This window comes from Xenopus tropicalis, chromosome 9 (genome assembly GCF_000004195.4).
Source record: "Xenopus tropicalis strain Nigerian chromosome 9, UCB_Xtro_10.0, whole genome shotgun sequence".
Taxonomy (NCBI): domain Eukaryota; kingdom Metazoa; phylum Chordata; class Amphibia; order Anura; family Pipidae; genus Xenopus; species Xenopus tropicalis.
In genome coordinates, this window is record NC_030685.2 from 56,178,414 (window position 1) to 56,250,502 (window position 72,089).

Below are 72,089 nucleotides of genomic sequence, written 5' to 3' on the forward strand. Positions count from 1 at the left end.
GCCTAAGCAGGTGAGTTATGTGTGGAGGGATACATTTTTGGGGGATCTATGAAAGTGTACATCTTGAGGGTGTTTTATAGACTTGGTGTTTTTAATATTGGGTATCTTTTCTTTTGCAGACCCTGTTAAGGCCAAATCCTTTTGCAAATTGACCCTTTGTAGGTGAATGTGAATCCTGGTGCTTTAGTCATAGCTATGCAAACAAATAACTCCTGCTTCCACAGCTTTTTGTTTTGCAGCTTGTCATGGATTTGTTTTCCCACATATTTCAGCAAATCTACTTACCTGAAAGCATAGGCAGAAAAAAAAAAGATGCCCAGGCTAAAGGGTACTATCAGTCTTGGCCCATGGACTGCTAAAGCTTGTGAGTGATAAGTGACTAGAAAAATGGGTGTGCATGGATAATACTGATGCTTCAGCCTGGGCATCTTATTGTTTTACAGGCTTCCCAGTTTTGGTAAATGTCTAGCCCACTATATTACTTTAGCCTGGAAGTTTATTTAGCATCTTGTTTCTTATGGTTGTTATGAATGGAAATATTCAGTTTCATGTCCTTCTTCACCCTGGGAATATTTTGTTTTATAGGTTGGGACATTGTGTGGGTAATGCTAGCAACAAAGCCAGGAAACCTTGTACTGCTAAAGCTTGTGATTGGTGAGTAGAATAATAGATGCCCAGCTTAATTCGGTTTTATCCATGCACATCTATTTGATTTTACAGGATTCCCTGATGTGAAATGTATCGCCACTACAGTACTTCATCCTGATACTTGATTTGCAATCCTGTTCTTGTGGTAAGTATGGATGAACAATTTCCTTTTGGCATTAATCTTCAGTATGGGCATTTTGGTTTTGCAGGTTGGGATACTGTGTGGAAATGGCTTAAAGCAGAGTCAGCTTCCCTGGTGAGTAGAAGGATAGATGTGCACTGATAATACTGATTCTTCAGCTTAAAAATCTTTTTATTTTGCAGGTTCTCTTGTTTTGGGAACAATCCAGCTTCTACAATACTTATGCCTGAATATTTATTTGGGTCCCTGTTATCTGTGGTAGGTATGGATGAACTAATTAATTTTGGCATTGACATTCTCAGCATGGGTATTTGTTTTACAGGTTGAGAAGGGAAAGAAGTCACATCAGGAAACTTAATACTGATGAATATTGTGACTAATTGGTGAGTAAAAGAATAGGCATGTATGGGTTATACTGGTTCTTCAACCTTTACATCTTTTATTTTACAGGGTCTCTTGTTTTGGGAATCATTCGGCTTTTACGTAAGCCTGGCAGTTTATTTGGGTTCCTGTTTATGGTAGGTATGGGTGCAAAATGACATTTGGCATTGATATTCTTCAACATGAGCATCTTTGCCACACAGGATCCCAACCTGTAAAGCAAAGGCTAGAAGCAGAGTCTGGTTACCTTGGACTGCTGAAGCTTGTAATGGATAAGTGAGTAGAAGAATGGATGTGTACAGATAATAGTTTATTGAGCCTGGGCATTTCTTTCTTTCTTACAGGTTTTCCTACTTTGGAGAACAACTAGCCGCTGGCGGTTTATTATGGAACCTGTTTCTTGTGGTAGGTATGGATAAACAAATTGTTTGGCATTGTTCAGTATGGGCATCTTTGCCACGCAGGATCCCAACCTATAAAACAAAGGATAGAAACAGTTACCTTGGACCGCTGAAGATTGTAATCAATAGTTGAGTAGCTGAATACATGTGCATGGATACTACCAATTCTTGAGCAAGGGCATTTGTTTGTTTTTACAAATTTTCCTGATTTTGGAAACGTCTAACCATTGGCAGTTTATTGTGGTAGGTATGGATGAACAAATTCTGTTTGGTATTGTTGATTATTATAGAAGTCGTCTGTCTTTAACAGGTTAGGACATTGTGAGGGGAAGGCTAGCAGCAGCATCTGGAAACCTTCTACTGCTGAAGTCTGTGATTAGTGAGAAGGATATGCATCGATAATACATATTAATTAGCCAGGGTATTTGTTTTACAGGTTTTCTCCTGTTATGTAAATGAATAGCCACTAGCAGTTTATTTGGGAACATGTGTCTTGTGGTAAATATACAGGAAAAACACTGGCATATTTCAGCATGAGGTTTTTTTTGTTTTACAGGTTGAGACATTGTTGGGAATATTAAAAGCATAGGCAGGAAACCTTGGACTGCTAAAGCTTGTGATAGATAGGTGAGTAAACAAAATAATCCCAGGCTGAGAAATCACTTATTCATGTACACCTTTTCTTCTCAAACCAGAAGAACCTGTAAAGATTAGAAGTCTAGTCTGTTCTAGTCACTGTATACTACAACTTTAACAGGATCCCAAGGAAACTGGCACTTGTGGCAGGTACAGTATAATCTGTGTAGATAGACATTCAATTTGGCAGTTTCCTTATGGTGATGACTGACCAACTCTGCAACCAACGCAGCTTGTCTTGCCAGCACTGAAAACGTCTTAAATAAATGAGAATATGGACTTTTATATTTGTATGAGGATTGTCAAATGTTTGTTTTTGTCAATTAAATATATTTTTATTAATTTAAATTTCTTATTATGGATATCACTTTTTTTTATGAAGTATAATGCATCAGTTAATCCTTAGGAATTCCCTGGGCAATGAGATGCATTACTTCTATTTCACTACATCTTAGACATCAACAACTGGGGTAATATTGAATAAATAGCGCAAAGTCTACTAAACAATAGCAAGCAATTGGCATTACACATTTAATTGGTCACTTATTAAACCAATCTTTTGGTTAGACAGGCGTGCAGCTAACTGGCATGATCAACATCCTTTTTCTCAAGGAATTAGTGATTTCTAGGCTTGGAATTGATATTACCAGTATTAACCCTGGATTGAGTGAGAGGTTATTTTAAAACCACAGCTAAGACATTTAGGGCTCATTTACATCCAGAAGTGCGGTGGACAGCTTGCACTTTCCCTGCACTCAATTGCATGTAAAACAACATTTCATTAAAGGTACCTACATCACTAAATACACTCCTTGCACTTTTATAATGGTCCACTGCACTCTGCACACTTGTGCCAAAAGAATAGGGGGACACGTTACTCACACGGCAAACACCGGAAATGATACCAAGTAGACTCCTATACATTTGGCATCTGTTGGCAAATCTGATGCAACTGCATAAGACGCAGCACAATTGTGTCTAGATCTGCCAGTTTGTCTGCAATAAAAATAGATTCTGGGGGAAAAAAAAAACAGGGTCCCCCCTCAAAAATCTCTTCTTATAAGCCCTCCTTGCTTTTTCTGTTATACACAATGTTAGTGCTCAAACCTGGTTGAAAAAAAACACAAATCTATAGAGTTCAACCTGGTTGGATATTTCTGCTTTACAAATAGCAAGTAGCTGAATTGGAACACTGTCTAAATGAAACCTAACAGTTAATAGGCTGGCTCCATCATGTACTTCTGTCATATAACAAAACTTAGAAGAAAAAATGAAGGAAGACTGAAAGCAGAACTATTCTGCAATTATATTGGGTTTTGTCACCACATACAGTAATTCAGGCCCCAGCAAAGTTCTGCTTTCAGGCTTCGTCCATTTTATCAGTTTTTAAATAAACCTTGTTTAGTTGAGGCAAATTTAAAAAGGGATTTTGCTTTCTTTAGATCAGTGTTCGTTCATAAAGTGCTAAAATGGATTCAATGGATACATGCTCTTAAAAACTTGGGACTGGCCAGCTGAGTCTGCTCTGATGCATCACATGCAAATTCACACATTGATTTAAAAGTGCCTTGAAAATAGCACCAGAATGGAAATGGTGGTGGCCTGAGGGTAATCATTTTATTAAAACCATGCACATTGGAACAGAAGTGATGCAACCTCTTCTCTGTCAATATTCGTTTCAACTGGTCCTGTGATAGACTATTTTCTTCACTACTTTTTATTATTCTGATTTATTAAGACTCTTCATTTAAGGCAAGTCTGTATAGTGAAATAAAAATTAGATAAGTATTGATTTTTCTTACAAAAAACTTAGAGCCCACACTCCGGTTGGAGGAAACATTAGGCTGCACCTCTGGTGAAGGAAACATAGGGGTGATAGGTGCCCTTAAAGTCTATTCTATATCTACAACTGCAGTTGTGGTCGCTAGTGATGAGTGAATCTGTCCTGTTTCACTTTACTGAAAAATTTGTGAAACTGAAAAAAATCACGAAAAATGCATATTTACTTTTGACAAATACTGAGTGCTTGTTGATGGATTTGCAAAACCATTTACTTCCATTGTTGTTTTTCTACTTGCATGTTTCCAGTGGCATGACATATAAAGTTTGCCCCCCCCCCCCCCATACCTGGCATGGCAGTCCTTTACCACTCAGCCGCCTACCTGCCCTGGGTGGCAAAGTCACGTAATTGTACTAAAAACATTTTAGTTATTTTTTGCAACCATTTGCAATAAATAGCATTTGCAGGGTTGTATATGTTTAGTCTGTTGCATTTCTTTATCTTATTTCATCTTATATGAAGTATTTGACTGCTATGCTGTCTCTTGATCAGCTTGTGTTTATTTACATTGAATGGGGGATGTTCAGATACAAAAAAGGATATGATGTAATCAGTGTGGGACCATGATTGTCTCATCACTGTGGGTTTTCCCACCTTTTTGGCTTTTTAAGGGAAAGGGATGGTGGTTTCTGTAAACTAGACAAAGGTGGTGAATGAAGCTGTGCATGGTTATAGCTCCTGTGAATCCCTCATCTGGAAAGTACACATCTACACATATATTCCAGTACAGACATGCACTATACTTATATATTCAATTCATACCTGCATCCTCAAACAGATATGTACAGAAGAGTGTGCTTTATTTACTTGAGGAGTTTTTTTCTTTTACAGGTTGGTCGTTTGGGGTGACCAATGGACAAGGTATTGGGCTTACTTGTGCTTTAGGGGTAGGAGTGAAGGCTTAGATTTAATTTTAATGGGTATTGTTGTGGAATTTCAAAAGACAGGAGACATGGATTCTGAAGAGAAGAAAAAAGCATAAAAGGATTGGGAGGGGTTTTATACCCTCTTACAAACAGTACCATGCTCTGTAGAAGGGAGTTTTAGGGAGGTAACTGTGGGGTAGAACAAAGCCTTGATAACCAAAAAGGAGTTTCAGAACTGTGTCCCTGCAGTTGGGCCATATGACTGTAAATCAGTACACAACAACTGATAAGACCCACCACTCAGGATGCACTATAGAATGCAGGGAACATTAGAACTGCCCATGAAGTATGTAATTGGCAACTTGAAACCATACTAGCTACTGAATGGGGGAACAGCTCTGCATGTTAAAACCCGCTGTACCAGCTTGCCCATAACAGTGAATATGCTGCCTCAACCTATATGTCTCTTGAACAGGTTGTTCCCTGGTGTGAGAAGTCCAACAGCAGAGGTGCTTTAGCCATGTCAGGTGAGTTTTGTGTGGGGGGATGGATTTGTTTGCTGTATGAACTTGTACTCATTTAGGTTGGACCCTGTCTTTGAAGAGTCCTGCAAAGGAGACTATATACTCAAAAGTGAGTAGTTGAAGCCAATCTCTCCCTTCAGTGTATAAGTGTTATTTCACCTAGGCATCTGTTTTACAGGTTGGATCCTGGTTTTGAAAAGCTTCTATGGAAGCACTTCAGTGAGTGGGGATGCTGGTCATCTTTGTATTATCAGAAGACTAGGAAATATTTAGACCCAGAGGTTTTTCAAAGGAAATCCATTCTAAGGTGAGTATGCTTGCAGGTTCTGCTTGATGTAGGGAGGGCCAAATGGATGGATTGGTTTTGATGTTTACAATATTCGGGATCTTTTCTTTTGCAGGTCAGGCCCTTTTGAGGCCAAATCCTTTTCTAGAGACAAACTGACCCTTTGTAGGTGAATATGGGTCCTGATGCTTTAGTCATAGTTATGCAAATGCAAACACGTAACTCTCTCTACTTGCCCATCCGTGTGCTTCTTCTGCTTGGACATCTTTTTGTTTTGCAGGTCAAATCCATTGTTTTGGAGTTGTACTGCCAGTGAGGAGTATCTTTGGTTTTTGCAGCTGGTTAAGCTACTAAATGTTCTACTATAAATGTAATTTTTAAACTTTTCCTTTTCTGCCTATGCTTTCAGGTTGGGACATTGAGTCGGGAAACATTGTACTGCTAAAGCTTGTGACTGGTGAGTGAAATCATTAATGTGCATTGATAATACTGTTTTTATTTAAGCTGGGCATGTATTTGATTTTACAGGTTTAGCTATTTTGGCTCACCACTATGATACTTCAGCCTGGCCGTTTATTTGGAATCCTATTTCTTGCGGTAGGTATGGATGAACAAATCCAGTTTGGTATTGTCATTCATCATGGGCATCTTTGTTTTACAGCTTTGCTTTTAGCTTTCACTACAAAGTATGCCAGTCAGGTTTCTATGGACTACCGAAGTTGTAACATATGGGTGAGTAGAAGAATAGATGTGCACTAATATCAATTTTTTAACCTGCGGTTATTTGTTTTTTTACAGGTTTTTCTGATTTAGGAAAAATCTAGCCACTGGCAGTTACTATGGGAATGTGTTTCTTGTGGTAGGTATGGATGCGCAAATTCCGATTAGCATCATTATTCCTCAGTATGGGTATCTTTGTTTTACAGATTGGGATCCTGTGTGGCAATGGCTTAAAGCAGAGTCAGCTTCTATTAGACTGCTGCAACTTATTATTGGTGAGTAGAAGGATAGATGTGCACTGATAATACCGATTCTTCAGCTTGGAAATCTTTTTATTTTACAGGTTCTCTTGTTTTGGGAACCATCCAGCTTTAATGGTACTTAAGCCTGGCAGTTTATTTGGGTCCCTGTTATCTGTGGTAAGTATGGATGAACAAATTCATTTTGGGATTGACATTCTCCAGCATGGGTATTTGTTTTACAGGTTGAGAAGGGAAAGAAGCCACATCAGGAAACTTTATACTGATGAATATTGTGACTAATTGGTGAGTAAAAGAATAGGCATGTATGGGTTATACTGGGTCTTCAACCTTCTACATCTTTTTATTTTACAGGTTCTCTTGTTTCGAGAACCATTCGGCTTTTACGTAAGCCTGGCCATTTGTTTGGGTTCCTGTTTATGGTAGGTATGGGTGCAAAATGACATTTGGCATTGATATTCTTCAACATGAGCATCTTTGCTTTACAGGTTGGGATCCTGTGTGGCAAAGGCTAGAAGCAGAGTCTTGTTACCTTGGACTGCTGAAGCTTGTAATGGATAAGTGAGTAGAAGAATGGATGTGCACAGATAATAGTTTATTCAGCCTGGGCATTTCTTATGGCAGTTTATTATGGAACCGGTTTCTTGTGGTAGGTATGGATAAACAAATTCTGTTTGGCATTGTTCAGTATGGGCATCTTTGTGTTATAGGTTAGGATCCTGTGAGGCAATGGCTTAAAGCAGTCAGTTTCCCTTAGACTGCTGAAGCTTGTGATTGGTGAGTAGAAGAATTGATGTGCACTGATAATACTGATTCTTCAGCCAAGGCGTCTTTCTATTTTGCAGCTTCTCTTATTTTGGGACCATCCAGCTTCTACGTTACTTAAGCCTAGCAGTTTATTTGGGTTCCAGTTACCTGTGGTAGGTATGGATGAACAAATTAAATTTGCCATTAATATTATACAACAAGAGCATCTTAGGTTGGGATCCTGTGTGGCAAAGGGTAGAAAGAGTCTAGTTACTGTACCTTGGACCGCTGAAGATTGTAATCGACAGGTGAGTAGATAAATACATGTGCACGGATACTACCAATTCTTGCGTAAGGGCATTTGTTTGTTTTTCAGATTTCCCTGGTTTTAGAAATGTCTAGCCATTGGCAGTTGATTGTGGTAGGTATGGATGAACAAATTCTGTTTGGTATTGTTCTTAATTATCAAAGTCTTTGTTTTACAGGTTAGGACATTGTGAGGGAAGGCTAGCAGCAGCGTCAGGAAACAGTCTACTGCTAAAGCCTGTGATGAAGGATGAGAAGAAGGATGTGCATCGATAATACATATTAAGTAGCCAGGGCATTCATTTTTACAGGTTTTCTCCTGTCTTGTGGTAAGTATACAGGCATATTTCAGCATGAGTTGTTTTTTTGTTTTACAGGTTGAGACATTGTTGGGAATATTAAAAGCATAGGCAGGAAACCTTGGACTGCTAAAGCTTGTGATAGATAGGTGAGTAAACAAAATAAGCCCAGGTTGAAGAATCACTTATCCATGTACACCTTTTCTTCTAATCTTTACAGGTTCTTCTGGTTTGAGAAAAGTCTAGTCTGTTCTAGTCACTGTATACTACAACTTTAACAGGATCCCAAGGAAACTGGCACTTGTGGCAGGTACAGTATAATCTGTGTAGATAGACATTCAATTTGGCATTGTCATTCTTCAGCATAGGCATCTTTGAATTACAGATTGGGAAAATGTTTGGGAAATATCCAGAATTGGTTGAGCTTCAACATTGGCAAGAGTGGGGATGCTGGTGGTTTTGATGAGGTGTGAGAGAAGAGATACTGTAGATTGACTAAACTGTATGTGAGTGTGCAATGCTTTAGCCTGGGCTTTGTTTTTATATTTTTTCCTATTATACTATACAAGAAGTGGAATGTAAGATTATTTTTCTCTGTCAAATATATACAACTAAGAAATTTACATATAAGACTGTAAAATTATGTTTGTGATTTGGCTAAATTACAATTACATGATTTGGTGTATACATTTAGAGAAGCAACCTCTTCATATTCCTGGGTCTTATCTACATGTAGGGTGAAGGGATTGATTGCTTTGGATGCTTGTGCTTCTTCAACCTAAGCTGCTTTGTCAATTTTTCATTGACTTGGAAAGCTGTGGGTGTTAAAACACCATTAATACTGTGGGGGTTCACTCGCTGGTAGGCTGCAAATGAGGCAACTGCACACACCAAGACCGGTGTAAGGGCTTCCTGCCCGCGTTTATTTTTCAGCGGCTGCAGAAGTTTCCCCTCGCAGGGGGTATAAAACAGTTTAAACAGAAATATCAAGCCTCCTGGCTAACACAAAAATAAATGCTTCTCTTTCTCCTGAAGCTGAGCAAATCCAGCAGCGTGTCTCTCTCACACACACAGGCTCATCAGCTCCCCTGCACAGCTTCAGGTGTACTACAAATAGGCCTAGGGCCTCCTGAAAAACCTGGCCTATGGATTTGGGAATCCACCCACCCTGCTCTTGCGGATTCCCAGTAAGACCAGCCCCGGATCAACAATTTAAAAAACTGCAGAGAAACAAAGTGTTTCTATGCCCCAAAACACTACTGGTCTCACCTCAGTAAAAATGTCTGAGAATCCGTGGCCCAACATACATGTTGTCAATCACTTTTCCCCAGGAAACCGGGGACCTTTTTGTCACCATACCACAATACTTACAAACCAATGCCATTAATTTCAGGAAATGCTTTTAAGGTGCCTAAGCAATGGCTGGTGAGTGGGTGTTTTCTGCTTGTGGTAGGGTTTGAGGGTAAAGGGTTAGGCTTCTTTCAATGATTGTGTGTAAGGAGCTTGAAGTCAAGTTAGTGTGGGTTTAGAGGTTTTCACTGAAGGGATAGCCCCTGCTAATAAATGCTTCACTTTTGGTGAATGCTAGTTTTTGGACCTATGCCTGCCCAACAAAATATAAGCTTGTCTCTTAATGTTCTGTATGTTTTGCTGCTTTAGCTTTGACATTCTTTTGTGTTAAAGAATAGGCCCTGGTATGGCAAATTTCAAGCCATGAATATGCTTCAGCCTTGGTAGTAATAGAATAAAGGGCTTGCTGTGGTGGTACTTCAATTTTTTTTTCAAGCAAAAGGAAAGCTGGACTTTATAATAGGTGGCCGAATGTATGTACATATGGTCTCAAGTTTGACTTTTTCCAACTTGTAAAACAAAAATCTTGCCTGGGGTATGGTGTTTGTGACTGTTTTCGGGTGGGATGTGACTTTTGCTTTACATGAATGTGTAACACAAGCTTAGGTTTCTCTTACCGGTAAATGACCATCCTTTTGCCAGACCTGCTAGTTGGGGTATCATGTTGATTTGTGGATCCTGAGAGTGTTGAACTTTTATCTGGATGTAGGTGTAATCTGGCCACATTAGTGTTTCATCTTTGGTAAGCATGTAGGGATACTACTGCTGCGTGTGGTTGGTGTGCAGAAGGAGTAATTGGTATGATGTGCATTAGAGCCAGTTTTATTAACCTTGTGTATCTTTGCCTCAACCAATTGACAACCATGTCTTTATAGGTTAATTGATATGCTGGTTGTTGTGGTAATGGTGTGGTTGGAGTAATAAACTGTATAACAGATCTTCACACTGAGGCAAATTACTCCCATAAATAACAGTTTATCACCAGGTATTGAAATAGTGTTGAAGGTTCTTACGCCATGGTATCTTCAGATGTTACTGGTACAGCAGGTGGTGTGGGCCCTTGTCCCACCCATGGAGCTGCCTCAGCATTAAAAGGGGCTCAGGTGCCAAGTTTAGGTTAAAATGGAAGAGTGTAAAAAGCTTAACAACTAGCTCCACCCATGGCGGGTGAGCATTGGTTCTGGTATTGATGTGTTGCAGCACAGGGGAGCATCGCTTCATTATGCTCTGATTTTGTTCAGACTGTTGAATAATGAGACTTCACTAACCTCAGTAACCAAATTTGACAACTTGATGATTATTCTGTTATTTATTTATTCTTTTCAGGTACTCTAATATCCATCTTCCATTTGAAAAACTGCTCTCTGATTCTTAGTGCAATAAGCACCTAGCTTTTTCTTTTATTAGGCAAAATTATTTGGGGGGAGTTACCAGCTCCTTTGGCACCATGGGTGGGTGTATATATTGGCTTTGCTGTGCAGAAGCTGACTAGACATTTTGTTACAAATTCACCATGGTTTGGGAAACTCCACTGTGGTTTTGCTTTAGTATTGGCAAATGAGTGGGAATAGGGGTGAAGGTGATCAATTATTTTCTGTATTCTAATTAAATTTGGACTTATCTGTTTTACAGATTGTGACCTGGTTTGGAAAGACTTGACCTTGCAGCAGTTTCCTTATGGTGATGACTGACCACCTCGGCTCCCAAAACAGCTTGTCTTGCCTGTACTGAAACCATCTCAAATCTGGACTTTTATATTTGTATGAGGATTGTCAAATGTTTGTTTTTGTCAATTAAATATATTTTTATTCATTTAAATTTCTTATTATGGATATCTCTTTTTTTTTTATGAAGTATAATGCATCAGTTAATCCTTAGAAGTGATGCATTTCAGGAACATTGGGGTCACAGCTAAACTGTAGCTCAGTGGTTAAATTATTTGGTTTCTGTGTTGTCTCATTGCCCAGGGAATTCCTATTTCACTACATCTTAGACATCAACAACTGGGATAATATTGAATAAATAGCACAAAGTCTACTAAGCAATAGCGAGCAATTGGCATTACACATTTAATTGGTCACTTATTAAACCAGTCTTTTGGTTAGACAGACGTGCAGCTAACTGGCCTGATCAACATTCTTTTTCTCAAGGAATCAGTGACTTCTAACCTTGGAATTGATTTTGCATGTATTAACCCTGGATGAGTGAGATCGTTAAAACCACAGCTAAGACATTAGGGCTCATTTACATCCACAAGTGCGGTGGACAGCTTGCACATTTCCCTGCACTCAATAGCATGTAAACAACTTTCATTAAAGGTACCTACATCAAAATGCACTCCTTCCACTTCCATATAATGGTCCACTGCACTCTGACACTCCTTCCTGCCTTCCATTTCTGAATTGAGTGCTGCACACTTGTGCCGAAAGAATAGGGGGACACGTTACTCACACAGCAGACACTGGAAATGATGCCAAGTACACTTCTATACATTTAGCATCTGATGCGCAGCACAATTGTCTAGATCTGCCAGTTTGTGTCTGCAATAGTGATGAGCGAATCTGTTCCGTTTCGCTTCGCCAAAAGATCTGCGAAACGGCGTAAAATTCGCGAAACGGCGAAAATGTCGTGCGACAAAAAAATTGTCGCCCGCGGCTATTATTTAGTCTCCCGCGGCTCTTGTTTCGTCGCGCGCGGCTCTTGTTTCGTCGCCCGCGACTATTCTTTTTTGACGCTGGCGACAATTTTTGGACGTGCGGCGAATTTTTCCGCGGCGAAATTTTTCATCCGTTTCGCGAAACAATCCGCCGCGAATCCATGCCTGGCGAAACTTTTCGCCCATCACTAGTCTGCAATGATAATGGATTTTGGGGAAAAAAAAACCATGGCACTTGTGCTGAAAGCTGCACTTTGCATCCTATTGGCAGAATTAAATCCGTTTGGATTCAAGTATGTATGTATATCTTAATTTATAAAGCACTATTTATGTACGCAGCGCTGTACAGTAGAGTACATTAATACAAACAGGGTGTTAATAAGATAATAGATAAATACAAAGTATAACGATAAATACAGATAAATACAGCAGCAATAAGTTAAGAGTCGAGGACACAAGAGGAAGGAGGTCCCTGCCCCGTAGAGCTTACAATCTATATGGGACACAGACACAAATAGGCAAATATAAGTGCTGTAGGTCACAGTGGGTGACATTACAATATAAGTGCCAGTTCCCAGATCAGGTGCTGGGCGAGTGCTCCAAAAGGTAGTCTTTAACTTTAGTTTTAAAAAGACTGAGGGAGGATTCTCTCCGGAGGAAATCAGGGAGGGCATTCCAAATGTAAGGGGCAGCAAGGCAGAAAGGTTTAAGGCAGGAAACCGCAGTAGTAGTGGGGGGCGCAACCAAGCGATTGCTCTGCGAGGAACGAAGGAGTCGACCAGGAACGTACAGAGACACAAGGGAAGAGATGTAGTGAGGAGCAGAGAAATGGAGGGCTTTGAAGGTTAGGAGAAGGAGTTTGTAAGATATTCTTTGTTTAATAGGAAGCCACGATAAGGCCTTTAGCAGGGGAAGGGCCTGAACTCTCCTGGATTAAGGGAGGAGAATTCTGGCAGCAGTATTTAATATAGACTGTAGGGGGGAAAGATGGGAGTTAGAGAGGCCGGTAAAAGGCAAGTAAAAGGTTCTAAAATAGTTTATAGTACAGCAGGCCCTAAATGTGTTTATATCATATATTCATACTGGAATTATCTAATATTTGCATATTCCATGTAATGTAACTACAATATTACAAAAAAAATCGTACAAAAGATTGTTAGAAAATATGATTTTATTTTTTTTTTTGTTTAATAAGGGATGCTTGTGGTGACATTGCTTCCAGCAGGAAAGGATCCTAGTAAGGTAAAAAGGTGTGTCTGAATACTTTTGGCATGCAGGATCATAATAGGGCTAAAACAAATTCTACGTGTGGCATTTTTTTTTAAAACTTCTTATTGTAGTAATTAAATATAAATAATACAAATAATGCATTAACATTGAAATGTATTGGATTAGCCTAATGGTAAATAACGCAGAACAGGGCATATTTTTTTACATTAGCTGAAAATGCCATTAAGTTTCCATGTGTATTGACTGCAATACAAATACAATGTGGCTCAAATAGGCTGCATTTTAAAGATGGCACTGCAGTCGCATGAAATTGTCACTGCGTCATGACATGATGTGTAATAGCTCATCAGTAGTGGTGCCCAATGTGTTACGTTACATAATTACACCATCATAATGCAATACATCTTTACTGACTATTGCATCAGATTATGGGAAAGTTAAAAGAAAATGCCTGGCTGAAATCTGTTTATGCATTGTAATTACACAGCTGAGGGGATTTTAAAAACCAGCATAAAAAATGCCATGTGTGGTATTAGTCTAAGAGTTTGATAAGCCAATGACTACCTTTAAAACCAACATCATTCATTGTACAACTTCACATATGCGTCTGATAGAAGTCACGTGCACTAGTAACTCCTTTGGCAGTGGTAAAAACGTCTACTGATTTTCATAAATAATTATCCCTCCAGGTCAAATTTTCAACTGGATTCTGCGGAAAGCATTTGCTTATAGCTCTATTGAGAACAATGGGATATCTCTGTTATCGCTGTTCTTAGTAGTAATGGGAAAAATATTCCACCAGGTTTCACTACAAAAAAATGTCCATCAACTTCAATGCATTTTGTGAATTTTTGCTGTTTAGCTTAATTTTTAGGAAAGTGAAACAGGACCCCCCCCTCAAAACTCCTTGTATGCTTTCAAAAAACAAAGAGGCACAGAGTAAGTGCAATTAATAAACAAAATGTCTTCTTATACACCCTACTTGCTTTTCTATTTCTCTGATAAACACAATGTTAGTGCTCAAACCTGGTTGAAAATAAACCACACATCTATTGAGTTCAATCTTGTCATGTAAATCCCTTGTCATGTAAATTCCAATTCAGTGCTAAAATGGATTCAAAAGGTACTTGCCCAAGTTTACATGCTCTTAAAAACTTGGGACTGGCCAGCTGAGTCTGTTCTGATGCATTACATGCAAATTCACACATTGTTTGAAAAAAAAAAAACCCTTGAAAGTACCACCAGAATGGAAATGGTGGTAGTCTGAGGGTTCTATCAGCAGGTTGTCTCAATGGGCATTAATTATCATTTTTATAAAACCATGCACATTGGAACAGAAGTGATGCCAACCTCTTCTCTGTCAATATTTGTTTCAACTGGAACCTGGGATACAACTATGAAAAGTATGTTTCTTACAAAAAACTCTAGTTGGGGAAACATTAGGCTGCACCTCTGGTGAAGGAAACAGGGGTGATAGGTGCCCTTAAAGGAGAAAATCAATTCATACTTACCGAGATTTTCTTTTCCTGGCCATCCTCCCTGGCAGCATAACATTTGGGTTTATCCTCTACCATACTGTCAGGACACAGAAGGGTTAATAAAGCAATGCATTAAATACCCACCCCTTCCTGCCCTCCTCAGTCTTTACCTGATGTTCTGGACAGACAATGAAAGGGTGGGCATGCTGCCAGGGAGGATGGCCAGGAAAAGAAAATCTCGGTAAGTATGAATTGATTTTCTCCTTTCCTGGCCATCCCCTGGCAGCATAACATTTGGGTTAGTACCCAAGCAATTGACTGGGTGGGAATAAAGACAATATTGTGCTGATAACAGAAGAAAGTTTATTCAACTCCAGCCACTGCCTGGAGAACTGAACGCCCAAACTGTGATGAAGCAGTAGACCTAATATCTAACTTATAATGTCAAATAAAGGTATTAGAGGTTACCCATGTAGCTGCCCTGCAGATTGCTTCAGGTTGAGCTCCCGCTTCTGCTGCCCAAGACGATGCAATACCCCTCGTCGAATGGGCTCTGATTCCCTGAGGCACTGGCTCCCCCTGCTCCTTGTAAGCTTTTTGAATTGCCATGACAATCCATCTTCTCAAAGTTGCTGTTTTTGCTGGTTGTCCCTTTCTTGGTCCAGCTGGAATGACGAATAACCTATCCGTCTTTCTCACATTCTCAGTCTTCTGTAGATAGATCTGTAAACAATAATGGACATCTAAAGACTTCCATGCTGCCCCTTCTTGGGCATTCATATTTGGGACAAAGGCTGGAAGAATAATTGGTTCATTGATATGTAACGGGGAAACTACCTTGGGCAAAAACTGCAATATTGGTCGAAGAACCACAGAGTCCCCTTTAAAGACTGTATATGGAGCTCTCGCAGATAACGCCTGCAACTCGCATGCTCTCCTAGCTGATGTTAAGGCCACTAAAAGGATGGTCTTGAGTGTCACGTCCCACAGCGAAACCTGATCTAATGGCTCGAATGGTTTCCCAGTGAGAGCCTTCAGGACTAATGGTAAGTCCCATAGAGGAGATAAAGATCTAACAGGTGGCACAATCCTCACTGCTGCTTTAAAGAACCTAGAAATCAAGGGTTCTTCAATAAGCCTTCTCTCCAGAATAGCAGACAATGCCGACAACTGTACTCTCAGAGTGCTCAGGCTAAGACCCCTGTCCAGGCCTCTTTGTAGGAATTCAAGAATCTCTGGAGTCATTGTATTCCAGGGGTCTATGCCCTCTTTAGTTGCCCAATCTCGAAACACATCCCACGTTGCATAATATCTTTGAGATGTATTCGGTTTCCTAGACTTTAATAAGGTATTAATGACTGCCTGAGAACATCCCTGCTGTGCTAGCCTTCTCCTCTCAGCCTCCAGGCCATCAGACTCAACCCTGAAGGATTCGGATGCCACAGGCTCCCTTGGGACAACAGATCCTCCCTGATCGGCAGGGAAATTGGCTCGCCCTGGACCATCCTCCTCAACAGTGGATACCATGGCCGGCGTGGCCAATTTGGTAGAATTACCAAGGCCTCCATCTGAGTGTAAAAGATCTTCTGCAACACTCTGAAGATCATCGGGAAGGGGGGAAACACATACGCCCACAAGCCCGTCCAGTCCTGGACTAAGGCATCTGTAGCCACTGCCTGGGGACAAGGAAACCTGGAGAAGAACCTCCGCACCTTCCGTTTCTGTATTGTCGCCATAAGATCTACTGTTGGGCAGCCCAACCTGGTGGTGAGCCAGTTGAAAACCTGGGGATGGAGACTCCATTCCCCACTGTTGATCCTCCTCCTGCTGAGTTGATCTGCCTGGAGATTCAACATGCCCGGCACATGAAGGGCTGTAATGTCCATTAGATGGGCCTGTGCAAATGTCATAATAGGAGTCAGCTCCTCCATCATAGCACGACTCCTGGTCCCTCCTTGTCTCCTGATGTATGTGACAGCTGCCACATTGTCTGAGCGAATCCTGACAGGGAGAGAAATCAATTTGTTCTGGAAAATCTTCAGTGCACAATTTACTGCCCTCAACTCGAGTATATTGGATGGTAGATGAGACAGATCCCTGCCCCATCCTCCCTGGGCTGAGAAGTTCTCTACATGAGCTCCCCAACCCAGACCTGAGGCATCTGTGTAGAGTTCCACATATTCTGGCTCCCGTAACGGAAAACCCCTCCTGAGGTTGACAGGTATTGACCACCACTGCAGATTCTGCTTCAGGCTCACAGGCAAACGAATCTTCTGATTCCAGTTCTTTGTCTGACGATCCCACTGGGTCAGAAACTCCAGTTGGATTGGGCGAATCTGCCATCTTGCCCACTTGACTAACCCAATTGTGGACGTCAGGGTACTTAAATACCTCATAAATTGCCTTCTCCTGGCCGTCTCTTCAACAGGGGTAGTATGCCTACAAGCGATAACAGCCATTAATAACACACTTTTTTCGTTGCAGTACAACTGATAGGAACAGAACTCACCGAGTAGCCTTAGGGGCAGCACCTTTCTCAGCAGCCGGATCCATTCTGGGAGCGTTCCTGCTCAAACTGATCTGCGGGCGCATAAGGCAAAGCAGAAACCGGCTGCCAGCAAGATAAGCCTGCGCTGATTGATGACGTCACCGCCCACACAGGCATGCATTCCTACCAAGAACGGTATCTTTCCCCCCGGCTGCAATAGGGGACCTGCTCCTGAGAAAGCGCTATGGCAATCACAATGGAGCAGGCATCAGGCGGAGAAAGTGTGTCAGAAAACTGCGCCTGGAATCTGACCCTAAAGAGGGCCAAGTGAGTTCTAAAAAAAAAACCAAAAAAAAAAAACCAAACAAAACAAAACCGATCTGGTCCTGGACAGAACAGAAGAAAAAAGACTGAGGAGGGCAGGAAGGGGTGGGTATTTAATGCATTGCTTTATTAACCCTTCTGTGTCCTGACAGTATGGTAGAGGATAAACCCAAATGTTATGCTGCCAGGGGATGGCCAGGAAAGTCTATTCTATATCTACAACTGCAGTTGTGGTCACTAGTGATGAGCGAATCTGTCCTGTCTCGCTTTACCAAAAAATTTGCAAAACTGAAAGAATTCACGATACGGCAAAAATTTAGAAAAATGTGACTTGGCACAAATCCATGCCAGCCAAAACATTTCTCGAGCTGCTCCATCTACCCAGCCTCCAGTTACAAATCACGTGCAAGTGCATTCCCACCACAGGTCCATGGTTCCCAATCTTGCTTGTATAATTACACTGACTTGCACCTAAGGAATCATACGCAGAAATTGTGCAATCCTGGCTCTAATCCTGGCCATTGCACTTTTTTCAAAAATTTTTCAAAACATTTTTCAAACAATTTTATGTAAGGGGCACATTTGTGCCAGATACAATTCTCCTGGGGGAAAATGCAGCATTCTGGATAAAATATTTACTTTTGACAAATGCTGAGTGCTTGTTGATGAATTTGCAAAAACCATTTACTTCCATTGTTGTTATTTTTACTGTTCGGCAGACATTGCAGTCAGGGCTCCAATCAGCCGTGGGGTCTGCCACATTAAATCACTTCATGATTCAATTTACATGGTTTTACCTAATTATACTTAAAAATATTTTATTTATAATTTGCAACCATTTGCTATAAATAGCATTTGCAGGGTTGTATCTATTCAGTCTTTTGCATTTCGTTATCTTTTTTTATCATATTTGTATTTGACTGCTATGCAGTCTTTTGATCACTTATGCTTATATACATTGAATGGGGGATGTTTACATAGATAAAAAGGATATGATGTCATCAGTGTGGGACAATGATTGTCTCATCACTGTGGGCTTTCCCGCCTTTTTGGCTTTTTAAGGGAAAGGTATGGTTTTTTCCTGTAAACTTGACAAAGGTGGTGGATGAAGCTGTGCATGGTTGTAGCTCCTTTGAATCATCTGGAAAGTACAGTATCTACACAAGTATAGCACATGTCTGTACTGTAATATCTGTTTATGAGGATGGAGGTATGGATTGAATATATATGTACAGAATAGTGTGCTTTATGTACTTGAGTGTTTTTTGTCTTTCAGGTTGGTCGTTTGGGGTGAGTCTTGCCTTGGACAAGGTAGTGGGATTACTTGTGCTTAGGGTATGTTGGTAATTTTAACCGACCAGAACCTTATTATACAACAAGACCCTGAGACAAGGTTCTCAGTAATATCAATTTATTTCTTTATTAATCAAACAAACACAGAGTCTTGTGGAAGCTTTCAGCAACACAGAACAGCAACTGAAATGTGTCACTAACAGCTTCAAATGAGACCCTGAAAGTCTTAGCCTTTTATAGAGAATGACATACCTTATCTAAAAAGTATATGATGCCCCTTTTACAACTTTCTGTGTGCTCTGTGGTTCCAGCTGTGCAAATAGCAAAGTGCATGTAGGGTCTTAGCTAGTCAGCACTATCATGTCTGACCTTTGTGATTTTATAAGATGGTATATTTGACTTTTATATTCTACTTTATACCTTGCATATATATTATATTTATATACCTTTATCTCCTACCTCACCTGCCTTGGGTTGTCTTTATAGGGGACACTGGGGGATTTTATGTGTCCCTTTATACAGAACTTACCCGTCATAAGTGAGTGTCTCAACAGGTAGGAAGGATGGCTTAGAATAATTTGAATGTGTATTGTTGTGGAATCTCAAAAGACAGGAGACATGGATTCTGAAGAGAAGAATAAAGCATATAAGGATTGGGAGGGTTTTTATACCATCTTACAAACAGTTCTGAAACTCTTTTCTACAAAGCCTGGTACTATGTCCCTGTAGTTGGGCCATATGACTGTAAATCAGTACACAACAACTGATAAGACCAACCACTCAGGATGCACTATGGAATGCAGGGAACATTAGAACTGCCCATGAAGTATGTAATTGGGGGAACAGCTCTGCATGTTAAACCCTGCTGTACCAGCTTGCCCATAACAGTATGAATATGCTGCCTCTACCTATATGTCTCTTGAACAGGTTGTTCCCTGGTGTGAGAAGTCCAACAGCAGAGGTGCTTTAGCCATAGCAGGTGAGTTTTGTGTGGGGGATGGATTTTTTTTTGCTGTATGAGCTTGTACTCATTTAGGTGTCTTTGATGTTGTCCTGCAAAGGAGACTATATACTCTTTGAAGGGAGAGATTGGTTTCAACTACTCCCTTTCAGTGTGTATAAGTGTTATTTCACCTAGGCATCTGTTTTACAGGGTGGATCCTGGTTTTGAAAATCTTCTATGGAAGCACTTCAGTGAGTGGGGATGTTGATCATCTTAGTATTATCGGAACGGCTTTTCTTTCTGAAATAGTCAGACCCAGTGGCATTTCAGTCGTAGATGAGTATGCTTGCAGGTTCTGCTTGGTGTAGGGAGGGCCAAATGGATGGATTGGTTTTGATGTTTACTATACTATGTTTACTATATGTTTACTATATTTGGAATCTTTTCTTTTGCAGGTCAGGCCCTTTTGAGGCCGAATCCTTTTCTAGAGACAAACTGACCCTTTGTAGGTGAATATGGGTCCTGATGCTTTAGTCATAGTTATGCAAATGCAAACACATAACTCTCTCTATTTGCACATCTCTGTGTGCTTCATCTGTTTGAACATCTTTTTGTTTTGCAGGTCGAACCATTCATAGCAGGAGTTGTACTGCCAGTGAGGAGTATCCTTGGTTTTTGCAGCTGGTTAAGCTACTAAATGTTCTACTATAAATGTAATTTTTAAATTTTTCATGGAATGATTTTTCTGCCTATGTTTTCAGGTAAGTGACATTGTGTTCAGGTTGGGACATTGTGAGTCAGGAAACATTGTACTGCTAAAGCTTGTGACTGGTGAGTGAAATCATAAATGGGCACTGATAATACAGTTTATTTAAACTGGGCATGTATTTGATTTTACAGGTTTAGCTTGTTTGGGAAATGTCTCGCCACTATGATACTTCAGCCTGGCAGTTTATTTGGAATCCTGTTTCTTGTGGTATGTATGGATGAAAAAATCCTGTTTGGCATTGTCATTCTTCATTATGGGCCTCTTTGTTTTACAGCTTTGGCATACATGGTAGTCCATATAAACCTGACTGCTTTTAACTTTCACTACCGAAGTTATAACATATGGGTGAGTAGAAGAATAGATGTGCACTAATATCAATTATTTAACCTTAGCACTTGTTTGTTTTTTACAGGTTTTTCTGATTTGGGAAACATTTAGCCACTGGCAGTTTCTTTGGAAATGTGTTTCTTGTGGTAGGTATGGATGAACAAATTAATTTTGGCATTGCCATTCTCCAGCATGGGTATTTGTTTTACAGGTTGAGAAGGGAAAGAAGCCACATCAGGAAACTTTATACTGATGAATATTGTAATTAATTGGTGAGTAAAAGAATAGGTATGAATGGGTTATACTGGTTCTTCAACCTTCACATCTTTTTATTTTACAGGTTCTCATGTTTTGGGAACCATTTGGCAGTTTATTTGGGTTCCTGTTTATGGTAGGTATGGGTGCAAAATGACATTTGGCATTGATATTCTTCAACATGAGCATCTTTGCTTCTAGCCTTTGTCACACAGGATCCCAACCTGTAAAGCAGAGTCTGGTTACCTTGGACTGCTGAAGCTTGTAATGGATAAGTGAGTAGAAGAATGGATGTGTACGGATAATACTGTTTATTCAGCCTGGGCATTTCTTTCTTTCTTAAAGGTTTCCTGGTTTGGGGAACAACTAGGTGCTGGCAGTTTATTATGGAACCTGTTTCTTGTGGTAGGTATGGATAAACAAATTCTGTTTGGCATTGTTCAGTATGGGCATCTTTGCTTTAAGCCAGTTCCACACAGGATCCCAACCTATAAAACAGAGTCAAATTTCCATAGACTGCTGAAGCTTGCGAGTGGTGAGCAGAAAAATACATGTGCACTGATAATACTGATTCTTCAGCCTAAGCATCTTTTTATTTTGCAGGATCTCTTGTTTTGGGAACCATCCAATTCCTACAATACTTAAGCCTGCCAGTGTATTTGGGTTCCTTGTATCTGTGGTATGTATGGATGAACAAACTAGATTTGGCATTGACATTCTTCAGCATGGGGTTTCTTGTTTTACAGGTTGAGAAGGGAAAGAAGCCACATCAGGAAACTTAGTCACAATATTCATCATTACAAATTGGTGAGTAAAAGAATAGGCATGTATGGGTTATACTGGTTCTCTAACCTGGACATCTTTTTATTTTACAGGGGAACATCCAGCTTCTATGTTACTTCAGCCTGGCAGTTTATTTGGGTTCCTGTTATTTGTGGTAGGTATGGATGAACAAATTAAATTTGGCATTAATATTGTTCAACATGTGGCATTTTTGCTTTACAGGTTGGGATTCTGTGTGGCCAAAGATAGAAAGGGATTCTAGTTACGCTGAAGATTGTAATCGACAGGTGAGTAGATGAATACATGTGCACGGATACTACCAATTCTTGAGCAAGGGCATTTGTTTGTTTTTACAGTTTTTCCTGGCTTTGGAAATGTCTAGCTGTTGGCAGTTTATTGTGGTAGGTATGGATGAACAAATTCTGTTTGGTATTGCTGTTCTTCATTATCAAAGTCTTTGTTTTACAGGCTAGTACATTGGAAGGGAAAGGCAAGCAGCAATGTCAGGAAACTTTCTACTGCTGAAGCCTGTGATTAGTGAGAAGGATGTGCATCGATAATACATATTTAGCTAGGGCATTTGTTTTTACAGGTTTTGTCCTGTTATAGAAAATGAATAGCCTCTAGCAGTTTATTTGGGAACCTGTGTCTTGTGGTAAGTACAGTATACAGAAAAAACACTGTTAGGCATATTTCAGCATGAGTTGTTTTTTTGTTTTATAGGTTGGGACATTGTTGGGAATTTTAAAAGCATAGGCAGGAAACCTTGGACTGCTAAAGCTTGTGATAGATAGGTGAGTAAAAAAAATTATCCCAGGTTGAAGAATCACTTATCCATGTACACCTTTTCTTCTAATCTTTACAGGTTCTTCTGATTTGAGAAATGCCTAGTCTGTTCTAGTCACTGTATACTACAACTTTAATAGGATCCCAAGGAAACTGGCACTTGTGGCAGGTACAGTATAATCTGTGTAGATAGACATTCAATTTGGCATTGTCATTCAAAGATGCCTATGCTGAAGAATGGCAGATTGGGAAAATGTTTGGGAAATATCCAGAATTGGTTGAGCTTCAACATTGGCAAGGGAGTGGAGATGCTGGTGGTTTTGATGAGGTGTGAGAGAAGAGATACTGTAGATTGACTAAAACTGTATCTAAGTGTGCAATGCTTAGGCTGGGCTTTTGTTTTTATATATATTTTCCTGTTATACAATACATAAAGTGGAATGTAAGATTATTTTTTCTATGTCAAATATATACAATATATACAACTGTAATTTAGCAAAAATGATTTTACAATTACATGATTTGGTATATAGATTTAGAGAAGCAACCTCTTCATATTCCTGGGGCCTAACTACATGTGGGGTCAAGGGATTGGTTGCTTTGGATGCTTGTGCTTCTTCAACCTAAGCTGCTTTGTCAATTTTTAAGTGGCTTAGAAAGCTGTGGGTGTTAAAGCACATTAATACTTACAAACCAATGCCATTAGTTTGAGGAAATGCTGTTAATGTGCCTAAGCCATGGCTGGTGAGTGGGTGTTTTCTGCTTGTGGTAGGATTGAGGGTAAAGGGTTAGGCTTCTTTTAGTGATTGTGTGTAATGAGCTTGAAGTTAAGTTAGTGTGGGCTTAGAGGTTCCACTGAAGGGATAGTATTTTTGGGTGTGTGTTTATACGATGGGCTCTGGTTTTGGAATAGCCCTGCTAACAAGCTCTTCACTTTTGGTGAATGCTGTGTTTTGTTGGGCAGGCATAGGTCAAAAAACTAAGTTTGTCTTTTAATGTATATTTTGCTATAACTTTGACATTGTTTTGTGTTAGGGGAAATGGAAAATTTCATGCCATGAATACACTTCAGCCTTGGTAGTTTTTTACTCATGTAGAGATATATTGATGCTTATAGAATGTTTAGGTAGCACAATTATTTTTGGCAGAATTACTCGAGAGGTGATAGACCGAACACCTAAAATAAAGGGCTCACTGTGGTGGTACTTTAACTTTTTCAAGCAAAAGGAAGGATGGACTTTATAATAGGTGGCCGAATGTATGTACATATGATCTCTTACGTGTTTTTGTTTTACAAGTTGGAAAACATCAACCTTGCCTGGGGTATGGTGTTTGTGACTGTGTTGGGGTGGGATGTGACTTTTGCTGTACAAGAATGTGCAACAAAAGCCTAGGTTTCCTTTACTAGTGTAGGTGAGGGTATCATGTTGATTTGGGGATCCTGAGATTGTTGAAATTTTAACTGGATGCAGGTGTAATCTGGCCACACAGTGTTTAATCTTTGGTAAGCATGTACGGATACTGCTGCTTGTGGTTGGTGTGCAGAAGGAGTAATTGGTATGATGTGCATTAGAGCCAGTTTTATAAACCTTATGTATCTTTGCCTCAACCAATTGACAATCTACAAAACCTACTAAGACTGTGGTTGATAAGTTGATATGCTGGTTGTTGTGGTAATGGTGTGGTTGGAGTAATAAACTGTATAACAGATCTTCACACTGAGGCAAATTACTCCCAAAAATAATGGGACTTCACTAACCTCAGTAACTAAAGTTGACAAATTGATGATTCTTTTTTTTTTTTTTTTTTCAGGTACTCGAATATCCATCTTCCATTTGAAAAACTGCTCTCTGGTTCGTAGTGCAATAAGCACCTAGCTTTTTCTGTTTATTAGGCAAAATTATATTTGGGTGGGAGTTACCAACCCTGAATTCTGTAGTGAGATATAAACCGTTTGTCTTGATTTTAACATAATAAAATAATTTCTCCCTAAAAACTATAGGAACACACTTTTAATGTTGTATATGGGACTGATACATATATAGTTATATAAGCACCAACTTCCATTGGCACCATGGGTGGGTGTATATATTGGCGTTGCTGTGCAGAAGTGTGCCGACTAGGCATATTTTGTGTTACAAATGCAACCATGGTTTGAGAAACTCCACTGTAGTCTTGGCAGCTGAGTGGGAATAGGGGTGAAGGTGATCAATTATTTCCTGTATTCTAATCAAATTTGGGCTTGTCTCTTTTACAGGTTGGAACCTGGTTTGGAAAAAGGCTTAGCCTTGCAGCAGTTTCCTTATGGTGATGACTGACCAACTCAGCAACCAAGGCAACAGCTTGTCTTACCTGCACTGAAAACATCTTAAATTAATGAGAATCTTGACTTTAATATTTGTATTAGGATTGTCAAATGTTTGTTTTTGTCAATTAAATATATTTTTATTCATTTAAATTTCTTATTATGGATATCACTTTTTTATGAAGTTTAATGTATCAGTTAATCCTTAGAAGTGATGCATTTCAGGAACATTACAATATTGGGGTCACAACTAAACTGTAGCTCAGTGGTTAAATTATTTGGTTTCTGTGTTGTCTCATTGCCCAGGGAATTCCTATTTTATGGCATCTTCGACATCAACAACTGGGGTAATATTGAATAAATAGCGCAAAGTCTACTAAACAATAGCGAGCAATTGGCATTACACATTTAACTGGTCACTTATTAAACCAGTCTTTTGGTTAGACAGGCGTGCTGCTAACTGGCCTGATCAACATCCTTTTTCTGAAGGAATCAGTGACTTCTTCTCGGGTTGGAATTGATTTTACCTGTTTTAACCCTGGATGAGTGAGGTTATGTTAAAACCACAGCTAAGACGTTAGGGCTCATTTACATCCACAAGTGCAGTGGCCAACTTGCACTTTTCCCTGCAGTCAATTGCATGTAAAACAACTTTCATTAAAGGTACCTACATCAAAATGCACTCCTTGCACTTCCATAATGGTCCATTGCACTCTGACATTCCTTGTGCTGAAAGAATAGGGGGACACGTTACTCACACGGCAAACACCGGAAATAATGCCAAGTAGACTTATATACATTTTGGCATCTGTTGGCAAATCTGATGCAACTGCATAAGGCGCAGCATAATTGTGTCTAGATCTGCCAGTTTCTGTCTGCAATGCTAATTGATTCTGGGGGGGTAAAAAAAAAATGGCACTTGTGCTCAAAACTGCACTTTGCTTACCATTTCAAGATAAGTGAATGCGTCCTCTTTGCAGGATTAAATCCATTTTGGATTGAAGTAAAAGGTTCTAAAATAGTTATAGCACAGCAGGCCCTAAATGTTTTTGATATCATATATTCATACTGGAAATACTTATCTTTGCTTATTATGAACTCTGTAATAATTAATAGTAATCTAATATTTGCATAGGAAATGGATCCTAGTAAGGACATAAGGTGTGTCTGAGTAGGTTAGCCTAATTATGACCCTGCATGCCAAAAGTAAATTCTACATGTGGCATTTTTAAAACTTCCTTATTGGAGTGATTAAATATTAATAATAATAACGCATTAACATTGAAATGTATTGGATTAGTCAAATGGTAAATAATGCAGAACAATGGCATTTTCAGCTAATGCCAAAAAAATGCCCTAAGTTTCCATGTGTATTGACTGCAATACAAATAAAAATGAAGCCTATTTGAGCCACATTGTAATATGGCACTACAGTTGCATGAAATTGTGTCACTGTCATTACATGATGCGTAATAGCTCATCATTTGTGGTGCCCTACGTGTTACGCCATCATAATGCAATACATCATGGAAAACAAGACATTACTGACTATTGCATCAGAAAATGGGAAAGTTAAAAGAAAATGCCTGGCTGAAATCTATCTGTGTTTATGCATTGTAATTACACAGCTGAGGGGATTTTAAAGGAACAGTAACACAAAAATTTTACTTTAAAGATATCACTTCTAAATACTTTTATTAACCTAAATAACTTTAAAAAATTGTGAAATTTTAAGTGGTTTTGTAATAAATTCCATTACCAGTGGCTTTCTGGGCAAAGCTTGAAAAGGCGATACGGCGATGGGGTAGACTTCCGGTTCAATCCGGAAGTTAATTTACAGCGTTCTTCTGTGTCCTACTAAAAGTGATTAATGGGCTGCTAGCGATGGGGCACAACGAAGGAAAGGAGAGGGATGGGAGACAGACCTTTTCACCTCTTCTGCTGGGTCTGCGTGTCTGTAAGAAGGAGCGGTGCCACAGCCTGCACGGAGAGAGGGGGGGGGAGGAGGGGGATCTGAACGGAAGTGGACTGAGAGACTTGGGAGAGATCTGCTGCCAGAGCTCAGTAAATCTGGGGTAAAGTACATTTACAAAGAAAACCACTAATACTATTGTAATTTTTCTATGATATATTTGCTAATTAAAGTATATAGAATGGATTTCTTGAAAGAAAAAATTTTGTGTTACATTTCCTTTAAAAACTAGCATAAAAAATGTCATGTGTGAAATTAGTCTAAAAGTTTTATAAGCCAATGACTACTTTCAAAACCAACATCATTCATTGTACAACTTCACATATGCGTCTGATAGAAGTCATGTGCACTAGTAACTCCTTTGGCAGTAGTAAAAACGTCTACTGATTTTCATAAATAATTATCCATACAGGTCAAATTTTCAACTGGATTCTGCGGAAAGCATTTGCTTATAGCTCTATTGAGAACAATGGGATATCTCCCTGTTTTATGTGCTCCATGGTGATATGGTGAAAACAAGGATTATTCTTGCACATCCATAGTAGCCCAGCTGTTCTTAGTAGTGATGGGAAAAATATTCCACCAGGTGTCTCTACAAAAAAAATGTCCAACTTCAATGCGTTTTGTGAATTTTTGCTGTTTAGCTTAATTTTTAGGAAAGTGAAACAGGACCCCCCCCCTCAAAACTCCTTGTATGCTTTCAAAAAACAAAGAGGCACAGAGTAAGTGCAATTAATTAACAAAATGTCTTCTTATACACCCTACTTGCTTTTCTATTTCTCTGATAAACACAATGTTAGTGCTCAAACCTGGTTGAAAAAAAAACACACATCTATTGAGTTCAATCTTGTCATGTAAATCCCTTGTCATGTAAATTCCAATTCAGCTAGCAGTTAATAGGCTGGTTCATCATGTGCTTCTGTCATAGCTTCAAATAGTCATATAACAACTTCTGGAATGTTTACTATACTACTTTGGATAGTTTACAGAGTGCTAAAATGGATTCAAAAGGTACTTGCCCAAGTTTACATGCTCTTAAAAACTTGGGACTGGCCAGCTGAGTCTGTTCTGATGCATTACATGCAAATTCACACATTGTTTGAAAAAAAAACCCTTGAAAGTACCACCAGAATGGAAATGGTGGTAGTCTGAGGGTTCTATCAGCAGGTTGTCTCAATGGGCATTAATTATCATTTTAATAAAACCATGCACATTGGAACAGAAGTGATGCCAACCTCTTCTCTGTCAATATTTGTTTCAACTGGAGCCTGGGATACAACTATGAAAAGTAGTGAAGAAAATATTCATTATACAGACTCGCCTTAAATACAGGGTCTTAATAAATCAGAATAAGAATCAGATAAGTATTGATGTTTCTTACAAAAATCTCTGGTTTGGGGAAACATTAGGCGGCATCTCTGGTAAAGGAAACATAGGGGTGATAGGTGCCCTTAAAGTCTATTCTATATCTACAACTGCAGTTGTGGTCGCTAGTGATGAGTGAATCTGTCCTGTCTCGCTTTACCGAAAATTTTGCGAAACTGAAAAAGTTCACGAAACGGCGAAAAATTTAGAAAAACGCGACTTGGCGTAAATCCATGCCAGCCAAAACATTTCTCGAGCTGCTCCATCTACCCAGCCTCCAGTTACAAATCACGTGCAAGTGCATTCCCACCACAGGTCCATGGTTCCCAAACTTGCTTGTATAACTACATTGACTTGCACCTAAGGAATCATACGCAGAAATTGTGCAATCCTGGCTCTAATCCTGGCTCTAATCCTGGCCAACAATTTTATGTAAGTGGCACATTTGCACCAGATACAATTCCCCTGGGGGAAAATGCAGCATTCTGGATAAAAAAAAATGTAAAATGCATATTTACTTTTGACAAATGCTGAGTGCTTGTTGATGGAGTTGCAAAAAAACATTTACTTCCATAGTTGTTATTTTTCTGCTTGCATGTTTTCAGTGGCATAACGTATAAAATTTGCCCCCCATACCTGGCTTGGCAGTCCTTAGCCCTCAACCTGCCCTGGGTGGCAGAGTGGTGAAGTCAATGCAGCAGAGGGAGGGGGTTTACTGTACAGCAGACATTGCAGTCAGGGCTTCAATCAGCCATGGGGTCTTCCGCATTAAATCACTTCAAAATTCAATTTATATGGTTTTACCTAATTATACCTAAAAAATATTTTATTTATAATTTGCAACCATTTGCTATAAATAGCATTTGCAGGGTTGTATCTTTTCAGTCTGTTGCATTCCTTTATCTTTTTTTATCATATTTGTATTTGATTTGTATTTTGATCAGCTTGTGTTTATTTACACTGAATGGGGGATGTTCCCATAGATAAAAGATATGATGTCATCAGTGTGGGACCATGATTGTCTCATCACTGTGGGTTTTCCCGCCTTTTTGGCTTTTTAAGGGAAAGGTATGGTTTTTTTTCCTGTAAACTTGACAAAGGTGGTGGATGAAGCTGTGCATGGTTGTAGCTCCTTTGAATCATCTGGAAAGTACAGTATCTACACATAAGTATAGCGCATGTCTGTACTGTAATATATCTGTTTATGAGAATGGAGGTATGGATTGAATATAAATGTACAGAAGAATGTGCTTTATTTACATTTATTTACTTTTTCTTTTACAGGTTTGTCATTTGGGATGAGTCTTGCCATGGACAAGGTATTGGGCTTACTTGTGATTAGGGTGCTTAGATTAATTTTAATTTGTATTGTTGTGGAATTTCAAAAGACAGGAGACATGGATTCTGAGCAGAAGATAGTCAGAATAAAGCACAAAAGGATTGGGAGGGGTTTTATACCCTCTTACAAACAGTACCAGGCTCTGTACAAGGGAGTTTTAGGGAGTTAACTGTGGGGTAGAACAAAGCTTTTATAACCAAAAAGGAGTTTCAGAACTGTGTCCCTGTAGGTGGGCCATATGACTGTAAATCAGTACACAACAACTGATAAGACCAACCACTCAGGATGCACTATGGAATGCAGGGAACATTAGAACTGCTCATGAAGTATGTAATTGGCAACTTGAAATCGTAATAGCCACTGAATGGGGGAACAGCTCTGCATGTTAAACCCTGCTGTATCAGCTTGCCCATAACAGTATGAATATGCTGCCTCAACCTATATGTCTCTTTAACAGGTTGTTCCCTGGTGTGAGAAGAGGTGCTTTAGTCATGTCAGGTGAGTTTTCTGTGGGGGGATGGATTTGTTTGCTGTATGAACTTGTACTCATTTAGGTTGGATCCTGTCTTTGATGTTGTCCTGCAAAGGAGATTATAAACTCTTTGAAAGTGAGTAGTTGAAACCAATCTCTCCCTTCAGTGTGTTCAAGTGTTATCAGTGTTATATCACCTAGGCATCTGTTTTACAGGTTGGATCCTGGTCTTGAAAATCTTCTATGGAAGCACTTCAGTGTGGGGATGTTGATCATCTTAGTATTATCGGAATGGCCTTTCTTTGTGAAATAGTCAGACCCAGTGGCATTTCAGTCGTAGATGAGTAGGCTTGCAGGTTCTGCTTGGTGTAGGGAGGGCCAAATGGATGGATTGGTTTTGATGTTTACAATATTCGGAATCTTTTCTTTTGCAGGTCAGGCCCTTTTGAGGCCGAATCCTTTTCTAGAGACAAACTGACCCTTTGTAGGTGAATATGGGTCCTGATGCTTTAGTCATAGTTATGCAAATGCAAACACGTAACTCTCTCTATTTGCACATCTCTGTGTGCTTCATCTGTTTGAACATCTTTTTGTTTTGCAGGTCGAACCATTCATGGCAGGAATTGTACTGCCAGTGAGGAGTATCTTTGGTTTTTGCAGCTGGTTAAGCTACTAGCTAAAAGTTCTACTATAAATTTTTAAACTTTCCATGGAATGATTTTTCTGCCGATGCTTTCAGGTTGGGACATTGTGAGTCAGGAAACATTGTACTGCTAAAGCTTGTGACTGGTGAGTGAAATCATAAATGTGCATTGATAATACAGTTTATTTAAACTGGGCATGTATTTGATTTTACAGGTTTAGCTATTTTGGGAAATGTCTCGCCATTATGATACTTCAGCCTGGCAGTGTATTCAGAATCCTATTTCTTGAGGTAGGTATGGATGAACAAATCCTGTTTGGTATTGTCATTCTTCATCATGGGCATCTTTGTTTTACAGCTTTGGTTGTTTGATGGTAGCGAAAGTTAAAAGCAGTCAGGTTTCTATGGACTACCGAAGTTGTAACATATGGGTGAGTAGAAGTACACTAATATCAATTATTTAACCTTAGCACTTAGTTTTTTACAGGTTCTTCTGATTTGGGAAACATCTAGCCATTGGCAGTTTCTTTGGGAATGTGTTTCGTGTGGTAGGCATGGATGAACAAATTCTGTTTGGCATCATTATTCCTCATTCATTATTCATTATATTGGTATCTTTGTTTTACAGATTGGGATCCTGTGTGGCAATGGCTTAAAGCAGAGTCAGCTTCTATTAGACTGCTGCAACTTATTATTGGTGAGTAGAAGGATAGATGTGCACTGATAATACTGATTCTTCAGCTTGGAAATCTTTTTATTTTACAGGTTCTCTTGTTTTGGGAACCATCCATCTTTAATGGTACTTAAGCCTGGCAGTTTATTTGTGTTCCTTTTATTTGTTGTTTGTATGGATGAACAAATTAATTTTGGCATTGCAATTCTCCAGCATGGGTATTTGTTTTACAGGTTGAGAAGGGAAAGAAGCCACATGAGGAAACTTTATACTAATGAATATTGTGACTAATTGGTGAGCAAAAGAATAGGTCTGTATGGGTTATACTGGTTCTTCAACCTTCACATCTTTTTATTTTACAGGTTCTCTTGTTTTGGTAACCATTTGGCTTTTACGTAAGCCTGGCAGTTTGTTTGGGTTCCTGTTTATGGTAGGTATGGGTGCAAAATGACATTTGGCATAAATATTCTTTAACATGAGCATCTTTGCTTTACAGGTTGGGATCCTGTGTGGCAAAGGCTAGAAGCAGAGTCTGGTTAACTTGGACTGCTGAAGCTTGTAATGGATGAGTGAGTAGAAGAAAGGATGTGCAATGATAATACAGTTTTTTTTAGCCTGGGCATTTCTTTCTTACAGGTTTTCCTGGTTTGGGGAACAACTAGCCGCTGTTGGTTTATTATGGAACCTGTTTCTTGTGGTAGGTATGGATAAACAAATTCTGTTTGGCATTGTTCAGTATGAGCATCTTTGTTTTATAGGTTGGGATCCTGTGTGGGACTGGCTTAAAGCAGAGTCAAATTTCCATAGACTGCTGATGCTTGCGAGTGGTGAGTAGAAAAATACATGTGCACTGATAATACTGATTCTTCAGCCTAAGCATCTTTTTATTTTGCAGGATCTCTTGTTTTGGGAACCATCCAGCTCCTACAATACTTAAGCCTGGCAGTGTATTTGGGTTCCTTTTATTTGTGGTATGTATGGATGAACAAATTAGATTTGATATTAACATTCTTTAGCATGGGCATTTTTTGTTTTACAGATTGGAACATTGTGTGGGATAGGAAAGAAGCCACATCAGGAAACTTTATACTGATGAATATTGTGACTAATTGGTGAGTAAAAGAATAGGCATGTATGGGTTATACTGGTTCTTCAACCTGGACATCTTTTTATTTTACAGGGGGACATCCAGCTTCTATGGTACTTCAGCCTGGCAGTTTATTTGGGTTCCTGTTAGTTGAGGTAGGTATGGATGAACAAATTAAATTTGGCATTAATATTGTTCAACATGTGGCATTTTTGCTTTACAGGTTGAGATTCTGTGTGGCTAAAGATAGAAAGGGAGTCTAGTTACCTTGGACCGCTGAAGATTGTAATCGACAGGCGAGTAGATGAATACATGTGCACGGATACTACCAATTCTTGAGCAAGGGCATTTGTTTGTTTTTACAGTTTTTCCTGGTTTTGGAAACATCTAGCCATTGGCAGTTGATTGTGGTAGGTATGGATGAACAAATTCTGTTTGGTATTCTTCATTATCAAAGTCTTTGTTTTACAGGTTAGGACATTGTGAGGGAAAGGCAAGCAGCAGCATCAGGAAACTTTCTACTGCTGAAGCCTGTGATTAGTGAGAAGAAGGATGTGCATCGATAATACATATTAAGTAGCCAGGGCATTTGCTTTTACAGGTTTTCTCCTGTTGTAGAAATTTAAAAGCCACTAGCAGTTTTTTTGGGAACCTGTGTCTTGTGGTAAGTACAGTATACAGGAAAAACACTGTTAGGCATATTTCAGCATGAGTTGTTTTTTTTGTTTTACAGGTTGAGACATTGTTGGGAATATTAAAAGCATAGGCAGGAAACCTTGGACTGCTAAAGCTTGTGATAGATAGGTGAGTAAACAAAATAATCCCAGGTTGAAGAATCACTTATCCATGTACACGTTTTCTTATCTTTACAGGTTCTTCTGGTTTGAGAAAAGTCTAGTCTGTTCTAGTCACTGTATACTACAACTTTAACAGGATACCAAGGAAACTGGCACTTGTGGCAGGTACAGTATAATCTGTGTAGATAGACATTCAATTTGGCATTGTCATTCTTCAGCATAGGCATCTTTGAATTACAGATTGGGAAAATGTTTGGGAAATATCCAGAATTGGTTGAGCTTCAACATTGGCAAGGGAGTGGGGATGCTGGTGGTTTTGATGAGGTGTGAGAGATGCAGTTTTAGTCAATCTAAATCACAGTATCTAAGTGTGCAATGCTTTAGCCTGGGCTTTTGTTTTTATATTTTTTTTTCCTGTTAGAAAAACAATCCTACATTCCACTTCATGTATTGTGTATGTCAAATATTATTTAAGATTCTAAGCTGTATATAAGACTGTAATTTAGCAAACATGATTTTACAATTACATGATTTGGTGTATAGATTTAGAGAAGCAACCTCTTCATATTCCTGGGGCCTAACTACATGTGGGGTCAAGGGATTGGTTGCTTTGGATGCTTGTGCTTCTTCAACCTAAGCTGCTTTGTCAATTTTTAAGTGGCTTAGAAAGCTGTGGGTGTTAAAGCACATTAATACTTACAAACCAATGCCATTAGTTTGAGGAAATGCTGTTAATGTGCCTAAGCCATGGCTGGTGAGGGGGTGTTTTCTGCTTGTGGTAGGGTTGAGGGTAAAGGGTTAGGCTTATTAATTAATGATTGTGTGTAATGAGCTTGAAGTTAAGTTAGTGTGGGTTTAGAGGTTTCACTGAAGGGATAGCATTTTTGGGTGTGTGTTTATACGATGGGATCTGGTTTTGGAATAGCCCTGCTAAGAAATGGTTCACTTTTGGTGAATTCTTTGTTTTGTTGGGCAGGCATAAAGAATAGGCCCTGGTATGGGAAATTTCAAGCCATGAATACACTTAAGCCTTTGTAGTTTTGTGGATTTTCTAATTTTTTTTAAAGCACTCATGTAGAGATATATTAATGCTAATAGAAATTTTGGGTAGGACGATTATTTTTGGCAGAATTTCTCGAGAGGTGATAGACCTTTCTTTGGAGTTTACTTGGAATACTTTATTTTAGGGGTTGTGTCTTCTTTTGTTAAAGACACTAAAAATAAAGGGCTCACTGTGGTGGTACTTTAACTTTTTCAAGCAAAAGGCTGGACTTTATAATAGGTGGCCAAATGTATGTACATTTGATCTCTTTTTCAACTTGTAAAACAAAAATGCATAACATCAACCTTGCCTGGGGTATGGTGTTTGTAACTGTGTTTGGGTGGGATGTGACTTTGTCACAAGGTATTAAAAATAGTGTTGAAGGTTTTATTGCTTATTTTTTTTCAGGTACTCTAATAACCATCTCCCATGTGAAAAACTGCTCTCTGCTTCTTAGTGGAATAGTGGAATAAGTACCTAGCTTTGGGCAAAATTATTAGTGTGGGAGTTACCAGCCCTGGATTCTGTAGTGAGATATGAACAGTTTGTCTTGATTTTTTTTTTAAACATAATACACTCTTAATGTTGTACATGGGACTGGTGCATATATAGTTATATAAGCACCAACTTCCATTGGCACCATGGGTGGGTGTATATATTCGCTTTGCTGTGCAGAAGTGTGCTGCCTAGGCATATTTTGTGTTATAAATCCAACCATGGTTTGGCCAACAACACTGTAGTTTTGCTTTAGAATTGGCAACTGAGTGGGAATAGGGGTGTAGGTGAAGGTGATCAACTTTTTTCTATATTCTGTTTAAATTGGGGCTTGTCTGTTTTACAGGTTGGGACCTGGTTTGGAAAAAGACTTGGCCTTGCAGCAGTTTTCTTATGGTGATGACTGACCACCTCGGCTCCCAAAACAGCTTGTCTTGCCTGTACTGACTTTTATATTTGTTTTAGGATTGTCAAATGTTTGTTTTTGTCAATTAAATATATTTTTATTCATTTAAATTTATTACAGATATTATAACTAAATATTTTCTATGAAGTATAATGCATCACTTAATCCTTAGAAGTGATGCATTTCAGGAACATTACAATATTGGGGTCACAACTAAACTGTAGCTCAGTGGTTAAATTATTTGGTTTCTGTGTTGTCTCATTGCTCATCTGCCAGACTATATACTCTTGGAAAGTGAGTATATGAAGGGATAGATTGGTTTCACTGTGTATAAGTGTGTTATTTCACCTAGGCATCTGGGTTACAGGTTGGGTTCTGGCTTTGAAAAACTTCTGTGGAAGCACTTAAGTGAGTGGGGATGTTGGTCATCTTTGTATTATCGGAATGGATTTCCTTAGAAGACTGGGAAAATATTCAGACCCAGAGGTTTTTCAAAGACAGAAATATCTGCTTTTACAGGTTGGGACATTGTGAGTCAGGAAACATTGCACTGCTAAAGCTTGTGATTGGTGATTAAAAACATAAATGTGCATTGATAATACTGTTTATTTAAGCTGGGCATGATTTTGATTTTACAGGTTTACCTGTTCTGGGAAATGTCTCACCACTGATACTTCAGCCTGGCAGTTTATTTGGGATCCTATTTTTTGTGGTAGGTATGGATGAACAAATTTCATTTGGCATCATTATTCTTTATTATGGGCATCTTTGTTTTACAGATTTGGATCCTGTGTTGAAATCTCTTTAAGCAGAGTCAGCTTACCTTAGACTGCTGAAGCTTGTGATTGGTGAGTAGAAGGATAGATGTGCACTGATAATACTGATTCTTCAGCTTGGAAATCTTTTTATTTTGCAGGTTCTCTTGTTTTGGGAACCATCCAGCTTTTATGGTACTTAAGCCTGGTAGTTTTTGTGTTCCTATGTCTTGTGGTAGATATGGATGAACAAATTCAATTTGGCATTGACATTCTCCAGCACGGCCATTTTTGTTTTACAGGTTAGGAAAGCTTTTGAGAAAACTCTAGCTTCTATGGTAGTTCAGCCTGGCAGTTTTTGGTTTATTGTTGAATTTGATCATCCATACCTACTACAATTTGGCATTGATATTCTTCAACATGGGCATCTTTGTTTTGCAGGTTGGGATCCTGTGTGGCAATGGCTTAAAGCAGAGTCAGCTTCCCTTAGACTGCTAAAACTTGTGATTGGTGAGTAGAAGGATAGATGTGCACTGATAATACTGATTCTTCAGCTTGTAAATCTTTTTATTTTGCAGGTTCTCTTGTTTTAGGAACCATCCAGCTTTTATGGTACTTAAGCCTGGCAGTTTATTTGGGTCCCTGTTATCTGGTAGGTATGGATGAACTAATTTTGGCATTGACATTCTCCAGCATGGGTATTTGTTTTACAGGTTGAGAAGGGAAAGAAGCCACATGAGGAAACTTTATACTAATGAATATTGTGTCTAATTGGTGAGTAAAAGAATAGGCATGTATGGGTTATACTGGGTCTTTAACCTTTACATCTTTTTATTTTACAGGTTCTCTTGTTTTGGGAATCATTCGGCTTTCATGTAACCCTGGCAGTTTATTTTGGTTCCTGTTTATGGTAGGTATGGGTTCAAAATGACATTTGGCATTGATATTTTTCAACATGAGCATCTTTGCTTTACAGGTTGGGATCCTGTGTGACAAAGGCTAGAAGCAGAGTCTGGTTACCTTGGACTGCTGAAGCTTGTAATGGATAAGTGAGTAGAAGAATGGATGTGCACAGATAATACTGTTTATTCAGCCTGGTATTTCTTTCTTTTTTACAGGTCTTCCTGGTTTGGGGAACAACTAGCCGCTGGCAGTTTCTTATGAAACCTGTTTCTTATGGTAGGTATGGATAAACAAATTCTGTTTGGCATTGTTCAGTATGGGCATCTTTGTGTGTTATAGGTTGGGATCCTGTGTGGCAATGGCTTAAAGCAGTCAGTTTCCCTTAGACTGCTGAAGCTTGTGATTGGTGAGTAGAAAAATACATGTGCACTGATAATACTGATTCTTCAGCCTAAGCATCTATTTTTTTTTTTTTTTTTTTCAAGTTCTCTTGTTTTGGGAACCATCCAGCTTCTATGATACTTAAGCCTGACAGTATATTTGAGTTCCTGTTATTTGAGGTAGGTATGGATAACAAATTAAATTTGGCATTAATATTGTTCAACATGGGCATTTTTGCTTTACAGGTTAGGATTCTGTGTGGCAAAGGATAGAAACAGAGTCGGGTTACCTTGGAATACTGAAGATTGTAATCGATAGGTGAGTAGCTGAATACATGTGCACGGATACTACCAATTCTTGAGTAAGGGCATTTGTTTGTTTTTCAGATTTTCCTGGTTTCCATTGGCAGTTGATTGTGGTAGGTATGGATGAACAAATTCTGTTTGGTATTTATTATAGAAGAATTCTTTTACAGGTTAGGACATTGTGAGGGAAAGGCTAGCAGCAGTCTCAGGAAACCTTCTACTGCTAAAGCCTGTGATTAGTGAGAAGGATATGCATCGATAATACATAATTAGCCAGGGTATTTGTTTTTTACATGTTTTTCTTATTTGGGAAACATCCAGCCATTGGCAGTTTCTTTGGGAATGTGTTTCTTGTGGTAGGTATGGATTTTTCAGTGGCTTAGGATGTGGGCTGTTGGCCCTAAGGCCAAATGATTAAATTACAATGGCGGACATAGGTGCTGCTGGATTGAGGACTGCATCAGTGAGAGGATGCGGTCTTCTATTTGATGGAAAATCTAAAGGACCAGAATCTGCAGCTGAATTCTGCCCGTGTATGGCCACGTTTAGGCTGTTTTTAATGATTGTGTGTAGGGAGCTTGCATCCTTAGCAAGTGAGTGTGGGGGTTTAGAGGTCTTCACTTAAGTGATAGCTTTTTTGGGGTGTGTCTGTTTATACAATGGGCTCTGGTTTTCAAATAGCATTCACCAACAGTAAAGAGGTTGTTAGCAGGGCTATGTTTTGTTGAGCAGGCACAGGTCGAGAAACAAAGTTTATCTTTTAATGTATGTTGTGCTGCTTCAGCTTGGTCATTTGCTGCTTTTAATGATTGTGTGTAGGGAGCTTGCATCCTTAGCAAGGTAGTGTGGGTTTAGAGTTGGGTTTTGTGCTGCTTCAGCTTGGTCATTTGTGTTAAAGAAGTGGGAAGTTTCAAACCATCAATACGCTTCGGCCTTGGCAGTTTTGTGGATTTTTTATTATTTTAGTGGGGGTTAGGCTTAATTTTGTTAAAGGGCTGGCTGTGGTGGCACTTTTTCAAGGCTGGACTTCATGATAATGCATTTTTGTTTTACAAGTTTGAAAATGTCAACCTTGGCTGGTGAATGCTGTTGCTTATGACTGTCTTAGGATGTGATTAGGTTGCTGTATTTGCTGTACATTAATGTGCAACTTAAGCCTAGGTTTCTCTTGAAAGTTAGTGCCAATACTTGTGCCAGACCTACTAGCGTAGTTATAAGGATCATGTTGATTTGGGGATCCTGAGTGTGTTGGTAACTTATCTGGATGCAGGTGTAATCTGGCCACAGTATTGTTTCAGCTTTGGTAAGTGTGCAGAAGGTGTGCAAAAGGAGTAATTGGTTTGATGTGCATTAGAGCCCACTTTCTCAACCTTGGGTATCTTTGCCTCAACCGAGTGACAACCTACAAAACATACTAAGATTGTGGTTGAAAACATGTCTTTATAGGTTAATTGATATGCTGGTGATGGTGTGGTTGGAGTAATAGGGGAAAATTGTTTCATACTTACCGTAATTTTCCTTTCCTGGTCATCCCCACGGCAGCATGTCAAAACACACGGGTATGCACTCCTCTGTCAGCTACAGCAGAAGAAAACAACCACGCCCCCAATCAGCATAAGTACCTCCCCAACACCGGTCTCCTTCGTCTTAGTTTAAAGCTGAAAAATATGAACAGAAAAATTAAGAGGGCGGGCATGCTGCCGTGGGGATGACCAGGAAAGGAAAATTACGGTAAGTATGAAACAATTTTCCCCTTTCCTGGTCATCCCCAGGCAGCATGTCAAAACACACGGGTAAATACCAGAGCAATAAACAGGGAGGGATGATTGCAAGACATTTATTTTTGAGACACAGACAAAACAGACTGCCCAAACTGAGCATCTGCTGCAGACAATACATCTAGCTTATAGTGCTTAATAAAGGTATTAGTGGAAGCCCAAGTAGCTGCTCTGCAAATGGATTCTACCGAAACTCCTGCCTCCACTGCCCAAGAGGCTGCAATACATCTGGTTGAGTGAGCTCGCACCGCTCTAGGAGATGACCTGTTCCTTGTAGGCTTGAAGGATGGTTTTAACAATCCAACTGCTCAAAGTAGACTTTGCTGCCGCTTCTCCTTTTCTTGACCCTGCCGGTACCACGAAGAGTCTCTGAGACTTTCTAAGGACTTTGTCCTGTCGATGTAGACCTGAAGACATCTCCTAACATCCAAGGAACTCTGCCCATTCTCAACAGGCAAGGTTGGTAAAATAATAGGTTCATTAACATGGAATCTTGAGAGGACTTTAGGCAAGAAGGACGGAACAGTTCTTAACACAACTTTTTCTTCATGAAAAATGGTATAGGGTTGATCTACAGACAGAGCTTGCAGCTCCCCAACTCTTCTTGCTGAAGTCACGGCCACCAAGAACACCGTCTTGAGGGATAACCACCAGAGAGGAATCTGATCAATGGGTTCAAAAGGAGCAGCTGAAAGAGCCTGAAGGACCAACGGCAAATCCCAAGGTGGAGAGGATTTCTTTACAGGAGGTTTCACTCTCAAAACGGCTTTGAAAAATTGCTCTATCAAGGGGTCTTCAGCCCACCTTTCTCCTAACACTGCAGACAAGGCAGAGATCTGTACTTTTAAGGAACTTAAACTTAGCCCGTAATCTAAGCCTGCTTGCAGAAACTCCAGAATCATGGGTGTAGAAGGTTGCAAAGGATCAAGATTCTTCTCTCTGGCCCAGGAAACGAACCGCTGCCATATTCTATGGTAAGTATTAGACGTTCCAGGCCTCCTGGCCTTCAACAGAGTATTAATCACTTGGTCAGAGCATCCCCGTCGCCTAAGTCTGGACTTCTCAACCTCCATGCCGCAAGATTGAGACTGCTGAGATTCGGATGAAGAAACGGGCCCTGCATTAAGAGATCCTCCATCAAAGGCAATCTCAGGGGTTGACAAATGCATAATCGTCTGAGGAGGGGATACCATGGCCTGCGTGGCCAATCTGGAATTATGGCTATCATGTCCATGTGAGAGACAAGAATCTTCCTCAGAACTTTGAAGATGATCGGGAATGGAGGGAAGATGTAAGCCCAGAGGTTCCGCCAGTTCTGGGAAAAGGCATCGATTCCCACTGCTCGAGCTGATGGGACTCTGGAGAAAAAATGTTTGATCTTGTAGTTCTTCTCCGAAGCCATGAGGTCTATATGGGGAAGGCCCCACAGAGAGGTTATCCATTGGAAGATGCTTGTTTTGAGCTCCCATTCTCCTCTCTGGAACAAGGTTCTGCTTAAGGCATCCGCCTGATAATTCTTGTCCCCCGGAATATGAACTGCTGTTATCTCCAACAAATTGCTCTGAGCCCAATTCATGATAGGACTGACTTCCCTCATCAATCTGCTGCTGCCTGTTCCCCCTTGCTTTCTTATGTAGGACACTGCTGACATATTGTCCGATCTTATTTTCACCGAAGTCCCTGATAGGACTGGTCTGAGGACTTCCAAGGCTTCCCGAATTGCTCTCAACTCCAAGACGTTGGATGGGAGATGAGACAAGTCCGACCTCCACTGACCCTGAATCGCCATCTCTTATACATGCGCTCCCCAACCCTGACCCGAGGCATCTGTGAAGACTTCCACCCATTCGGGCTCGGCCAGGGGATACCCTCTGCGAAGGTTGCTGGGACTCTGCCACCATAAGAGATGTCTCTTCACCTTCCAAGACAGGGGAATCATCTGAGACCAATCCTGAAGATAACGATTCCAGTGAGAGAGGAAAAAACTTTGAAACGGTCTCATTCTCCACCTTGCCCATTTCACAAGACCCAAGGTGGATGTTAGGAGACCCAAAAAAGCCATGTATTCTCTGGCCGACAGGACTGAAGTAAACATCAACTGCTCTGCTCTCCTCGATAGCATCAGGATCTTCTGTTGAGGCAAGGACACCATACCTATCCTGGTGTTGAAAAGTGCCCCCAGATAAATAATTGTCTGAGAGGGCTCCGGTTGACTCTTGGCTTCGTTCACTAACCACCCGAAGTGGGTCAGTGTATTCCTGACCAAGGCTACATGATGCAGGAGGGTAGATCTTTCTCTCGCCACAATGAGAAGGTCGTCTAAATAGTGGTAGACTTCCACACCTTCCCTCCTCATCTTTGCTACCAGGACGACTAGAACCTTGGTAAATGTCCTTGGTGACGTGGCTAGCCCAAAAGGAAGGCACTGAAATTGAAGATGCTGCTCTTGCCAGGCAAATCTGAGGTACCGATGATGTTCCTCTGCCACCGGAACATGAAGGTACGCATCCTTTAAATCTAGGGATGCCAGCCAATCCCCTGTATGCACTACCGCTTTTATTGTACTGAGGGACTCCATCTTGAACCTCTGGGGCTTGATAAACTTGTTGAGTCTCCTTAAATCTAAGATTGGACGTAGATCTCCGGATGCTTTCTCTACAAGGAAAAGAGGGGAATAAAAGCCCTGCCTTCTTTGATGTTGCGGAACTAGAGTGACAGCCCCCTTGGCTAAAAGCTGAGAATGTACTCCTGAAGAACGAAAAAATCTGAATCTCTTGACTTTGGATAAAATGATTTCCTCTGGGTCTTTCCAAAAACTCTAGCCGATAGCCTCTCGACACTACTGACAGCACCCACTCGTCCTCTATCTCTCTGGCCCAGACTTGATGAAATTTTAGTAGCCTTGCACCTACCCGGGCTGTCTGGGCCGGCCTCATCTCATTGGGCCTTGGGCTGATTTTTTGGGGACCTTGGACCCTTAGACTTGTTGCCCCGAAAAAAAGAAGACTGACCAGAACGCCAAGGTGCCTTAAACTCTCTGCCAGGTCTGTAATATCTGGAATCTTCCCTCCGCTTTGAGGAATATCTGTCATTTTGTTTCTTCGGGTCAAAGAATCGTTTGGTCTGCGGTAAAAAGGTGCTCTTTCCTCCTGAGGATTTTGCAATGAAATCATCTAGGCTTTTACCAAACAATCGTTTACCCTCATAGGGCAATTTACACAGCGTATTTTTGGAGGCGGTATCCGCATACCATGAGCGAAGCCATAATGCTCTGCGGGCAGCAACCGAATACATAAGATTACGAGCCGATAATCTAGAAAGATCAATAGCAGCTTCAAGGCAAAACTCTGCGGCCTTCTTGAGATCTAAAAGGGCTTGAGCAATCTTCTCTCTAGGAGAATCCTCCAGAACTGCTTGTTCAATGTTGTCTGCCCAAATGGAAATTGCTTTAGAAACTGAAACTATGGACACAGAAGGCTTACAAGCTGCCCCAGCCGTCATGAATAACTTTTTCAGTTCTGTTTCCATACGTCTGTCCATCGGGTGTTTTAAGGCTGAAATATCGTCAATTGGAAGCGCCGTCTTCTTTGATAAGCGTGCCACCGGGGCATCAACAGTGGGAAGATTATCCCATAATTCTAGATCTTCCAGAGAAAAAGGATACAACTGAGCAATTTTAGCCTCCACAGGGGTCTTTTTAGGACCTTTAGCCCATTCTTGATTCATAATGTCTTTAATTTCAGGATGCACAGGAAAAAATGGCTTTTTCTTCTTAGAAAAAAGGGAGGATATGGAAGATTCAGGCACACAGGCTCCTTCACAGGGACAGAATCACTAAGAAAAAAATAGTGATATAAATATACAGGCAGCTCTTTTCGGAGATAGGAAAAAGGGAGGTAAATTGAAGTGGGTTTGCACTCACCCTGAAGTCCTAGAAGCGGCGCGTTTAGAGGCAGCTGGCTCCATGTTGAACAGCACACTACTAAGGGCAAAGTTGCCAGCACCATGCACAACTTAACTACAGGTGCACACCTCTATGATGTCATCAGCAGTCGCCTCCCGACAGCAGCAGCACACTGTGCTTAGACCTGCCCACGGCAAGGAAAACCCCCACCGCACAGGGTTCCCAGCACACACAGCCTGAGCTGATAACGGCATGGGCTTCGGGTGGAGAGAAGCTGCAGAGAACTGCACCCGGTAATCGGATCCCTGCTGGGATCAGTGAGTGCAAACCCCTCCCCCAAACAGCTGACAGAAGAAAACAAAGACGAAGGAGACCGGTGTTGGGGAGGTACTTATGCTGATTGGGGGCGTGGTTGTTTTCTTCTGCTGTAGCTGACAGAGGAGTGCATACCCGTGTGTTTTGACATGCTGCCTGGGGATGACCAGGAAATATTGTTTGTTGTGATTTGCATCAGTATGAGCATCTGTTATACAGTTTGCTACAAGGTATTGAAATAGAGTTGAATGTTTTTATACCGTGCAATCTGCAGCTGTTACTGGAACAGTAAGGTGTGCACATGAAGGAATGAGTTGTGTGAATGAGAGTTTTTACTTTTGTTTTACTGGTTTGGCCCTTGTCCCACCTATGGAGCAGTCTTGGCATTAAAAGGTGAGTTCAGGTGCCAATGGTAGGATTTTTTATATTCCTTCATTTTAACCTAACTAGTTTCCATATGGCTTGTGAGCATGGGTCCTGGTAGCGATGTGTTGCAGCACAGGGGGGCATCTCTTGATTATTGAGACTACTGAGTAATGGGAGACTTCACTGACCTCAGTAACCAAATTTTGTAACAATTTTGTTATGCTCCTTTATTTTAGGTACATCTTACATTATTTATTTTAAAAACTCCCCTCTGGTTCTTAGTGCAACACAAATTTAGTGTTTTCTTTCACTAGGCAAAATTATTTGGGTGTAGTTACCAGCTCCTTTGGCACCATGGGTAGGTGTATATATTGGCTTTACTGTGCAGAAGTGTGCTGCCTAGGCATATTTTGTTACAAATTCGACCATGGTTTGGGAAACTCCACTGTGGTTTTGCTTTAGTATTGGCAACTGAGTGGGAATAGGGGTGCAGGTGAAGGTAATCAATTATATTCTGTATTCTAATTAAATTTGGGCTTGTCTCTTTTACAGGTTGGGACCTGGTTTGGAAAAAGGCTTTAGCCTTACAGCAGTTTCCTTATGGTGATGACTGACCAACTCAGCAACCAAGGCAACAGCTTGTCTTACCTGCACTGAAAACGTCTTTAATTAATGAGAATCTGGACTTTAATATTTGTATTAGGATTGTCCAATGTTTTTTTTTGTCAATTAAATATATTTTTATTCTTTTAAATTTCATATGGATATTATCGCTAAATATTTTCTATGAAGTATAAATGTCTAAGCAATAGTAAGCAATTGGCATTACACATTTAACTGGTCACTTGTTAAACCAACCATTTGGTCAGACAAGTTAGACAGGCATGCAGCTAACTGGCCTGATCAATATCCTTTTTCACAAGGTCGATAAGTGTTATTGCATGCTTTTTTTTTTTTTTTTTGCATTAAAATTGATGCGAAAAAAAACGTGCAATTTGCTAAAGTATTATCGCATGCATAACGACGCATATTGCGTGCGTTAAATAACATGCAACCGAATGCGTTAATTAGCGAATAGAAATAGTATTAACGCATGATTCACAAATACATATTAAGCATTAAACGCACAAAATATCGCATTAGTCTATGCGAAAATTAACACCTACTTGGGGCAGGCGGTAATTATAGAAAAGTACAATTCATGAGCTTTTGGCAACACAATATGGACTTTGCAGTGTGATTTATTCAAGTATGTGTTGGCCCTAGAGTGATGCATCCTCCAGTTTGCAGGGAAATGGTCATTTTCAGAACAGTAGTAATGGCGTGTATGGCTAATATGGCGTGCTTTTTTTGCACGCGGTGACAATTTGTGCGCACTGTGTTAATTTGTGCGCATTGCGTCAAATACTGCACAAAAATAGTCTTCCTGTCTTATATAACGCAAACAGCATTGCGTCTAAATTAACGCAAGTATCCTTTCAGTGAATTGTGTGTTAAGACGCGATAAAATTTTTACCGCATGTTATAAATAGCGCTTGGTTTAACGCACCTTAGTGAAATAACCCTTAGGTCTCATTTACATCCACAAGTCCAGTGGACAATTTGCACTTCTCCCTACAGTAAGCTGCATGTAAAATGATGTTCATTAAATGTACCTACATCAAAATGCACTCCATGCACTTCAATAAGTTGTGCGCTGCACTCTGACAGTCCTTCCTGCCTTCCATTGCTGAACTGAGTGCTGCCGTACTTATTCATTTATGGGAACCCTGGAAGATGCCTTCTGCGATTGGCAGTAGCTCAAGATTTCCTTTAGCACCCTAAGCCAAAAGGTATAGCAGCACACTTGTGCCGAAAGAACAGGGCACACATGTTACTCACATGTCAAACAACAAAAATGATGCCAAATAGACTCCTAAACATTTGGAGTCCTACAGTTGCATCAGATTTGCCAACAATGAAGGTGCAGCACAATTGTGCCTAGAAACAATGCTAAATAACTTCACTAAATTAGTTCACTTTTGGGTCTGACAGAAGTCATGTGCACCAGTAACTCCTTTGGGAGCAATAAAAACTTCTGCTGGCTTTCATGACAATGTTGCCTGGAGCGATAACTATTTAACTGGAGACTATGTAAAGCATTCACTTATAGCTCTATTGAGAACAATGGCATATCGCTGTTTCATCCATGGTGATAATGGTGTAAACAAGGAACAAACAATATTATTCTTGCGCATTCATTGTAGCAATTTCCCAGCTGTTACTAGGGATGAAGAAAAAAAACCACCAGGATTTGCCCTGAATAAACTCCCATAAACTTCAATGCAATGTAAAAAAAAAAAAGTTAATGCAAATAAATGTCCATTGACTTTGTTTCTTGAATTTTCATGGTTTTGCTAATTATTTAGGAAATGGAAGCGGGACGCCCCCCCAAAAAAAAACTCTCCTTGTATGCGTTCAAAAAACATAACAGGCACAGAGTAAGTGCAATTACTAAACAAAATATCTTCTTATAAATCCTACTTGCTTTTTCTATTTCTCTGATACACACACACACGCGCGCGCGCGTCTATTGAGTTCAACCTTGTTGTCTTAATTAAACCTACCTGCTATTTATAAAGCAGAAATAGGCTGGTGTTACGACAGAAGTACATGATGGAACCAAATAGCCATAAGGAAACAGAAGAAAATATGGAGGCGTAAAAACAGAACTATGCTGCCACCACATGTTTCAGGCCCATGCATAGTTCTGCTTTCAGGCTGCCTCCATTTTATCATTCTTTTTAGAAACCTACCAGCTAGTTGATACAGAGAAAGGCAAAATCCCCATTTTCAGCCCTTTAAAATTTGCCTCAGAGTTCCTTCCTATTTGTATATGTTGTATATATTTGCAAGCACTTTACCACAGTGCAATTGATAGTAGAACAAACTCAGCAGTCATGCCAACTTATCTCAACATTTCCATTCTAGTATTTTCAAGGATCTCTTGAGTCAATGCATGATCGTCCATGTAATGCGTCATAATAATTAACAATTTGGGACAAGTATTGATTCCCACCATTGGTTCCAAAAAGTCGGCAAGTGTCTATTTCCACCTACTGGCACTGCCCATTGTTCATATAATCAGGTACATGGGGAGGATGATCCGTTTTTCTCAGCCTAGATTTTATAAGGTGCAGCACCAGCCATGTGCAGCTACGCTGAGTGAATTTTGGCTTGAAAATTGCATACACTGTCTGGGAAGCTACATGGAGGAGTGGAGCAGCATTTCTTTTTAGCCTGCAGGCTTAGGTTAGGGGCATAGGATGCTCTTTTCTCAGTCTTCAAATATGTGCATAATAACAATAGGGATTTGCTTGGAGGCTAAGCTAAGAGGAGAATAACAAGGCCCATAAGGACTCCTGTTCCTTTAGTTCTATATGTACCTCTTTATTTACACTTTGACCATTCCTTCATTAGGGTTTTCTTTGGACTGTGGTTTGACTTAGTGATGAGCGAATCTGTTCCGTTTCGCTTCGCCGAAAAATTCGCGAATCTTTGAAAAGATCGGCGAAAAATTCGCGAAACTGCGAAAATGTCGCGCGACAAAAAAAATTGTCGCCCGCGGCTATTATTTTGTCGCGCGGCTATTGTTTCGTCTCCCGCGGCTATTGTTTTGTCGCGCGGCTATTATTTCGTCGCGCGCGGCTCTTGTTTCGTCGCCCGCGGCTATTGTTTTGTCGCGCGGCTATTATTTCGTCGCGCGTGGCTCTTGTTTCGTCGCCCGCGGCTCTTGTTTCGTCACGCGGCTCTTGTTTCGTCGCCCGCGGCTATTGTTTTGTCGCGCGGCTCTTGTTTCGTCGCCCGCGGCTATTATTTTGTCGCCCGCGACTATTCTTTTTTTACGCTGGCGACAATTTTTGGACGTGCGGCGAATTTTTCCGCGGCGAAATTTTTCATCCGTTTCGCGAAACAATCAGCCAATGGCGAAACGCGGAAATTCGCCGCGAATCCATGCCTGCCGAAACTTTTCGCCCATCACTAGTTTGACTTTTATTGGACTTTGGAACTGTCTTTTTTATTCCATAAAATGATTTGCTGTTTTTGTGTTGTCACTGCATTCTACAAAATAAAGTGATCAAATGCATCAAGATTTCCAACATACAGGTATGGGACCCATTATCCAGAATGCTTGAGACCTGGGGTTTTCCAGATAAGGGGTCTTTCTGTAGTTCAGATCTCCTGCCTAAGTCTACTTAAAAAATTATTTAAACAGTAATTAAATCCCATGCACTGTGCACTATGCTGACATTTTGAGGGGGGAATGCTGCACAGTAGGTAAAAACATTGAGAGGTAAATTAGATTGTGTGCATTTTTATGAGACCACAACTGCAATTGCAGTTATAGAATAGACCTTAAGCCTATGTGGCAGTTCCAGGAGTGTTGTAATGGATGGTGTCAATTTGCACATACCTGCATCTGGCACTGCTCTATATGCCCAGGCTCCAGTTACAAATCATATGCAAGTAAATATAAGGAGCTACATTCCCACCACAGGTCTATGTTTCCCAAAGTGGCTTGTATCTCTACACTGACTTGCACCTAAGGATTCATGCAGAAATTATGCAGAGTTCTTGTTGATGGATTTGCAAGAATGGGTTTGTTACTATTTACTTCCATTGTCATTTTTTTTTCAACTTGCATGGTTTCAATGGCATCATGTATAAAGTTTGCCCTCCCTACCAGGCGTGGCAGTCCCTAGCAACCTGGCTGCCTACATGCCCCGGGTGGTAGTTAATGTGGCAGTAAGGGCTGGGGAGGGGTATTATTGTACAGCAGACCTTGCGGTCAGGGTCACGAGCAGCCATAGGGTCTACTGAAGCTAAATCATTTCATTTTTCTAATTACATGTTTTTATATAATTATACTTTTAAATATTTTATTTATATTTTGCAACCATTTGCAATAAATAGCATTTGCAGGGTTGTATATGTTTAGTCTGTTGCATTTCTTCATCTTATTTCATCTTACATGAAGTATTTGACTGCTATGCAGCCTTTTGATCAGCTTGTGTTTATTTACATTGAATGGGGGATGTTCAGATGGGAAAAAAGGATATGATGTCATCAGTGTGGGACAATGATTACCTCATCCCTGTGGGTTTTCCCGCCGTTTTGGCTTTTTAAGGGAAAGGGATGGTTGTCTATGTAAGTTTGAGAAAAGCTGTACATGGTTATAGTGCCTGTGACTGCCTCATCTGGAAAGTACATGTAAGTATAGTGCATGTCTGTATCTGTTTATGAGGATGGAGGATTGATTATTTTTATATATATATATATATATATATATATATATATATATACATACATACAAAGAATGTGCTTTATTTACTTGAAGTTTTTTTTCTTTTACAGGTTGGTTGTTTGGGATGACTCTTGCCATGGACAAGGTATTGGGCTTATTTGTGATTAGGGTAGGAGTGAAGGCTTAGATTAATTTTAATGTGTATTCTGGATTCTGAGTAGACGATAGTCAGAATAAAGCACAAAAGGATTGGGAGGGGTTTTATACCCTCTTACAAACAGTACCAGGCTCTGTACAAGGGAGTTTTAGGGAGTTAACTGTGGGGTAGAACAAAGCCTTTATAACCAAAAAGGAGTTTCAGAACTGTGTCCCTGCAGTTGGGCCATATGACCGTAATCAGTTGTTGTGTACTGATTAAGACCAACCACTCAGGATGCACTATAGAATGCAGGGAACATTAGAACTGCCCATGAAGTATGTAATTGGCAACTTGAAACCATACTAGCTACTGAATGGGGGAACAGCTCTGCATGTTAAACCCTGCTGTACCAGCTCGTCCATAACAGTATGAATATGCTGCCTCAACCTATATGTCTCTTTAACAGGTTGTTCCCTGGTGTGAGAAGTCCAACAGCAGAGGTGCTTTAGCCATAGCAGGTGAGTTTTGTGGGGGGGAGATGGATTTGTTTGCAGGACTCTTCAAAGACAGGGTCCAACCTAAATGAGTACAAGCTCATACAGCAAAGAAGATTATATACTTAGAAAGTGAGTAGTTGAAACCAATCTCTCCATTCAGTGTGTATAAGTGTGTTATTTCACCTAGGCATCTGTTTTACAGGTTGGGTCCTGGTTTTTGTCGTGAATCTTCTGTGGAAGCTCTTCAGGGAGTTGGGGATGTTGATCATCAAGACCCAGTGGCATTTCAGTCTTTGATGTAGGGAGGGCCAAATGGATGGATTGGTTTTGATGTTTACAATATTAGGTATCTTTTCTTTTGCAGGTCAGGCCCTTTTGAGGCCAAATCCTTTTCTAGAAGCAAACTGACCCTTTGTAGGTGACTGTGGGTCCTGATGCTTTAGTCATAGTTATGCAAATGCAAACAAATAACTCTCTTTACTTGCACATCCGTGTGCTTCTTCTGCTTGAACATCTTTTTGTTTTGCAGGTTGAACCATTGTTTAGGAATTGTACTGCCACTGAGGAGTATCTTTGGTTTTTGCAGCTGGTTAAGCTACTAAATATTCTACTATTAATGTAATTTTTAAGCTTTTCACGGAACGATTTTCCTGCCTATGCTTTCAGGTAAGTGATATTGTTTTCAGGTTGGGACATTGTGAGTCAGGAAACATTGTACTGCTAAAGCTTGTGATTGGTGAGTGAAATCATAAATGTGCATTGATAATACTGTTTATTTAAACTGGGCATGTATTTGATTTAACAGGTTTACCTGTTCTGGGAAAAGTCTCACCACTAAGATACTTCAGCCTGGCAGTTTATATGGCATCCTATTTCTTGTGGTAGGTATGGATGACCAAATTCCATTTGGCATCATTATTACTCATTATAGGCTCTTTGTTTTACAGATTTGGATCCTGTGTAGAAATGGCTTTAAGCAGAGTCAGCTTACCTTAGACTGCTGAAGCTTGTGATTGGTGAGTAGAAGGATAGATGTGCACTGATAAAAAGATTTCCAAGCTGAAAAATCGGTATTTTACAGGTTCTCTTGTTTTGGGAACCATTCGACTTTTATGTAAGCCTGGCAGTTTATTTTGGTTCCTGTTTATGGTAGGTATGGGTATAAAATGACATTTGGCATTGATATTTTTCAACATGAGCATTTTTGCTTCTAGCTTTTGCCACACAGGATCTCAACATGTAAAGCAGAGTCTGGTTACCTTGGACTGCTGAAGCTTGTAATGGATAAGTGAGTAGAAGAATGGATGTGCACAGATAATACTGTTTATTCAGCCTGGTATTTCTTTCTTTTTTACAGGTTTCCTGGTTTGGGGAACAACTAGGTGCTGGCAGTTTATTATGGAACCTGTTTCTTGTGGTAGGTATGGATAAACAAATTCTGTTTAGCATTGTCCAGTATGGGCATCTTTGTTTTATAGGTTGGGATCCTGTGTGGCAATGGCTAAAACAGAGTCAGCTTCCCTTAGACTGCTGAAGCTTGTGATTGGTGAGTAGAAGAATAGATGTGCACTGATAATACTGATTATTCAGCCTAAGCATCTTTTTATTTTGCAGGATCTCTTGTTTTGGGAACCATCCAGCTCCTACAATACTTAAGCCTGGCAGTGTATTTGGGTTCCTTTTATTTGTGGTTTGTATGGATGAACAAATTAAATTTGGCACTGACATTCTTAAGCATGGGCATTTTTGTTTTACAGGTTTGGACATTGTGTGGGCAAGGGAAGAAGCCACATCAGGAAACTTTATTCTTTTACTCACCAATATTCATCAGTACAGGCATGTATGAGTTATACTGATTCTTCAACCTGGACATCTTTTTATTTTACAGGTTCTCCTCTTTGGCAATATCCAACTTCTATGGTACTTCAGCCTGGCAGTTTATTTGTGTTCCTGTGTCTTGTGGTAGAATTTGTTCATCCATACCTGTTTGGTATTGTTCTTTAGTATGGGCAGCTTTGTTTTACAGGTTAGGACATTGTGTGGGAAAAGCTAGTCAGGAAGCTGCTAACTCTTGTTACTGGTAAGTAGAATAGATGTGCACAGATAAATGCCCTGGCTGATTAACCTGCATTGTTTTCCATTCCAGGAGAAAACCTGTAAAAACAAACAAAACAAACCAAGTTTATTTGGGGACCTGTCTTGTGGTAGGTATGGATGAAAAAAATAACCTTTTGCATTGTCATTTTTCAGCATTGGCTTCTTTGTTTTACAGATAGGGACATTGTTGGAAATACTGAAACCGCAGGCAGGGCACCTCGGACTGTTAAAGTTTGTGATGGATAGGTGCGTAGAGAGATGTGTTCATGGATAAGTATTTATTTATTTTTTATATTTACAGGTTCTTCTGCTTTGAGAAAAGTCTGGGAAAGTTGTAGTACTACAGTGACTAGAACAGACTAGTTTCCTCCGGAACCTGTTTCTTGTGGCATGTATAGTATAATCTATATGTAGATTAACAAATTCAGTTTGGCATTGTTCTTCAGCATAGGCATCTTTGCCACACAGGATCCCAACCTATAAAACAAAGGGTAGAAAAAGTCTGGTCCCTTGGAATGCTGAAGCTTGCAATAGAGAGGTGACTAGAAGAATAGATGTGCATGGATAATACTGATTTTTCAGCCTGGTTATTTGTTTCTTTTTACAGGTTTTCCTGTTTTGGGAAATGTCTAGCTACCATGGTCCTTCAACCTGAAAGTTTGAGGATCCTTTACTTATGGTGGGTATGGATGAAAAATTTCAATTTGGCATTGACTTTCTTCAGCATGGGCATTTTTGTTTTACAGGTTAGGACATAGTGTGAGAAAGGAAAGCAGCCACATCAGGAAACTTCAGCAGTACAAATTGTTGAGCAGAAGAATAGGGATGTATGGGTTATGATTTCCAGGTTGAACTATTTTTTTTTTAATTTATTTTGCAGGTTCTCTTCTTTTGGGAAACATCCCACTTTTATGTTACTTAAGCCTGGCAGTTTATTTGGGTCCCTGTTATCTGTGGCAGGTATGGATAAACTAATTCATTTTGGCAATGCCATTCTCCAGCATGGGTATTTGTTTTACAGCTTGAGAAGGGAAAGAAGCCACATCAGGAAACTTTATACTTATAAATATTGTGACTAATGGGTGAGTAAAAGAATAGGCATATATGGGTTATACTGGTTTTTTAACCTGAACATCTTTTTTTTTTATTTTACAGGTTCTCTTGTTTCGGGAACCATTCGGCTTTTACGTAAGCCTGGCAGTTTGTTTGGGTTCCTGTTTATGGTAGGTATGGGTGTAAAATTTCTTTTGGCATTGATATTCTTCAACATGAGCATCTTTGCCACACAGGTTCCCAACCTGTAAAGCAAAGGCTAGAAGCAGAGTCTGGTTACCTTGGACTGCTAAAGCTTGTAATGGATAAGTGAGTAGAAGAATGGATGTGTACGGATAATACTGTTTATTCAGCTTGGGCAATTTTGTTTTTTTTTACAGGTTTTCCTGGCTTTGGAAATGTCCAGCCACTGGGAGTTTATTTTGGGAGCCTCTCGTTTGTGGTAGGTATGGATGAACAAATTCTGTTTGGTATTGTTCTTTAATATGGGCAGCTTTGTTTTACAGGTTAAGATATTGTGTGGGAAAAGCTAGCAGCTCAGCAGAGTCAGGAAGCTGCTGACGCTTGTTATTGGTGAGTAGAATAGGTGTGCATGGATAAACAAATGCCCTGGCTGATTAATTTGTATTGTTTTTACATGTTTTCTCCTGGTATGGGAAACAAATAGCCACTGGCAGTTTATTTGGGAACCAGTCTTGTGGTAGGTATGGATGAAAAAAAAAATACTCTTTGGCATTGTCATATTTCAGCATGGGCTTCTTTGTTTTACAGGTAGAGACATTGTTGAAAATACTGAATCCACAGGCAGGACACTTTGGACTGCTAAACCTTGTGATGGATAAGTGAGTAGAGACATGTGTTCATGGTTAATAATTTTTTTTTTTTTTTTTTATACAGGTTCTGGTTTGAGAAGTTTAGTCTGTTCTAGTCACTGTAGAACTACAGCTTTGTAAGTTTCCTCAGGATCCTGTTTCTTGCAGCAGGTACAGTATAATCTATGTGTAGAGAGACAAATTCAGTTTGGCATTGTCATTCTTCAGCATAGGAATCTTTGTTTTACAGGTTGGGACAATGTTTGAGAAATATCCAGAACTGACTGAGCTTCAACATTGACAAGGGTGTGAGGATGCTGGTGCTTTTGATGATCCTTTTTTATTTTTTAGGTTCTCTTGTTTTGGGAATCAATTAACTTCTATGGTACTTAAGCCTGGCAGATTATTTTGGTTCCTTTTATTTTTGGTAGGTATGGATGAACAAATTAGATTTGGCATTGATATTCTTCAACATGGGCATCTTTGCTTTACAGGTTGGGATTCTGTGTGGCAAAGGAAAGAAGCAGAGTCTGGTTATCTTGGACTGCTGAAGATTATAATAGATAGGTGATATATGAGTTTGGGAAACTCTACTGTGGTTTTGCATTAGTCTTCCCAGCTGAGTGGGAATATGGGTGCAGGTGAAGGTGGTAAATATATTTTTTTCTGTATTCCTTATAAATTTGGGTTTGTTTGTTTTACAGATCGGGACCTGGTTTGAAATAATGCTTAGTCTTGCAGCAGTTTTCTTTACAGTGATGACAAACCAACTCAGCACCCAAAGCAACAGTTTGTCTTGCCTGCACTGAAAACATCTTAAGTTAATGAGAATCTGGACTTTTATCTTTGCTATGATTGTCAAATGTTTTTTGTTAAACTTTCAATTAAATATATTTTTATTCATTTTAATGATGTTTTATGGACATTATCGCTAAATGTTTTCTATGAATTATAATGCACCAGGTAATCCTTAGAAGTGATGTATTTCTTGAAAGTGACATTTCAAGTGGCCTGAATCATCTTGCTACCCCACTGTAATATCTTTTTAAAAATACTTGGGGTTTTCAGTTCACTAGGTATAATTCCTTTGTTGCCTCATTGCCAATAGAATTAATAGAATTTCTGTCTTAATATATTTATGTCCAAAATGCAATGAGGTAATGTAATCAGTAAGTTTAGAACACTGTGCCTTGGAATATGAAATCAATTCAAAAAAACTTACTGAGCTGCCAGATACCAAAAGATACTGGGGGGGAAGTTATCTCAAAACAAATATAAAGTTATTTAGTAACAGCACAAAAATATCATGATCAATTAAAAAATTTTTAATTAAAATTGTACACTATATATATTGACCCACACATTACAAGGTGTAAATAGCAGCAACAATATTGGATAATATAAGGTTAGGCTAGGTCGTTTATGAAATATTACCAATTAAACATTGTGGTTTTTTAATAAACTGTAGATTATTATTGAGGCACACCACATTTTATTTGTTTGTGTAACATAATGGTCTGTTCTTGAGCATTTTTGGATATATCAAAATGCTCTTCATAAACAGTGTATATTTTTTGGTTCATTTGTAAATACATATTTAGAACATATTACCTTATATTGTTGCTGCTGTTTAAACCTTACTAAGTAAGGTTAGCAGGACATTTACTGATCACTTGTTGAAACCAAACATATGATTGGGGGTAAGGACTGTTCCTGAAAACATCTTTCCTTGTAACTAACATTGGGATTGCTGCATAAGAAACACATGATTCGATCTGGTATTTTCACAGTAAAAGCTCTTATCTTCCTTGAATCAGGAAATGTAAAGAAAATCTTGTCTTTCTCATTTTAGTATCATCTACATACGGCATTTATTCCAACACTGATATTGGAATTATGACCATGAGTTATGTCCTTTTATGCTGAACGGTTTTAGCTGCATAACCTATTATATTCGAGATGCTGTCTGTGTCAGGGCTAGTACCTGCATTGTTCTGGAATTCCCCTTCCCTTTCTTTATTCTCCATCTTGTATCCAACCACAGCCAAAAATGATGTAGCTCAGCAACTGGTGAAGGGCTACACTTTAAAGTTTTAAGCCATAAGGTCTTAACCTCTGCTTGCATAAATGTAAATTATTACATCTCCATTATTGCTGCAGCCCAAAGTTGCTTCACGCTTTAACACCAGAAACACCAGGATAAAGCTTTTTAAATATCTCTAGGTATTTATATTTTGCACAAAGAACAAAAGTTATTGGTTGATTGTTATGCAAAGTCAAATGTCGAATTGTCTAAATGAGTAGCCAACTTCACAACTGAAAGTTTAGAAGGGTGCAATAACCAAAGGATAAATATTCCAATTCTGTACTTACCCTCTTCTTTCTTTTAGACCTATACTTAAAAAAAAAAACAAAAAAACACAAAGTGTAGGTGTGTTTATTCCTGCGCTCCCCTGTGGTGGAATGCAGGAGAATGCCACTGCACTCATGATAAAAGGAAAGTATTATCATAGTTACATAGGGCTGAAAAAAAGAGCAGAATCTTTCAAGTTCAACCCTTCCAAGTGAACCCAGCACACACAACCTATACTGACCTACCTGTACACTCACACATATGAACCATATATACCAACATCAATACTAACAGTAGATTTTAGTATCACAATAGCCTTGGATACTATGCTTGTTCAAGAACTCATCCAGGCTCCTTTTAAAGGCATTAACAGAATCTGCCATTACAACATCACTAGGAAGGGCATTCCCCAACCTCACTACCCTCACTGTGAAAAAAAAAAACCCCCATGCTGCTTTACATAAAGCCAGCCCCTCTTTTTTTTTTTTCAAACCTGGATACATTATACCCAGTGCAACCATTAAACATGTATACATCATAATAGCCCCTTTTAAATACTATACCTATGGATTTGTTTTATAATGTGGATTCTATTCTACAAACTTCCCATTACTTTTCAGTCACAATAAAGTTAATATTTGTATTTATTATGTACATATTAAGATGTATTGTCTAGTCTAGACTATAAATATAGAAAAGTACACAGCCCCCTGCAGTGAGGCCTTTGGAAACAACTTCTTTCCTTATTTAGTTATAATTTCAAATATTAGATACTTGATTGCCAAAAGGAGTACATTCCATCTTTGATATGTACTGTTGTTAGTAACTAAAAATGATTAAAAAGTAAAATATCCAGCATACATCCATTTTTAGTAGTATCTGCAGTTTCTGATAGCAGAAAAATGAATGTATGCTGGATATTTTACTTAGTAACTAAAAATGATTAAATACAACAGGACACTAAAAATGATAAAACAACAGGACACATCAAAGATGAAACTGAATATTTTTTAGTTGACAGTGGTTCAGAGACAGTTTTTTGCTGTTACCTTCCAGCCTTCGGTAGTGTATTTCAAAAGTAATGCAGACAATAATGCTTCAAAAACTTTAATGGGAGGGTAATTCTTACTGCTGCAGGGACTAAGGGAAATGTAAATTACGGTAAGTATAAATTTGATTATTCCCTTACGTCCCCTTGCAGCAGCAACCATGAGAGCTAACGAGTAATTTAGTGTGGGTCCAAGTTTACACCGCCCTCTGGATTATGCTACTGCCAAAGGAAGCTTCCTGAGAGGCCAAGACGTCCACCCTATAATGCTGAACAAAAGTATTGGGATTACTCCAGGTGGCTGCACGGCAAATGTTGTCTATAGACACTCCAGCCATCTCCGCCCAGGAGGTTGAAACTTTCCTTGTGGAATGAGCCTTTATCTTGAATGGTGGAATAAGGTTATCTTTAATATAAGCCATCTGTATAGTCTCCTGGATCCATCGTGCAATAAAAGGTCTGGAGGCTTTAAGACACTTTTGTTTTCCTGCAAAACTGAGGAATAGATTCTCCTCTCTCCTGAACGACTTTGCTCCAGGTAGATCTTATCAGTTGTAGACACCTTGCAAACAGAGTTCACCACCCGATCTGGCAAAAAGGAGATATATGGTTCCTTAGATGAGAGGGCTTGAAGTTCCCCAATCTGCCAAGCAGACATGATGGCCACTAAAAAGAGAGCTTTAAAGGAGAGACACTTTCTGAATCACCTTATGAGCCTCTTCAGGATTGTTCTATAAAGTTTCTTCAAAACTAAAGAAAGATCCCATGTAGGACAAGGCTATAGAACCCTAGGATGAATCTTGGATATGGCTTTCATAAATCTCTTGACCAAAGGTAAAGAAGAGAGAGGCCTATCCAAAAGGGCAGAAAGTACAAATCTCTGCACTTTGATAGTGTTGACAGCCAACCCTTTGGAAAACCTTCTTGAAGGAATTTAATAGATAGAAGGAATTTATAGATTTAATCTGTGGTTGTCTATGAATAATCTGACGATTGCCACACCAACCTCTGAAGACTTTCCAAATTCTGGAGTAGATTTTATTAGTGGACTGCTTCCTGGAATGGATAAGGATGTCAACAACTTCAACTGATAAGTCCTGCTCCGTTAAAATGGACCTATCAGTTGAAGTCTCGCAAGATTCCAACAGCTTGGAGACTAACAGCATAGGGAACCCTGGGTCAATAAGGCAGGAAACAGACAGAAGTTCTGGATTCTACCCCATTCTTATCAACAATGCAAACCAGCTTCTCCTGGGCCAGAAGGGAGCTATTAGAATGGTATTCGCTTGATCCATCCTTATCTTCTGAATTACTCTGGGGATAATTGGAATTGGTGGAAATATATACACTAGGGGAAAATCCCACCTGAAGGACATGGCGTCCAAGTAGTCTGGATGATCCAGCCTGCTGAGAGAGCAGAACTTCTCCACCTTGCGGTTCTCCCTGGTTGCCATCAAATCTATTATCGGAACTCCCCAAAGATCGGAAATCTTCCGGAAAATCCTGAAGTCTAGCGACCACTCCCCCGGTATTGACAGTATCCTGGTCAGACAGTCTGCCAAAGTGTTGTCCTTTCCTTTTATATGGACTGCCATTAACTGAACTACATTTCTCTCTGCCCATGACAGGATCCTGTAGACCTCTTGACTCAGGACAGGCGCTCTGGTACCTCCCAGCTTGTTGATATAAGCAACTGTTGTGGAGTTATCTGAAATGATCTTCAGATGAGATCCCTTTAGGAGGTGCTGAAAATACTGGATTGCCTTGAAGACAGCTCTCAGCTCCCTGAAAGTTGAAGACATTGAACTCTCCATGGGATTCCGGGATTCCTGGGCTGTCATCCCATTCAAGTGAGCACCCCACCCTGTTTGGGAAGCATCTGTGGTAAGGACAGTCCACTCCACTTGCTGGAACATTGACCCCCTGGATATGTTGTTCCTCTGAAGCCACCATACTAGCTGGAGTTTCATCTCCCTGCTGACAATAATTCTCTCTTCTAGCGAAGACAACCGGCGATCCCATCTCATCAGGATTTCTGTCTGTAGGGGCCTCATATGAAATTTTGCCCATGGCACGGCAGCTATGGATGAAGTCATCAGACCTAAGGCACTCATCGCTTTACAAAGAGAAGACTGTGGATGCTCTATAATGTTGTGAACAGCGTTCATCAATCTGAGTGTCCTGTCTTCCGGTACGTATACTTTCAATTCCTGGGGTTCCTCATCAATTCAGCAGAGATGAATTTCTCTCGATGGAACAAGGGTCGACTTTTCCCAATTTATAATCCAACCCAGTAGATTTACTCCAAAGTGTGGCTGATACTGCTGAAATCAACCAATTGTCCAGATACGGGACCACCGACATTCCATCCCTCCTCAGGACCGCTACTACAGAGACTACCAGCTTGGTGAAGACTCGAGGAGCTGTTGTTATCCCGAAGGGTAAGACTCTGCAAGTGGAGGAGAGAACCTTTGATTACTACAGCTATGCGTAGAAACCTTCTGTGGGGTTGAAACAAGGGCACATGCAGGTAAGCATCCTTAAGATCCAAAGAAACTATGTGGTCTCCCCGATCTATTACACTCATCACCGACTTGATTGTCAATCAATACATCCGGAAAAAGTCCTTCCGAATGGAGACTAAGGGGCACATTTACTAACCCACGAACGGGCCGAATGCGTCCGATTGCGTTTTTTTTCGTAATGATCGGTATTTTGCGTTTTTTTCATATTTTTTGCGATTTTTTCAGCGTCTTAACGATTTTTGCGAAAAAACGCAAGTTTTTCGTAGCCATTACGAAAGTTGCGCAAAATCGCGACTTTACGAATTTTGCGAAAAAACGCGAGTTTTTCGTATCCATTCCGAAAGTTGCGCAAAGACGCCAAAAAAATCGCGAAAAAGTCGCAAAATGTTCGTTTCCAATCGGAATTTTTCCAATTCGGATTCGAAATCGTGTCTTAGTAAATCAGCCCCTAAGTGTAAGTCTGTTATGGTTCTGAAGGAACCATTTGGTTTGGGCACCAAAAAGACACTTGAGTAGGTGCCCTGAAAAACCTCTGAGGGAGGAACCCTCTCGAGTACCCTGAAGGAAATAAACCCCTCGATAGCCTCCTCGAGGGCTAACTGTCTTGCAGAGTGGGCCAAGGGAGTGCGAATAAACCTCTAAGGTGGAGTTTGATGGAACTCTATTCGATAGCCATCTTCTATAAGCTGGAGAACCCAGCTGTCTGTTATAATCTCCTCCCATTCTGTTAGAAAAAAATGTAGTCGTCCTCGTCCTTCTGGCATCAGAAGGGTGACTTCCTTCGTTCCTTCAAGAGAAATTCGTCTTTCAACAAGGGAGGTGATAAGCCCTCCTTCCAAAAAAAGGAGTCCTTATCTGACCTCCTTCTATCCTTCCTAAAGGGCGACTCTCATGTAGGAGACATTCTAGCCCTAAAGAAAGAGTTTCTACTCTTCTTAACATTCTCCTGAGGCAGATGTTTACTCTTGGCGCCCGACAAAGATTCTAGTAACTTGTCCAATTCAGTACCGAACAGATGACCAGGTTCAAATGCCATGGTACAAAGGCTGTTCTTTGAAGCAACATCAGCCGTCCAGGTTCTTAGCCATAAAGCCCTACTAGCAGCAGTGGACAAGGCCATCGCTTTAGCAGACAGAATTCAGAGGAATCTGGATTTTGTGGCACAGAAACAGCTTGACAGTCTTTGCATAATCTCTTGTCATATCCATCTGGTAGCATCTCATCACATGCTCTACACTGTAGGTGTTTGGATTTCCTATGTCTTTTAATTGCAGGAGCATCCTGAATAGGAGGGGTGGACATCTGAAAAAAACAACTAAGTAATTGTTGTGTAGAATAAGATTTTACAGCTGACCCCACCAACCTCTACACTACACTATTGCAAGAGACGCTGAGCGATTCTGCAGCGTTGTAACAGCCGCGTCAACACAGACGCAGCGCCAAAGACATCAAAGGCTTTAATCCCCTCTCCTCTCACCGCTTCCGTATCGGCGCAACGTGCTGTCATCTGAGCAGCGCATTCCCATACGGCCGCCATCTTAGTAATAGGCATCCCTAGGCTGCATTCCCTTAACTGGCGACTCATAACCTAAGGACATAACGTGTCCTTTGGATATTCTGCCCCTTGGGCAGCTAATCCAGCGGTCCTCAAGTCCCATTGGGACCTGGCAACCTTCGGACCTGCAAGAAAAGAAAAAGGAATTAGAAGATTCCGCTTGACCTACCTTATAGGACAAAAAAAAAACACTACTGTAGGCTGGAAGGTAACTCCTACTTATAGGTGGGGGTTTTTTGCTGTTAACGCTTTATCTGCTTGTCCTACCTGACAGGGGGAACGAAATATCTCTCATGGTTGCTGCCGCAAGGGGACATAAGGGAAATAATAATATACTTATTTGTTGTGGATCCTGTCCTACAAAATTATTACATTATGTTTATGGATTTTTTTTTCACAATGGATCAATGCCCCTCCTTTTTTCAGGACTCACATAATCTGATCCCACCCATACAATCACTTAACCATGTTTACCTCATACCAGCAGTCAGTACTTCCCCTTTATAATCTGGTATTTGATGTGAGAGTGAAGCTGAGAGTGAATTTGACTTAAGAGCAAAGGTGTTTAGCTCATATTTCGTATACATGGTAATCAGAAAGGTCTCACCTAAATATTTTAATTTTAGTTTTCTAGTCCTTGTGACCCTGCATATGTAATTAAACTGGAAATCTGCAATATGATAATGCCAGTAGCAGACTTTCTGGTGACCATATTATTTATATACTGCAAGCTAGGATGGTTCAATTTGGCCCATTTTTGCCAATATTTCACTACAATTTCCAGCATCCCCCAACAGTTTTCAGCAGATAAGGCAACAATCACATAAAGCTTTGTCATCGCCTTGTCCCACTGTTGTCATCTTGCCTTACTGCCCCCTCACAAACTATAGCTGCAGCTCTCCAATACGTAAAACCCAGGCTAGTGTGTCATACTCAAACCCCCCTAAAACCGCTTTGCAGAAAAATTTGCGAAACTGACAGATTCGCTCATCACTATTAGGCACCCCCAGCAACAATATTCTCCCAAGAAATAGACACTTTACATATAGGGGCACATTCACGAAAACACGAGTTCGAATCCCGAATGGGATAAATTCGGATTGGATACGAAAATTTCTGAAGATCGCAAATATCACGAATATGCTTATGAAAAAATCGTATTGGCGATCCGAAAGTTACAAAATTTTCGTACCAAACAATTGTAAACAGCAGGAAAACCTTTCAGATTTTTTTGCACAAGCGTCCGAAAAATTTGGCGAAAATATGCTCGGAGGGTTAGAATGAACGCTGCGAGCATTCGTGTCTTAGTAAATCTGCCCCATAGTATCTACAATGATTTATTGTAAAGAGCTGTTTTTTAAATAAATGTAATGCCACCTACTTCAGCCACTTACAGTATATAAGCTGATTCACTGCAAAGTTTTAAGGCAAATACATCACTTAGTTGTAGCTTTGTTTGTAGTTTGTTTGTTGCTTCCTAGCTCATATATACTCACAAGAAGCTTGTGCCTAAACAGAATTACTCTGCATATTAGGATTTTGTTCCTTTTCTTCTCTGGCCTCATTTTTTATTCATAGGCACTGAGCAAATTTACACCTGGGCAGTAACCCATGGCAACCAATCAGATGTTTGCTTTCATTGCTTATTTAAAAAAAAAAAAAAAAAAAAAAATCAGTATTGTATGTCTTCTATATTGTCCAGGTAATGCAATAGACTTGGCCTAGAAATAGTGTGTATAACCCTCTCCGGGCCCGGATTTGTGGCAAGGCCACAAAGGGCCGGGCCTAGGGCGGCACAATTTTAGGGGTGTCATGCCGCCCCGCTGCAGCAAAATTTGTAACATTTTGCGGCCATACGGAGCAATGGGGACTTCTCCCCACTGCTCCGTATGGTAGTTTAAATGGCCATGCATGCACGCTTGTGTCGGCAGGGGGGTGGGGGAAGATGTTCTCGCATGCGTGCCGGGGGGGGGGCACGAATGGGGGGTGGCCTCGGGGCAGCGCCTGATTTCAGTCAGACAGGACTAGGCAAATAGTGCGAAGTGCATATGGGTGTCCTTTGACCAGATCACTTCCTGAATCATGACAGTTAACACCAAAGCACCCTAAAGATGAGAACAGGAGGCCTGTAATGTGGAGCTTTAACCAGTGAGACAGGCCAAGTTGTAACAGAGAAGCAAGAATAAACACACAGAGACAGTCTCGGCAGAATACCAAGTCATGTAGAGCAGCAATCAGGGTCAGATGCTCTTTAAAGGGGGAAAGGGTGCCAAAGCCAGTGTGGAACTGGCGTGAGAATGCATGCAGGTTGCGTTAGCACACATCGATACTGGCACAGAATCATATCTGATTGCTTATCCTGGTGCATGCACACACTGAGCTGCCTCTGGGAGTCACATTATACTTTACTTAACCTTTTATTACTTTTATCATCTAATAAAGTAATAACTTAATAAAACAGTAAATCTCATCTTGCTTCTCTTATGCATTTGTAGTAAACTACAATTATGGAACTGAAATACTAAATTTGTAATCTATTGTAGGAAGGACTTTGCTTGGCCTAAGTACTTCTGTACCTTCAGCGCTTCACCTTAAGTAATCCCAACATTACCAAAGCATCAGTCCTGAGAGTCTAAAAATTGCAATGTAATGTAAAAAAGAGTGTATAGGGACCTCTGTAAGATGTACACTGGTCAGGGCCTAAAGCACAATGCAAAGAGCAAACAATGCAATTTCTCCACTGGTGTATTTTATCCAGTAGGTAAGAACCTTAAATCAATATGCTGCTTTCCACTAATTGTAATGTGAACTACCTGAAAGCACCATCAGTGACGGATCTTGGCCTAGAAATTCATTGGTATTTTCAGTGTAAGAATTGCCGGTTACTGGTGTTTAGAAATAGTGCCTGTCAGCTGTTTAGCATTACGGCCAGTGGAAGGTGACAAGGGAAGTTTCTCTGTCTCTTCCCCTCTGCTTGAAACACACCAGTGAGGAAAACGGATGGCATGCCTTCAGCATAATTGTTGAAATTCTCTTGGTTGCAAAATATAAACTCTCTTTATATATATATATATATATATATATATATATATATATATATGCAGAGAGTGCACATATATAATGTATGCTTTTGGATATACAGTATGTAAGCTCTGTTCTTTCTTGCCAAAATAAATGTACATCAATTTCACATATAACTTAGGGTTACTAACTTTCATCTTCTGAAACTCCAGTCAGGGGGGTAGGAGGTGACATCACAGAGGCAGGATGGGTGGCATCGGGAGGCAGAAAAGTGCCATGTTATCAACCTGCCCCCAACATCAATCAGTGATTGGTCCAGAAAGCACCAAATTACGGGAAAGCCATCTCCCATAGATCATCTTAGGAAATTATTTTTTTTTAAAAATTGATTTTTTCTTATAAAAAGATTAAAACAGTACATTTAACTTGATCCCAATTAAGGTATAGTTAAACCTAATATTATTGTTTTTCCGTTAAGGATTAATTGAGGGTTTAAATATTTTTTTTAGTATAAAAAGTATGGAGATCCAAATTACAGAAATACCCCTTATCTAGAATACTTGGGAACTGGGGTTTTCCAGATAACACGTCTTAACCCTTTGCATGCATTAGATTAAAAATGTCTTTAATAAGGAGACAATGCAAGATTTACAGTATATTACAAATTGTTTATTCATATAATGAATTACACAAAAAACTCCAAAAATGCAATTCTTTGGTTTCATCTACCCTGTATTTGGCACTCCCTATATACACACTGGTGCTGCCAACCACATATATTTCCACCTAAACACATTGTCTATAGGACACATGTGTTATACCTTTTACGCATAGTGAGGGCTTATTTTGTCATGACAAAACTGGGAAGCAAAACAGAATAAATAAAAGACAATGAAGAATGTAGATACAATGGCAACGTTTGGTAAAGAAATGCAACTTTATTTTTATGGTGTTTAAAAATGAGTGTGCTACCTGTATATATATTATATATACACTACCTACAAGACAAGCATTGAAAGTCAAGTCTAGCCCTACACAGACACGTCCAGTGATCCCCAGTGGCTCATGAGCAACATGTTGCTTACCACTGAGTGTCTGAAAAGAGCCTTCAAAGTATGTAAGCCAATTTATGTGCTGGTAGAGTACATCTTTTTGTGTACCTTGGTCTTTGATCCCCTTCCTGTATATTAGAACATTTTATAGCTTTTACATTGTAACCTGATTAAGCTTCCTATTTCCTTACCACTTGGGGTACCACATGTAAATTATTTAATTGTATTCATTTTCCAAGGGTATAATGCATAACTACAGGCATGTGTTAATTCTAGTTTATTAATCCTGATTTATGGTTTTGAATTCACTATGTAAATTATATTATTACACTGGTAATGGAATTATGTAAATGGTTTATGCCCTTTTGTTATGGCCCCACATGTAAATGCATAACTTTTGGTTGGTTGCAGTCAGAATACATACTGTAGCTTATGCAGTTGCTGTTTGTGTCAGTGCTGTAGAATTTCCATCCCTCTAACCATTCTCTATGAAAGTTGATATAAGCCTCTTCCTAGTTTTTCCAGTCGGTCTCTGTATTCCAGCTTTTTGTAGTTTGCTTTACTGACACCCTTAAAACCATACATTGCCCCCCACCAGGAGGCTGCAATGGCAGCAGTAGAATCACTATCTCCTCCATGGAAAAAAGCCCTGTGAGAAAGTTCAGTCCAGCTGTCCCCAGAACCAAGAATGGCATCATAGGCAATCATGGGGGCATCATGCCCACTGCTGCCCCCCCAACCATGGAAGCTAAGTGACGTGTAAAACTTATCCCTTTCCTCCACACCATAATTCTCTGGAAACTTTGGTTGCGAATTTCCATCTAAGATGCCTCTTAGGGTAAGGTACGACTTCCAACTGCTTTCAAAGTAAGACCTGGACAACACAAAAAATGATAAGAAACATGTATTAGTCGGATGCTTATTATGCTCTTATAGATGACTTAGTGCTTTTGCACCAATTTCTTGGGCAACTTAAACATTTGGTGCTCAAAGTGCACCATGCGCTCTTACTCTGCTAAGGAAAAATGTCATAGGGACATCAGTCATTTAAATTGAAATTGAGCTACAGAATCTAGTTGTTACATAGCAGAAATAAAATGCAATACAAAGATTTTAGTTCTTACACAAACAGATAAACAGGGATCAAATGTCCTTCCTAGTTCTAAACAAAACACAAATGAAAAGCTTTCTCGTGTAAGCAAATATAAACTATCAATATGCTCACGCAGGGTACTTCTCTGTAATTTAAGGGATGTGACACACGGGATGATTAGTCGCCCGCAACAAGGGAGATTTTTCACGCGGCGACTAATCTCCCTGAAATGCCATCAATCCAGCTAGAATGTAAATTGCCAGTGGGATGGCATACGCGGTGCGGTGATTTGGCGAAATCGCTGAAGTTGCCTTGAGAGGAAACTTCTGCGATTTCGGCACCACATATGCCATCCCACCGAAGATTTACATTCTAGCCGGTGGGATATCTTAAAGGACAAGAAACCCACCAAGTAAACAGCTAATTTTTTTTCTAAACTGGAGAATTACAGGGATTCTGTCATGATTTTTATGGTATACTTTTATTTTTAAATTACACTGTTTACATACTTGGATTTCTTACTATTGAGTGCTATTCTGATATCTACTGGGAGCTGCGTGATATCACTCTAACTCGCATGGCAGCAGTAAAGTGTTACTGAAGTTTATCAAAGCACAAGTCACATGGCTGTGGCACCCTGGAAAATGAAGAACACGGCTAGGCCCATGTGAAATTTCATCATTAAATATAAAAAAAACTTGTGCTTTTAAAAAACAGATTTCAATGCAGGTTTCTGCTGGAGAAACTCTATTAACTGATGTGTTTTGAAAAAAAAAAAAGCGTGTTTTCCCATGACAATATTCCTTTAAATAATTACAAAATCACAAAGATGGATGGCACTGCAGGTTGTGGGATGCATGCAAAAGGTAATCCCTGGGCAGCATGATGTCATTACCTTTACAGTCACATAAAGGGCTTATAAAGAATGTCCCACGCAGTTGGCAATGAGCAAAAAACAGGCCACAATCAGAGCACAGAGACCTGCGTGAATAGAGCACTGCCTGTGTTCTACAATACCAACCCCCTACCTGCCCCTATCTTTTGTCATTTTGAGGCGCAAGGTAGGAGTAACCTGCATCGGGGCCCTATCTTTACCTAAAACAGGTGGTAAGGACAGGGCTGCTCAGTGTAGCCGGAAGTACAGAGTGCAGGGGGATGCTAGTGAATGAGCACTAAGAGGATGCACTTTTGTGCAAGTTAGTGTTCATTCTTGAACCCAGGGGGTGCAAGTGCAAGAACGCTATAGTCATGTTAACTGTGACATCTGGTGTGCTCGCATATAAATGTTCATGTTATATGTGAGACAAAGACACATAACTCACCAGGTCATTAGATTATCCTGTACATCTCTGCCAGATTCCTCCACGTAGGTTTTGGCTTTGGGCAAGACATCGAGCAAGCCTTTGCCCCACTCATGGGGTGGTTTCCGATTTATTGCATAGGAAGAAAACAATGATGCAGCCAGTGATCCCAGATATCCAGTTGGGTGGTGGTGAGTCATTCTGCCACTCTCTACGCTTATTCGAATAAGGTCATCCAATTGGTCTGGATGGCGAAACCTCAGTCCAATACACATGGCACGCATAGCTGCACCACAGCCCCCAGCACTTTTATGAAATGGAATCTTCCATCCATCTGGGGTGTTGGGTTTGAGTCTATAGGCACTATCCATACAAGTGTTGCCTATGGGCAGAATTTAATAGGTTATGTAATATAAAATGGCTACCTAAAGTGCAGGTATGGAGTATTTAATGTCATCTCTTTAAATTAAAACTCTGGGATCTCCAGTATTCTCCCCAGAAAAAAAAAACTAGCAGGCTGGAAAAAATGAATAAATTAATAAAATGTGTACTTCCCTACTTTTTTAAAAACAGTTTCCAGATTTCCTATACCTGTATTATATAAAGCCGTAACAATACAGAAGGTGCTTAATAAACTGTAGTGATATACTAAACCCCTCCAAAAAATTAAACTCTTGTTACAGAAGCAGTCACTGATACATATGTTTATAAACATTCCTAAAATCTTATCAGAAGTATATATACACACATATACATAAATATTTTTTTTTTAATATATAGTACAGAAGAACCTTGAATATGCTTTAAATTATATCCTAAAAAATGCTGCTTAGTGATATCATTTAGTTAGTTAAATTATGGTGATATAATGTGTGTCACAAAACTAACTGAAACGTGTGTACGGTAATAAATAATATACCACATTGTAAAATTTGAAGATGTTATTATATTTTACAAAAGAGGGCTTATTATTCCCTTTATAATAAATAGGAACCATAAATCTTATGTAAAATCTATCCTAAACTTACTAATGTCATTAGTTATAATGGGTGCATAGTAATGCAATTTGAGCAAAATGATTAAATGAATCTGCTGTTGTAAAATATGAAGATATCAGAAGTCATCTCCAAGTTCCATTACTTCAGCCAAAAATTCAGCCTGGTGCCTGGTCATAAAACTCCTTGCAGACTATATAGGCCGCGAAGGGGGGCTACAGGGGGTACCGCAGTTAGGGGTTTCCATCTCCAATGGAAAGATGTGATTCATGGGACACAAAAAGGGCAGGACTTGGAGACAGTGGGGTTTGGTTGGATCATGGGCAAAGTTTTGTCTTAACTGGAATGTAACTGGTAGAAATCGATCACTAACACACAAGTAACACATAATGACTGTTGAGGTTTATATACTAAACACAGCACACAGTTACATGTTAGATGTAAAAATTTAAAAAAAAAACCTGTGTGTTTTTTTAACAATAGGCATTTTTAACAAAAGGCATTTATAAACCTCACAATGGCTGTTTTTATTCAGCTGTCATACTGGTGAAAAAGAAACCCAATGTGCTGTGTTGCTATAGACTGCAGGCCTTTTGGAGTATGTATCAGAACTATCCAGACCCTCTTTATTGATGAATATTGTGATATCCTAACCACTCTACCTCTGTTAAAAGTTGTGAAAGGGCTCACAACATGACATATTGTTACTCCCTTATAGTGGTGAGTTGTCCCATTTTGCTTAGTGAAAAAAACAGCAAAACAGCAAAAATTTCGCAAAACAAACAACTTTTTTAAGCAGACATTGGAGTCCATGGGCATTTTTCATGGTGAAACCTTGCGAAAAATAAAAATTATTAGTACTCTCCAGCATAAAACTACTTAAAAAAATTAATAATATAATTACCAGGAGCCCTGCCATTCATGTCATGCATGCATTCTTTGTATTTCTTTGCCAGCAAGGGATAAAGTGTAGCTGGGTCTGTGTTTTTGCCTGCCTCCACCAAGGCCTCAGCCGTTGCAATGTGCATTACTGTGTCATCGCTTACGAGCCAGTGATTCACATCAATGTTCTCTATGCCTCCCAGTTCGGCCAGCTCATTATGGATTTTTAGTCCTTGTCTGCTGAATTCCCACTTGCCACGATTATAGCCGAGGGCATCTCCTGCACCACTAAGGACCATGGCAGCCACATAGTTTTCCACCAGACCTGAGCACATACTTGTCCAAAAGGTGGATCTCCAGCAAAGACCGGTAAATATCAGCTGAATTAATAAAAAAAGAATATTGAGTTATTAATGAAACTATAAACTATTCTTTTACCACTCTCCAGATAATCATCCGTTATTCTCTCTTGACAGATGTGCATCTTAGCTTGACCAAGGTAAACACTGGATCATTGTAATACTTTGTCACTTGATTAAGCAATCAAGTACATGTAAACTAGTATGTGCATCAATAAAAAATGTCTACACACACCAAGTACAAAGTTCTTAAAAAAGAACTGTAGATGAAATAGAAACTTGTTCCTGTACACAAAGCCTGAAAAGTAGGGTTGTCTAACCTAAAGGCCAAGGGCTAAATTGGCCTTCCAAAGGCTTTTATGGCCCTAAATTCCCCACAAGCTTCACAGACATGTGTAAATGGCATAATTTATTTAAAAAGGGATCCTGTTCTCAGCCTGAAAACTATAGGCCTGTTAGTCTGACATCTGTAGTAGGAAAGCTTTTGGAAGGGGTAATAAGGCATAGGATACTTGGATACATTGCAAATCACAATACTAAAAGTTTGTGCCAGCATAGTTTTATGCACCACAGATCTTGCCAGACTAATTTAGTCGCCTTTTCTGAGGAGGTGAACAGGAACCTCGATGCTGTAATGGCAGTGGATGTTATCTACTTAGACTTTGCTAAAGTGTTTGATACAGTACCTCACAGAAGGCTAATGATAAAATTGAGGAATATTGGCCTAGAACATGATATTTGGATTTGGATAGAAAACAGGTTGAAGTATAGGTTACAAAGAGTGGTGGTAAATGGAACATTTTCTAATTGGGCCAGTGTTGTTAGTGGAGTACCGCAGGGGTCAGTCCTTGGTCCTTTGCTTTTTAACTTGTTTATTAATGACCTGGAGGTGGGCATAGAAAGTACTGTTTCTATTTTTGCTGATGACACAAAATTGTGCAAAACTATAAGTTCCATGCAGGATGCTGCCACTTTGACAAAATGGGAAATGAGGTTCAATGTTGTCAAGTGCAAAGTTATGCAGTTTGGTAGAAATAATATAAACCTAAGTTATACACTAGATGGTAGTTTGTTGGGGGGATCCTTAAATGAGAAGGATCTGGGGATTTTTGTAGATAACAAGTTCTCTAGTTCCAGGCAGTGTCATTCTGTGACTACTAAAGCAAATAAAGTGCTGTGCTGGGACCTATAAAGTGCCTCTTTATAGGTCCCAGGTAAGGCCTCACCTTGAGTATGCAGCGCAGTTTTGGGCTCAAGTAGGGATATTAATGAGCTGGAGAAAGTGCAAAGACGTGCAAATAAATTGGTAAAGGGGATGGAAGATTTAAACTATGAGGTTAGACAGTCACGGTTGGGGTTGTTTTCTCTGGAAAAAAGGTGCTTGCGAGGGGACATGATTACTCAGTACAAGTAGATTAGAGGGGATTATAGGCAGATAGGGGATGTTCTTTTTTCCCATAAAAATGATCAGCGCACCAGAGGCCCTCCCTTTAGATTAGAAGAATGGAACTTTCATTTGAAGCAGTGTAGGTGGTTTTTCACGATGAGGGCAGTGAGGTTTGGAAATGCCCTTCCAAGTGATGTTGTCATGCCATGTGATGGCAGATTCTGTTGATGCCTTTAAGAGGGGCCTGGATGATTTCTTGAACAAGCATAGTATCCAAGGCTATTGTGATACTTATACCAACATCAATACTAACTGTAGATTTATTTGGTTTATGTATGTGAGTGTATAGATAGGTAAGTATAGGTTTGTGTGTGCTGGGTTTACTTGGAAGGGTTGAACTTGATGGACCCTGGTCTTTTTTCGACTATGTAATGTGGTCTACAAACCTATAATATATACCAGTAAGTTAAACTGTTGACTAAAAAGTGTTCTGAAACTTATTCAGTAAATATTTCTTTGGAATGTGGACATGAGTGTCCCAGAACAATGCAAGCTTAACAGCAAACGGTTTTTGTATTCATCAGAATAGGGAGTG

At 39.8% G+C, this 72,089-nt stretch overlaps 2 protein-coding genes and 2 long non-coding RNA genes across 12 annotated transcripts in view; 2 read left to right on the forward strand and 2 right to left on the reverse strand.

The window, feature by feature from the left end:
- The first annotated feature begins 31,943 nt into the window (after positions 1-31,943).
- Positions 31,944-44,800, forward strand: LOC116407543. 5 transcript variants are annotated; one of them, XR_004220407.1, is made up of 7 exons: positions 31,944-32,334; positions 32,403-32,478; positions 32,688-33,556; positions 35,275-36,182; positions 36,531-37,398; positions 37,478-37,791; positions 44,594-44,800. It is a non-coding gene; the product is annotated as an uncharacterized LOC116407543 (long non-coding RNA). The 5 variants fall into 5 exon arrangements; XR_004220404.1 differs by having other exon boundaries at positions 31,944-33,556; positions 35,275-35,368; positions 35,973-36,182; XR_004220406.1 differs by having other exon boundaries at positions 32,403-33,556.
- LOC116407542 lies at positions 38,951-43,835 on the reverse strand. Of its 2 annotated transcripts, none has more exons than XR_004220402.1 (2): positions 43,379-43,835; positions 38,951-39,336 (listed from the first exon to the last, which is right to left on the reverse strand). XR_004220402.1 is itself a non-coding variant. In XM_031892970.1 (2 exons), exon 2 carries the CDS (start codon positions 42,627-42,629, stop codon positions 39,765-39,767), a length of 2,865 nt encoding a protein of 954 aa, XP_031748830.1. In that variant the 5' UTR covers positions 42,630-43,290; positions 43,379-43,835; the 3' UTR covers positions 39,499-39,764. The 2 variants fall into 2 exon arrangements, 1 of the variants encoding a protein (XP_031748830.1); XM_031892970.1 differs by lacking the exon at positions 38,951-39,336 and adding an exon at positions 39,499-43,290.
- A 4,413-nt stretch (positions 44,801-49,213) lies between the features above and the next one.
- Positions 49,214-52,512, forward strand: LOC116407544. Its single transcript, XR_004220408.1, has 5 exons — positions 49,214-49,291; positions 49,436-49,470; positions 49,931-51,507; positions 51,719-52,041; positions 52,234-52,512. It is a non-coding gene; the product is annotated as an uncharacterized LOC116407544 (long non-coding RNA).
- Positions 52,513-65,072: 12,560 nt separating this feature from the next.
- Positions 65,073-72,089, reverse strand: part of adprh (ADP-ribosylarginine hydrolase) — a 15,087-nt gene continuing 8,070 nt past the window's right edge. For all 4 annotated transcript variants that reach the window (XM_031892489.1, XM_012970018.3, NM_001113893.1 and 1 more), the window contains exons 2-4: positions 69,771-70,128; positions 67,893-68,253; positions 65,073-66,351 (exon numbers count right to left, since the gene is read on the reverse strand). In XM_031892489.1, coding sequence (XP_031748349.1) covers positions 65,964-66,351; positions 67,893-68,253; positions 69,771-70,128 — 1,107 coding nt within the window. In that variant the 3' untranslated portion in view covers positions 65,073-65,963. The remainder of the gene's footprint in view (positions 66,352-67,892; positions 68,254-69,770; positions 70,129-72,089) is intronic.

Excerpts from the sequence above, each read along its gene's own strand:
- LOC116407542 (XM_031892970.1), bottom strand. The coding sequence starts at position 42,629 with ATGATTTCATTGCAAAATCCTCAGGAGGAAAGAGCACCTTTTTACCGC.